We start from the raw sequence: 72,089 nt of genomic DNA, 5'->3' as shown, positions 1-72,089 counted from the left end.
GATATAATCATCACTGATTAGGTAAGTGCTGTCACAACAACTCTTTTTGGCACAGAACAAGGGAAGATTATCATTTTTGAACAACTGCCACATGTTAGATACTTTGCTAATATTCTGTCATCTGTTAGTGCATTCACTGTGACAATAGATAGATTTTAATGTTTTCCCTTTTAGATAAGAAGAAAAGCTCAGCAAGTTGAACTTCACTTTCCATTATCTCATATTGCTTACTAAGAGAGCCTTGGTAACGTCCATCTTCGGGGGTGAAATACATCAGAATTACGGTGTTCTGCTGAGTGGAAGGGTTTGAGTGAAGTGTGCTATTTGGAAAATGAGACGTCATGGGAGGCCTCTGAGCTTTTACAGAAGAATGTACCAAGAGAGACCAGAAGAGATTAAACTCTTAAAAGGAAGGTAGGGTGGAGCAAATAATGATTTCACTCATTTCACATTAAGGGTAATCCTCTCTGTCAAGGGGTTGGTTCCAGGTATTAATAAAATAAAATTAAGCCAATGATTATATAGTAATGTTGTCTGTCCATTCTAAGCAAACACCATGAAGGATAATAAAGACTTTCTCTACATTCTGCCAATGGTGTATCCACTTCCAATAATGAGAAAAGGTTGGGTTTGCAATATTTGTTGAAGCTAAGGCAGAGGAAAGTCAATCTGATTCTTACTCATTTTGTATTTGACCCAAATTGAGGTAACACATAACATGATATAAGTGTAATAGCTTGACAGCCAGATCTGTGCTTACCTAAAAGAAATGCTCTGTTTTGCATAGCACAAATTTTCAATTTTAAAATAAATACACCCTGAAATCCTGAAGATGTATGAGATTTATGATGACAGTTTACTTTGACAAACATTGAAAAGCCCCAGGATACCTTGCCTAGAACAGCAAAAAATGTACAGAAATGTGGTGAGATATGGGACTAGAAGGGTGTATTGGAGCCATACAGCAGAGAGATGAGAATATCAAACCTGCAAAACCAGTGGTTTCTGAATGGGGCTTAGGAAAATATATTTAGCCATGTTATGGAGAAGGAATGGGAGAGGTCAGAGCAGCTAGCTAAGAGACCTATTAAACCATGATCTAAATAAAGTTCTTCATGGTCTGAACTCAGAGATGAAGGGTTGCATATTTATAAAACCTCACAATTTGGTGTCATCCTAGCCCTTAATTTCTGCTTCATACTTCTAAGATATCTTCCATTTAAAAAATAAAATCATAGTTTCTCCCTTGAGTACTAGTCATGCGTTTTCAAAAGTCTGTTTTATGTTTCCTCATGGAGATACTACTGTTATATTAAATCAAACAAATAAAATGTTAGTCTTATTATTTTCTATTTCACATGTGTTTTCTGTTACCCATGATCTTCTTTATTTATACTAACATTATCCCAATTCTGAAATAAAAAAATACACCTTAGTATTTTATCATATTACAATCCCATAGCAAATTAACTGGTATCATTTTATTTTACAGATGAGGTAACTGAGTCTTAGGGAGATTGAGTATATGATTGAAGTCACAAATCTAGGAAAGAGAATTTGAGCCCAAGACTCGCTGACTCCAAAAAAGATGTTCCTTTCACTGAACCAATTTTCATTCCATGTTCCTCTTCCTATCAAGCATCTTTTATTTTTTCTGGTATTTGTCTATTATTTTAAAATTACTTTCCTCCATTCAATGCTCTAATTCTCATTCTTATTTTTACCATTTTAATTATTGTACTAGGATCCTGGCTTGAATCTCTATTTCTAGTCCCGTTTCTGTCAATCCACCTGGCATGGCACTAGTAGATTCCTGTTCTTAAAATGCTGCTTCCACTTGGTACTCCCTCACTCAGAAATATTGGCTGCTTCCAACCTATATCATAACTCCTTACCCTTGAACTCAATGCCTTCCACAATCCTATTTGAATCTATTTTTCTATATTTATTTGATTCCTATTGCTCCCTTATAAACACAATTCTCAAACAAAACTGATCTGTTCATGGTAACTCACTGCACTATCAATCTCACCTGTGTCTGTGGAAATTCCTGCCTCCGGATCTCAGGACATCTTCATCTGGAAAAGTCATAAATGCTATTCTGTATTGATCTTCCAGGCACCATGCTAGGAGTTTTATAGACATTATTTCTAATCTTCAAAAGAGCTTTGTGAGTCTGTCATTTTACAAGGGAGGAAAATAAGTTTACTTATATTATGAAATTTACACAAGGTTACAAAACTATCAAGACTGTCAAGAGAATGGTATGTCTGCCTGGTGTGTAACCTACAAATCCCATGAGCTTCTAGTATTCTTAACTACGTTCTGAATGCCTATTCTTATATCCATTTGAAATTTTACCTATAATTCAAAGCCACGTTAAGGTCATAAATTCTTCATATAACATTTCATGATATCCATATAAAAGTAATAGATCTATCCTCTAAATTATTTGAATCTTATCTCTGTATGTGTGCATACAAGTATGTTTATGTGTGTGTGTGTGTGCGTGTATCACTTAGTATTTACCAAAACCTTTTATAACATGTTCTCTTTCCATGTGTACTCGTATTAATGCCCTAACTATATATTTCTCAAGAGCATCATTCTCTAGTATGAGTGTAGTTCAGAATTTCAGCAGATATATAAGTAGGGCTGAATAGGAAGAAAAGGCATTTGAGAATTTACAGGAGAAAAGATAGTTCAATGGAGATATGAAATGATTCTTTAGTCAATACAAAAAAGGGAGAGAAAATGCACAGTTATTAAAATAGATTAATTTCTCTTCCTGTTACTTTCAAGAAGCTAGTAAGGACTCTCTGACCATAAATAGATAGAAAATGGAAATAACAAGATGAATGAAAACATTGGAATGTGAATTGGTATCAGGAGAGTAATAGCTTTGTTACTTATTATTAGCTTTCATATGTTTGGGGTCATGTGAGGAAAAAAGAAAAGCTAGATTAGGACTCATGTAGTATGAGTCATAGAAAGTGGGCCAAAGTTGTTACATACAGTGAAATTTTGTAATGGTTAGGTGAAGGAGGAAGTTGAATCTTGTCGCAGTAGTCACAAGGGCTTACATGTGGCAAGATGAATGGATTCTGCAGATGAAGATTATTCAGGAAATCTCAATGTCCGTAGGCAGTCTCAACACATAATGTTGAAAAGCCACTAGCTACCTGTGGCTATTTAATTTAAATCCAAAATAATTAAAATTAAATAAAATTCAAAATCTATTTCCTCAGTTACAATAGCCACCTTTTAAGTGCTCAATAGCCACACGTAGCTAGTGGATACTATATAGGACTGTGTAGACACAGAACATTTCCGTCATTCCAGAGGCTTCTATTGCCTAGTTCTGAGTAAAGTACAAGTAACGTATAGTATGCTCTAGTGATTAAAATATTTAAGTTTTATTGTTTTATTACTTTTTATTAGTGTTTTCAAAGGCATCATAAAGAAACAAATCTTTCTGTATCAAGTAAAACTATTCAAAGCTACATTAATAAAAAGCTACTAATAGTACCCCACACTCATATTCCTCTATTCTCCCTCTCCCTTCACCGTCCTCATTCCTGGTAAAGATATTTTCCCCGACATTCTCCATCATCATACAAACATACACAAACATACATATGTAAAAGAGCTATGTTTTGTTAGTTGTTTACAACAATAGGATCACACTATTTATATTTCCCTACAACTTGCTCTTCTTATTTAACAATATAGGACAGACAGCCTTCCAGGTTAATCACTATAGATTTAAATATTTATTTTTAATAGCTGCGTTATGATTCTATAGTATAAATACATCATAATTCATTCATTCGTACCATGGTTATTCAAGTGGTTTCTAACTTGAAACTGTTTCAAAAATGATCTTGTACTTTATTATTATGATCTGAATTGTGTCCCCCAAAATTAACATGCTCAAACTATAACCTCCAATACCTCTGAAGGTGACTCTGTTCAGAGACAAGCCCTTTAAAGAGATGATTAAGTTAAAATGAGGTTGTTAGGGTGGGTGGGCCTAATCCAATCTGACTGGCACCCTTATGAAAAAGAGGATATTTGGACACACAGAGAGACATCAGGGATATGCACAAAGGAAAGGCCATCTAAGGACACAGCAAAAGGCAACTATTCTCAAGCCATGGACAGAGGCTTCACAAGAAACCAAACCTGCCATCACCTTGATCTTGGAATTCCAGCCTCCAGAACTGTAAGAAAATAAATTTCTGTTGTTTAAACCAACCAGTCCATGGCATTTTGTTATGACAACCCTGGAAAAAAAAATACACTTATACATCAGTATTTTTGTTTCTTTAGGCTAGATTCTTAATATTAATTAACAGACTAAATTTACCAAATATTTTGTCTCAATTTAGATTTCTACCATTTTAGGAGCATCCATTTCCCCAGATAATAACCAGTAATTGAAATTCTTAATATTACTCTTCATCATATATGCTTGTTCTACAGTTCAAATATACCCAGTATTTCTGACAAAAGTGTGGACTATATCTCCTAACAATATTGTGTCCATATAATTACCTAAGGAAATTAATGGAAGGATAAAATATAAATGGCTTATGGAGTGCATGAATCTGTTTGTGCTGCTATAACAAAATACCTTAAGACTAGGTAAATTATAAATAACAGAAATTTATTTTCTCACATCTCTGAAGGCTGAGAAGTCCAAGATCAAGGTGCTAGCAGAATTGGTTGTTTGGTGAGGGCTGCATCCTCCAGAGAGGGGAAACAGTGTGTCCTCATATGGTGGAAGGCAGAAGGACAAACAGGTGAATAGTGCATGAAGCCTCTTTTAGAAGGGCCTGAATCCAATTTACAAGAAAGGAGCTCTGATGGCCTAATCACCTGTTAAAGACCCTAACTGTTAATACTATCACATTGCCAACACCTGAATTTTGGAGGGAACACATTTGAACCACATAATGACCATTCATTAAGCCACTTGTAAGTAATGATGAAACCAGGATTACAATTCTGATTTCTCTGGCTCCAAAATCTACAGTTTACCAATTAACATGGGTGATAATCTAGATATATAAATAATTTAAATAAATTGCAACGAATTGTTAAAGAGATTTATTGTAAGGTATTGACTCATGCAATTAGGGAGACTGAGAAGTCCCATAATCTGCCTGCAAGCTGGAGACCCAGAAAAGCCAGTGGTGTAGTTCAAAAGCATGAGAGCCAAAGAGAGCCAATGGTGTAGAGTCCAGTTCCAAACTGAAGGTTTCAGGACCAGGATCACTGAGAGGAGGAAAAGATCAATGTTCCAGCTCGAACAGTAGCCAGAGAGGCCCCTTCTCCTCCCACTATCAATTCTGCACTCTGCCATGACAGAACTCTTGCACAGGCAAGCTCTATCCAAGCTCTGTTAATACCTCCACAAACATCTGATTTTGGAAATTCCTCTGGGAGATAAATGGGAGCAGAATCTTTGCAGTTTCATATTTAAGTATAGAACTCTAAAAATAAAAGGATGCTAAGTTTCAACGTGGCCTTACACAGCATTATGAAGTTTATTTTTTACCTAAGAGGAAATAACGTATTTCTTTAATAGTTTGTTAGCTTGATTGAAAATGAAAATATTTAGACATGTAGTACATATGCCTCAGGTGATACTTTGGCCTTGAAAATGTTAAATATAGGCCTGGCTGGATTCAAGGATTAATTTCTAATATACTTTTAATTGACTAATCAGCAGTATTTAGCAGAGTGAGTCATTCCCACCTCTTAAAATACTTTCTTCATTTGGTTTCCAGGAGGTCAATATATTCTCCTGACTTTTTTCCTTCCACCTTAGAGGCAACTGCTCAAGTTCCTTTAAATGATCTTGGACATAGTCCTTAGATTTCTTCTCTTTTCTATCTTCACATATTCCCTTGATTATCTTATCTATTTTTATAGCTTTAAAGGCCATCAATTGCTGATGACTTCCAAATTACACTGTAGCCATGATTCTGCAATCTAGACTCATATATAGGATGACCTACTTGAACACTGAATTTGGCTGTCTAATACTTATTTCAAACATATGATATTCAAACCTAAGCTCTTGACTTTCTTGGTCCATTCTCTGTTGCTATAACAGAATACCATAGACTGGGTAATCTATAAAGAAAAAATCTTACTTAGCTCACATTCTGGAGAGTGTAAAGTCCAAGAGCATGGTACTGGCATCTTGTGAGGGCCTTCTTGATGCATCATAACAGGGAGGAGAACATCACATGCAAGAGAGCAAGAGCAAGAGAGCCAGAGAGAGCTTGCTTTTATAACAAAGGCACTCCTGTGATAACAAACCCACTCCTGTGATAGTGACATTAATCTATTCATGAGGTCAGAGCCCTTATTAATCCATTAAACCCTTCAAGAGGGTAGAGGGATTAATTTTCCAACAAATGAAGTTTTGGGGGACATATTCGAACCATAGCAGTTTTTCTCCTTAAAATCTGCTTGCTCCATTTCTTTGGGGTTGGTTACTGCTGCTTATTTTGTTCCTTTGGCTGTCCCATGTTTCTTTGATTTTTCTTGATTATTATGGTTTTGAATTGGTATCTGTGCATTTGAAGAATAGGGACTTTTTCAGTCTTTGTAGACTGGTTTTCTCTGGGAAAGCTTTTCACCAATGAGCCCACCCAGAGATTCTGGGAAGGCTGCATAGTGCACACCTGTGGCAGGCTTGTTGCTGGAGTTTTCAAGCAGGCTAGCCTGGTGACTGGGTCAGCAGGTGGGTGGGCCTTGCAACTGGCTCTCTGGGGGCCAGCCTAAGGCCTGGGTTCACTTGATGCTATGATGAACATTGGGCCTGAATCCACAGGTGCTGGCCTAGTGTTGGGGCAAGCCTGGAGTCTGAGTCTTTAGGGGTAGACCTGCATCCTGGGTTGACAGAGGCTTGCCTGGATCCTGGGTCTTCATGAGTGGTCCTAGAAGCTTAGTCTGTGGAGGCTGGCATGGTACTGGGGTTTACTGAAGTGGGCTAGATCCTGAGTCTGCTGGAGCAGACCTAGATGTTGGGTCCACTGGAGCCTGGGGCCATGGGGGCCAATATGGGGTCTGGGATTATGAGTGTTGGCCTGGTTCCTAGAGCCAGGGGCCTGGCCTGGAGCCTGGGGTTATGTAGACCAGTCTGGAGCCAGATATGTGGAGACTAACCTGCAACTGGGTGTGTATGTATTGGCCAGGTTTCATGAGGGCTGACTTGGCTTTGGGGTTGTGGGGTCAGCCTGAAATCTGGGTCCACAGGGACAGTCCTAGATCCTGGGGGCATGAAGGACAGCTCAGTGCTGGTGTCTACTGGGACAGGCCTGGAACCTAGATCTGCAGAATTAGGGCTGGACCCTGGGTATAATGCTGGAGGGTGGGGCCACAGGGACCAGCCTGGCACTAGGTGGCCTTGGAGCTTATATCTGTAAGTGTGGACTTGGAAGCCAAAAGTTCCAACCTGGATCTAGGGCAGTACTGAAGTCTAGGGCTACATAAGCTGACCTCACCTTGGCCTGGTCTGGAATCTGCAGTGGACCTAGAGCCTGGAGCATCAGGGGATGATCTGATGCTAGGCAAGCTTAGAGCCAATATACACAGGCTATGGGCAAAACTACAGGTGTTCGCCTTGTGCTGGGAGTAGTCTGAAGTCTGGGGCCACTGGGGTAGGCCTAGTAGTAAGGCAGGCCTTGAGGCTGAGTCCACAAGTACCATCCTGGAGTCTAGGACTGTGGAGGATGGCCCAGGCCTGGATTTTATTGGAACAGGACAGTTTTGGGGTCAGAGGTCACTTTCCTCTCCTTCATCCTATGGAGAGGGTATCTCTCCATACAGTGCTGCCTGGGATTAGGGGAGGGGTGGCCGTAGGTCATGTAGAACTATCTTTCCTACTTGCTTCAATGTGTCCTTTATTATTTCTGTGCTATACACAAGTGCTGTGATCTCTCACCTGGTTTTCCTAGCTCTTAGCTCTTTCATCCATGGATAGCTATTCACATTGATTCTGCGGAGAGATGAGCACTGGCAAGTCCCATTCCACCATCTTGCTGATGCCCAGCCTCCTCCCATCTCAGTGTATGCCTTCATTCTTACAATGACTCAGGCCCCTCTCTCTCTTTCAAACCCAACATCAGATTCTTCAGCAAATCCTGTCAGTTCTACTCGTAAAATGTATCCAAAATCTGACCATTTGTTACCATTGTGATAATCTATTCTAAATCATGTTGCTTTCACCTGGATGCAGTAACATTTTTCTAATTAATTTTCTTGCTTCTACCCTAGGTATCTTCAGTATATTTTCAACATGTCATCCAGAATGCTCCTGTTAACATGTTGGTCGTATCAGTTTACTACACTACTTGAAACACTGCAATGTTTTTCAGTTTCTCACAGAGTATAAGCTAAAGCCCTGACTTAATCTAAGAGACTCTCAACAATCTGGACAGTCCACTTCCTTCCCCACTGACTCTCCAATTTCCTCTTCTACTACTTTTCCTACACTCACTCTGCCCCAGCCACCCTGGTTCCCTTGCATTTCTTCAAATATGCAAAGCAAGTGCCTGCCTTGCAGCTTTTGCACTTTCTATTCCCATTGCTCAGATTTGTCTTTTCCAGATACCTGTGTTTTTTTATTAACTTATCTCTTTATTGCCTTTTCCCAAATGTTACTAGAATGAACACTCTGCTGTTCCACAGAGAACTCCTTTAATGATTAAGACAATCATTCTTCCAGGAAGTTTTGACATCTGAGGCTATCTCTAGGAATTGGTCTTCACCAAAAGGAGCTCCTCTGGCCAAGGTTATAACCCCTACCTGAGGACAGTCCACACCCAATGGCTTGGATTACTTGGGAGTATGAGGGTTCATTCTCCTTTCGAGTTATAACTCTGAAGAGTCCTTCCAGCTACAGATTCCCCACAGAATCAGCTGAGGCCTCTCTTGTAACCTCATTGTAGTTCAACATTTCCTGCTGCCTACTCCTGTCTCCTTCATTCCATATAGGTACATCTACCTATGGTATATCTCCTCATTCCCTCTCTTCATGCAAACCTCTATCTCAGATTCTGTTTCCAAAAAACCTAGTCTAAGAGATATAACACCAGGAATGGTCCTAGAAAGCAGACTCTAAAATGGGATATTGAAAATAGATTACTCATCCCCTACCCCTCTCCAGCCAGCTGGACAATTAGGACCCCTGTTACTAGTGGTAGGTGTATTATTGATATTCCTGGATTGTAGTAGGAGCACAATTTTTAAAACTTGCACTGACGGTGACCTGAGATGGGATACTAGTGAGACACAATGCACAGGTGGAGCAAATCTCGATGTTTGAGAGTTACAGGAAAAGTGGAAATAATAAGGGCTACGGCACTGATGGCTGTTGCTGAGCACTATCAAATCACAAAAGAAAGACAATGGAAGGACAACAGTGATCAACCACCAATTAATGTAAAGTGTAAAAGCCAAACGGCCCTCTTGGCTGCATCAAAATAGAGTTTTATCTCCTGTAGTGGCAGTGAGAGTTGAGGAAGTGATGATCAGGTAAAGGATTAGTTACAAGGAAAGCAGAGTCCAGAAAAGTTTGAATTTTCAATCTTGGCAAATCAACTACAACATGGTCAAGGTCCTTACTGGGAAGCAGTGGGGCCCTGAGACTAAGAGGAGGGATGCCTGGATTGACACATCAAAAAAAAAAAAAAAAAAAAAAAAGAGAGGGAGAGAGAAAGAAATTTGACTTCTTACATTCCCCTGGACGCTCTGGGCTAGCAGAGTGTCATTCTTCCCTTTTAAAGGCTACCAATCCCCCTTACAAGAAGACAGTGCTAAGGCCTCTGCCATATAAGATAACATGCACCTTATTAGGATTTATATTTACTTATCCTCCTAGAAACCAAGTCAATAACTATAATCTACCTACCATGCCTAGCCAGGGAAGTTCTGGACCTGCTAATAGAAGAAAGACAAGGGACCATATACCAATAGATGTGCAGAACCTAGCCAATATGTCATTGAAGGTGCCAAAAGAGCATAAATGTACATATATATGTATACAAACACATATACACATACATATATACACACACATACACATATACATATATGAATGAATGGATTCTAAGAGTGCTGGATCAAAGGAAGGTGGAATATAAAGTTGGATAAAGGAGAAGTATAAGATAGAAGCATTTTCCTAGGATATAAAATCCAGTACCCTGAAAGATGGTATTAATGTTTTCTAGGATGACCCTTGGAAGCCTGGATATAGTATTTTCCTGTGAAAAATGGCAGAGAAAGGCAACAAAAGACTCAGAGACAATGACATGTTAGAATGAATAATACAGAAGGCTGGAAAATCAATCAGACTTTGGAAGCGTCCAGAAAGCTTTCCATGTACTGAAATTAAAAGAAATCCTCTAGTGAAAGGGATTTAATCATTGAGACTGTTCCTTATAGTCAGGAGTTGATAACAGAAAATGCAGTTACAGACCTAGGTTTCCTTAAAGCATAAGCATCCCCTCAAAGCATAGGAATGGTAAGATTCCAAAATAATAGAGTCCAGTTGCTAGCATTTAATTATGAGAATCAAAATAGGTATAATATCATAATGAAAGTCAAGGTCAGAGTGGTTGCCAGGAGATCCTGACATGCAGAGATCTATGGAAATAGTTAATAGAACACAGTGTTCTTAGAGCCAAAATAAATGAGCAGCCAATGTGAGTACTGCTCAACTTAAACAACTGGAAGAGTCAAGAGTAATCTTTAGGAGACTGACGGTAGCCAAACCAAAATGGCAGCCATGTGCAAGCCAGGAAGAAAGGTTTTACCAAAACCCAATCCTACTAGTACCTTTATCTCTGACTTTGAGCCTTCAGAACTGTGATTAAAGAAATTTCTGTTGTTTAAGCCACTCAGTCTGTGGTATTTCATTATAGCAGCTTGAGCAGACTAATACACCAGCCATCAAAATAAATAAAACCAATATTGCACCTTAGAGGAAATGGCAGGCATTGTTGTCAGTTTAAATACATGTTGTCAGTTTAAATAAAGGATTCAGGTATGGTGGACACCATCATATCTTATTTAAGAGACACTGTGCAAACCAAATGGATCCTGGCAGACAACAGTGTACTGATACAAACTGAGCTAAGTAGTAACTCTGGTTACAGCTGCTCAGTAGCATGTGGTGCTCTTTGGTAGCATTTTACCCACAGTACCCCTCTACAGCTGCTTTGCCCATTATGGTAATTTGTTGGAACAAATTAACATAGCTTCAAGTACATAGTATATGGCAATTGATTTAGTGAAAATATTTTTTCCATTCCTATCTGTAAAGAGAAACAGAAACAGTTCGCATTCATGTAGGATAGATGACTGTAAGCATTTACTGACTTTGTAGCAGGCCCATGTTAACCTTTTCATACTCTGTCATAAATATTCCAAAGGGAAATGAACTCTCTTAACATTTCTCAGAGCATTGCATGGATCCACTATATTGATAACATCATGCTAATTAGACAAGATAAGCAAGAAGTGGCAAGTTTATTTGAAAGCCTTGGTAAGACATATGAACTCTAGAAGATGGGCAAAAAACCCCTACAAAGATTCAAGGCCCTGGCATATCAGTGAAGTTTCTAGGATTCTAGTAGTCTGGAACATCCAGGCCTTCTCTCTAAAATAAAGGACAAATTATTGTCTCTTGCACCTAGTCACTAAGAAGGAAGGTAGGTTTCCTTGGGTGATAGAGACAGCACATTCCAGCTCCAGCTTATTTATGAAGTGACACAAAAGGATGCCAGAACAACAAAGGAACTTGCAGCATGTTTAGGAAGTTATATAAGAAGCCCTGCTACGTGAGCAAATACATCTCAATAGACTCACAGTATTAGGGTAGGGTTTCTCAACCTCAGTACTATTGACATTTTGGGTTGGGTAATCCTCTGCTGTCTGGGAGGTTTGTCCTGTGCGTTGTACAATATTTAACAGATGTCACAAGATACCAATAGCAAACTCACTTCCCGTTTGTGACAACCAAAAATCTCTCCAGACATTGACAAATGTGCTCTGGAGGCAGAATCACCTGTAGTTGAAACTCATTGCATTATGGTTTTCTATAGTGAGAAAATAATGGAAAGCCTTAAAAAGAGAATCATAACACAGATCCATAGGGAGCAAAGCAATGCCATCTATAGAAGAACTATATACCATTCGAAGACAGCTATTTTCAGGCTACTGAGCCCTGGTAGAATTAGGGTATCAGACTATAGGATATCAAGTGACCATATGGACAGATATACCTATCATGAGATGGGTTCTGTAAGATCCACCAAGTCATAAATTTGGGTGGGCTTAACACAAATCCATTGTTATTGGGAGTGTTATTAATACATCTGGGTTTGAGCCCAGCATGGACAGAGGGCGCAAGTAAGCTGCATAATCAAATGGCCTAGTCACCAATGCTTCTCCCTTAGCTGACATTAATAGCCAGGTGGTGAAGGAGGAAAAAGGCCAAGCTAAGCTCACAGGTGACTCAGGTTGATAGGAAGGTGCAAACCAAAACTAAACAACTGCTGTCTCATCTCCCTACTTAGGAGGGGAACTGAAAGTCAGCTATGAAGGGGAAAATCCTTCCAGTGAATGGAGATGTGGTAATTGTACCTGGTTATCCACTTTGTGTGAAAAGAGAAATGACCCTAAGTAAGAATAAAATGTATCTATGAGTAGCTGCAAATAAATTGGCTGGATGCTCTGGGTCCTGGACTCAAATGATTAGAAGAGGAGGGACAAAGAGGTCTGGGGAAGAAAATGAATGAACCTGTTGGAGATTTGTATCATACATTAACAGCCAGTAATGGAATCCACCATGGAAGAGGCTCTAAGCAACCAATGGGCATAAACACTTGACAAGCTGATACCAACCCAGCTTCTGTCAGGAGACCCTCAATGCTAGACCTGGGCTTAGGAATGAAGTAGCCACGGTAGCCAGGTTGAAGGTATCCATGGGCCTGACAGCATGAACTTCCACTGACTGAGGCTTACGTAATCACTGCCTCTGCCAGATGTTCTACCTGCGCTGCCAGCAACAAAAATCAACTGACTCCTCTGTGCAGTACAATCCCTTCAGAAGAAGTTGCCTGCATTGGACTGTCTCCTGATACATACATGTCAGGTTCCTTCTTAAAGAATGGGTACTATGGAAGAAAAGTCATCTGTGAAGGAGCAAGACATTCCTAATAAGGAAAAAAAGCAAGAGTGAAAACTAAGATGGTACTCCTAATCTAGGAAAGAGATAAAACCCACCTAAAATAGAAAATGTTATGAGAAGTACAGGCATACTTCATTTTATTGCACTTTTTATAAATTTGTGGCAACCCTACATCAAGCAGGTCTATCGGTGCCATTTTTCCAACAGCATGTTCTCACTTCATGTCTTTGTGTCACATTTTGATCATTCTTGCAACATTTTAAACTTTTGTATTAGTATTTTATCTGTTGTGGTGATATTATCAGTGATCTTTGATATTATTATTGTAATTATTTTGGTATGCTATGAATCACGCCCACATAAGACAGCAAATTTAATCAACAAATGTACATGTTCTGCCTGCTCTACTGCCAGCTGTTCCCCCATCTCTCTCTCCTTCTCTTTGGGCCTGCCTATTCCCTGAGACACAAAAATATTGAAATTAGGTCAATTGATAACCCTAGAATGACCTCTAAATGTTAAAGTAAAAGGAAGAGTCACACTTGTCTCACTTTAAATCAAAAGCTAGAAACTATTAGGCTTAGTGAAGAAGGCATGTTTAAAGCCAAGATGGCCAAAATATAAGTCTCTTGTGCCAATCACTTAGCCAATTTGTGAATGCTAATGAAAAGTTCTTGAAAGAAATTAAAAGGGCTACTGCAGAACACACACATGATAAGAAAGTGAAATAGTCTCATTGCTGATACGGAGAAAGTTTGAAACAGAAGAGCAAACCAGCCAATATTCCCTTAAGAAAAAGCCTAATCTAGAACAAGGTCCAAACTCTCTTCAATTCTATGAAACTTAGAAATATGAGGAAGCTGAAGAATAAAAGTTTGAAGCTAGTAGAGGTTGGTTCATCAGGTATAAGGAAAGAAATCCTCTCATAATTGAAAAGTACAACACGAAGCAGTAAATGCTAATCTAGAAACTGCAGCAAAGTATCCAGAAGATTAAGGTAATTGATGAAGGTGGCTACACTAAATAAAAGATTTTCAATATAAATGAAACAATGTCATAATGAAAGAAGTTTCCATGTGGGACTTCGATAACTAGAGAGGAGAAGGTAATGCCTAGCTTTAAAGCTTTGAAAGACAGGCTGATTCTCTTGTTAGAGGCTAATGCAACTGGTGACTTTACATGGAAGCTAATGCTCATTTATCATTCTGAAAATCCTAGGGCCCTTAAGAATTATGATAAACCTACTCTGCCTATGTTCTATAAATGAAAAACCAAAGCCTGGATAATAGCACATGTATTGACAGCATGGTTTACTGACTATTTTAAGTCCACTGTTGAGATCTACTGCTCAGAAAAAAAAAAAAAATCCCTCTCAGAATATTACTGCTCATTGACAATGCACCTGATCATACAAAATCTCTGATAGAAAGGTACAAGGAAATTAATGTTGTTTTCATCCCTGCTAAACATCCATTCTGCAGTCCATGGGTCAAGGACTAATTTCTACATTCAAGGCTTAGTCTTTGAGAAATACATTTCATAAAGCAATAGCTGCCGTAGATAGTGGTTCCTGTGATGAATCAGGGCAAAGTAAATTGAAAACCTGAAAAGGATTCACCATTGTAGATGCCATTAAGAACATTTGTGATTCATGGGAGAAAGTAAAAATACCAACCTTAACAGTAGTTTGGAAGAAGGTGATTTCAACCCTCATGGATGACTTGGAGGAGTTCAAGATTTAAGCAGAGGAAGTTAATTGCAGATGTGGTAGAAACAGCAATGAAACTAGAATTAGAAGTGGAGCCTGAAGATGTGACTGTATTACTGTAACATCATGATAAAACTTTAAGGGAGGAGGATTTGCTTCTTACGGATGAGCAGAGAAAGTAGTTTCTTGGGGTGGAATCTACTTCTGGTGAAGATGCTGTGAAGACTGCACTGTTTGTTGACATGACAACAAAGGATTAGAATATTCCATAAATGTAATTGACAAAACAGTGGCAGGGTTTGAGAGGATTGACTCCAATTTTGAAAGAAGTTCTGCTGTGGGTAAAATGCTACCAAAGAGCACCACATGCTACAGAGAAATCTTTCGTGAAAGAAAGAGTGAATGTGGCAAACTTCATGGTAGTTTTATTTTAAGAAATTGGTACAGACACCCCAACATTCAGCAATCACCAACCTCATCAGCCATTAGCCACCAATATCAAGGCAAAATCCTCCACCAGCAAAATTATTACAACTCACTGACGATTCAGATGCTTGTTAGCATTTTTAGCAATAAACTATTTTTAATTAAGGTATGTAAGTTGCTCTTTTAGACAAAATGCTGTTGCACACTTAATAGACTACAATATAGTGTAAACATAACTTTTGTATGCTCTGGGGAACCACGAAATTTGTGTGACTCAACTTTATCGTGATACGTACTTCATTGCTGCGGTCTGGAGCCAAACCCACAATATCTGTGAGATATGCTTACATTGGGAAATGTATTTAGATGGTTGAGTAGTGCTAACTTAGTTATTGAGCATTTGGCAGTGGCAGTAAGACAGAAGGCAGTAATAAATATGAATCCATTTGTTTTTCCAGCAAGGAAAGAGTGATAATAAAACTTGGGTTTGAGAGAATTTATCTTGGCACAATCAGACAGGTTGGACTGGAATAGGGAGGAGACTAGAATCAGGAAACCTAAGAGGCTGTTACAAAAATCAGGACTGAAGTTACTGAGTAATATGATTGCAGCAATTAGGAATGAAAATGTGTTCATGGGAGACATATAAAAAATCTTAAAAGAGACAGAATTTGAGACTGGAAAACACCTGTGACTCCCATACAATAATCATTATATGTAATTATATCCTAATCCATCAAGAAGGGTATGAAGACCAAGGAAACATATAAATCAACTCTAATGAATAAAAATACATATTTGTATTACCTAGTAAGACATAAGAGCTGTTTAACATTGGCAATGTAAACTTATTGCACCATCTGAATGTGCTAACTTCAAACAGCAAGTTTTGCTTCATTCCCTCAAGATCTAAAGACTGCTCTTAGGAAGCCCCAAAAGGCATGAACTCTGGAGGAAATATCATGCTTGGAGCTCCCAGAAGTGCACATTTGAGTACCATTAGCAAAGAAGGGATGGTTTGTCTCAAATTTCATGGGAATATCCCAGGATAAAGGCCATTGCTAAGGCAGCTAGGACTCAAACCTCCCAGGGACTCAATGCCTAAAATCAACACCTCCTATAAGACAAGGAAACAAAATAAAAAATTGTACAGATAACAGCCTGTTTTGACAATTGAATTATCAAAGAACATGTGACATTTTCTACACTGTACAAAACTAACTTCCACTTTTCTGTTGGAACCAGCAATGTTCAGTCATCAAATTTATGAGATTAGTATGTTATTTAGTAACCTAATTATTATTCAGTGAGCCATTGAGTCCACGTATTGAAGTCAGCCATATGTAACAGCAAGGGAAATCCAGCTTGATGACTAGAAATGCAAGTAATATTGACAAAAGAGACATCTCCTAAAACATAGGTTGAAATCTGGTTATTAAAAACAGGTGGCAAATAAGTGCATGTCATCTCAAGCTATATGTTTAATTATAAATGTATAATAATGAATACTCAAATTTTTTAAAGGCTAATGTCCCCTTCTAAAGATTCCACAGAGTCCTAACCAAAAATAGCAAAAGAATAACTGTTCACATTGTCCAGGATTGTGGTATTTCAATGACCTTTAGAGCTTAAGGGTTCACTTTCTGTGTTCAATCTCAAGTTAGTTTTGCTGTAACGTAAAAAAAAAAAAAATAGCCTCAAAGTTCTGAAAAATCATTTTCAATGATTATTCTAAAAAACCACATCACTCCAACACAAACTCTCTTGCTTTTTGCACATGTGCTTGGGTTTGTGTGTCTGTGTGTGCATGTGTGCATCTACAGGGCAATCTCTCCCTCTTAGTTGGCCAATGTGTATATAGCTAACGTGATGTTAGCACTTTGGATAGCTTTATGTTTCTTGTTTTCAAGAAAAAACAAACTTCATTCCCATAGCATTTAATTTAGTTCCCTTTTCTGTCATCATCTTCTATCAATTTTCTCTCACTGTAAAGCAGGGTTTAGCAATTGAAAGGGAGCACACTGCCATCATTTTTAAGGCTGAGAACAAAATAATTTGTGAATGTTGGACTAACAGTTGCAACTGTGTATATTGACACTATGTGGAACTAAAATTGGGCTTTTCATTGATTTTTTTTGTCACTATAAAATTTTTAAGAGAGAAAAATCTAACCATGCTGTCACTCAGCACAAGAAAGGAAAGGGCTCCAGGTCTCTATCAATTCGTCAGCAAGAAATAATTTTTGAATATTTCCTATGGCTTGTACTGTGTGAAATACTGTGGGAGATGTTATCACTACTCTAGTGGAATTTACTATTTCAATTTTCATCATTACTTTAGGTACAGAAAGCTATAACCTTAAGTGAAGCGGCATGAAATAATAGCTGTATTAACAACTCCAACTCATTAGTGGTGCTGTGTCCCAGGCTCCCAAGGGAGAAGGTTGAGAAAAAATCCTTTCTTTTCTCTCTGCTTCTGCCTAGCCTCCCTCTCCATAACACAGACATACTGGAATTTTATTTCAAGGATATTTTAATCACTGATAAAAAATAACGTAATAATCTCACAAAGTTGATATGATTAGTTACACCAGAAAAGTGGAAGTTCATTTTATACAGTGCAGAAAACGTATACTTATACTCCTAAAAGAGTTGGTCAGCTTTAGTTAGGAATCTAGTTAGAAAGCTTTTATAAAACACGTATCCTCTCAACACCAGGGTATGTCCCTGTTAAAAAGCTATAGGGCATATTTATACTTGAATGCAAATTATATGATGTACCATTAGTTAATTGCTGCCATGCAACATGCAAGAATCATGTATATTTGGGGTACTATGCATATTCAATTTTTATATAAAAGCAATAGGCAAAAGGAGATTAAATAAACTACGTGTTGCTTCCAGAGTGGACTTTGTGTTCATGAGTGAGCATTAGGCAGTGCAAATGTCCTTCCTTTGGGACAGGCCCTTTGCATTGTAAAAGCAATAGCACATGATTTGCACAAATCCTTGCATACCTACCATTCCACTTCTTTATACTATCATAATATGGCTTTGGAGGAGTGAAATCCAGGAAGCTTTGACTATGTTTACATTATCTTCAGCCTAATATTTTTAATGTGAAAAGGTAAACAAAGTAGGAATATGTATTTAATCTGGCAGCCTATTTTCTTGTCATATGAATATGCAAAAACCCACCTGTTCAAACTTTGCACATGATCCCAAAAGAAGAACAGCACTGATAGGTTGATGGACTGAATGAATTCTAGCATTTTCTGGGTAAGCACATTTACAAATCTCAGAATGTACATTGAAAGATTTACCTGCTGCCACAGGCAACCAACTCTGTTTCTAAGGAAAGTATTGATTGACTGACTACCTACCCAGTGCTTTGTGTTTCATGTAAATCAAAAATTATGCAACATAATCTCTGCCCTCAAGACTGCAGGTTTCCAAGAAGTACATGATATCCGTTGGGGTAGTTGAAAGGTATGGAACATATTTAGGGGTAATTACTATCTTTACTTTTCAGGAAAAGCCAAATTACGTACTGTTTCAAAGAACAGTGGTTTTTATTCCCTTGGCACCAAATCAACAAAAGTCCCTCCAGCACAGCAGCAGTTGCTTAATGGCCCTAAAGAGTTAATGTACTGCCTAAATTGAATATAGGTCAGTGTCTACACTAAGTGGGCCCTCAATTAGTGTTGACTAATTGACTTTCTCACAGTCAATAAAAGCTCAATTTATAGAGATGGAGCCTATGAGACTAAAATCAATAATTTAAGAAAATTGTGTGTTGAATACTATATTTGTAGCAATACAATATGTATAAACATAAAAACTATATGTATTTGTTTCCATTGTTTAAAATGAGATGTTTTCTAGTTCACTGACACTAATAGATGCCCAATAATTTTAAGTAATAATCTCAGCATTGGGAGACCATGACATTTGAATAGCTTAATATAAATATTGTGATTGTGATGCAAGAGTGATTAGGAAGCATCTGAAGAGCCAAATATCTGAAGATAAAATGTAAGCATTGTTGATTAGTAATAATAATTTCCAGTCACAAGAATAGAGGTTACCTATTAGTGAGAAACATTCCATTTGAATTGCTCATTGTAGATCATCTTCGGTGTACAGATTCTGACAACTTTCTACAGTATTTTATGCTACTCTTTAAGGCAGATAAGCCTGTTTTTGAAGATGTGCCAAAAGTGGCCATTTAATTTGAAAGCATAATGAATTTCCTCTTTAGCTTCCATCAGGGTTGTATGGCTCTACCCCTTGATCAGGTGACAGATGAGAAAGCATCCCCTTAGTCAAAGCAGAATCTCAGAGCGTGAGGGAATGGGCTGTTGGATACTTCAGCAGAGCATTGTTCCTCAGTCCTATGTCCAAACCAGAGCTGCGCTCTATATTTGAAAACTTTGAGTGAATAAACTGACAAGTATCTAAAACCAGAAGATGGGAAGTAAAATTAGTTCAGAGAGCAAGGAGTCAGCCAAAAGGTCAAAAGAACTGGAGAAAAAGCTTCAGGAGGATGCTGAGCGAGATGCAAGAACTGTAAAGTTGCTACTATTAGGTAATATGTTTCCCCTATTGCTTTCCAAACCCTGATTTTTCTTTAGTTGTGATGTATTAGTTTCTCAAACTTTAATTTCCTAAATATATTAAAACATGGGAGATTTATTATGAAAATGTATTTGGAAACTTAAGCAGACTTTATTTGAGCTCTATAAATATTTAATATTTTTTGGTTTGGTATTTTATTACATGTTTTTTGTTAGGCAAAGAGGAACATAGTAGATAACTCAATTTCTCTGTCAATAATATGATTTACTATTATATAAAAATCATACACATTTATTATTTTATTGCACCCTAATCATTTTCTGAATGTCAGCTTTTCAATACTGAAAATAATCCTTTAATTACACATCATAAAGATCTACATTACTTTGTTTGTACGGAAGTATCTTGGGTTGTTTAATATCAAAAGTAATATGTTATTTATTTACCTGTGCTTTTAAAATCAATTAGTCTCAAGTGATTTATTTTTTTTTTTTTGAGACAGAGTCTCACTCTGTTGCCCGGGCTAGAGTGAGTGCCGTGGCATCAGCCTAGCTCACAGCAACCTCAGACTCCTGGGCTTAAGCGATCCTACTGCCTCAGCCTCCCGAGTAGCTGGGACTACAGGCATGAGCCACCATGCCCGGCTAATTTTTTGTATATATATTTTTAGTTGGCCAGATAATTTCTTTCTATCTTTAGTAGAGACGGGGTCTCACTCTTGCTCAGGCTGGTCTCGAACTCCTGACCTTGAGCAATCCACCCGCCTCGGCCTCCCAGAGCTAGGATTACAGGCGTGAGCCACCGCGCCCGGCCTCAAGTGATTTAGAAAATAATAATAAAGTACTTTATATTACTGTTATTTAGGCTCCTGAATATCACCTGTGATATTGTCTGTACACTTGAGAAATACTCCATCTAAATCCTTTTAGAGCATTTCTGTATTCATTCAGGTCAGGAATTACATCTCTTCTACTTTTTTCATTCCCTCAAATCTCAGCAAAATATTTTACCATGACTATAAGTTCAATAAATGTTTAGTTAATTGAAAGAATGAAAATAATTTTTATCACACATTTTCCGTAACAAATAAAACATTTAACATGCAGTGGTCACTGAAACAGAATTATATTTTTGAAGTAAAAACTAAAGACCTATTATAAAGCAGGATACAAAACAAGAGCTTTGATTTAATCAGAGTTGTATGCTCTCTCTGAGTTTGGCTATACACAAAAGGACTTGATTGTGTTTCAGAATTGTGAATCTTTCACACGACAAATTTCCTCATTTTCTTAGTGTTCCCTTACTGTGTCTAATTTGCTCCCAGCTCCTCAAAGGAAAGGAAATGTCCTCTCCCTTTACACATAAATTCTGTGGCTGCACACATGCCCACAGCACTTGCCAGCAACCATCTAGAAGTTGGTGACTTAGAAGGATGTTGGAATAAGTGCTTATGACACCATGCAATACGCTTGTCCTGACACTTCAGAGAATGCTCTGGGGCTCTGATCAAGTGTGAAAGTAATATGGACATAGAAAACACAAACAAAAGGTGAGAGAGAAAGCCAAGCATTCATACAAATGCATTTTATATTCCTCTGGTCCTAAGCATAATACCACTACACTGGTATAAGAGTAGTGATAAAATACAACAAAAATCCCTATGTTTGAATAAAATTTCTAAAGAATAAACATATTTTGTACATACCAATTTTTAAAATATTTCACTTATTATTTTATAAAAATAGAAATGGAAAGCCAAGAAAAAATTAAAGGATACTAAAATTTAGACAAAGACAAATGCTATCAAACATGCCAAAAAGCAATGACTCTTGAGATAAACACATCAGAGCAGGTGGTCAACTGGAGATTCACTTGTGAAACAAAAGAACCAGGCAGAATGGTGGTTTGCAGGAGCTGGGGAGATTAGGAGATAGAAGGGTGGGAGGGAATATGGGTCAAAGGATACATAATTACAATTAGGAGAAATAAATTTCAGGAGATCTATTGTACAGCAAGGCAACTATAGTTAAGGATGATGTATTCTTGAAAAATGTAAAGAGTGAGTATTAATGCTCTTACCATGAAAATGATAATCACCTGGTAATGCTTTGTTAATTAGCTATATTTAACCATTCCACGATGTACATATACTTCAAAACATAATGTAGTACACAATAAAAACATGCAATGCTATCTATTTAAAAAATAAATTTTAAAAATTTTAAAAAATAATATGTGCAGATGACTGAAAACATATCAATGAAAATTTAGTCAAAAGGTACAGTGTAATGATGGAGAAGTGGATAAATTTTTAAATTTTTGGACTGAGAATCAGTAGATTACTGATATATGGAATCAGAAAAGTTACAGCTTTATACAGAGCTATTGATTTGGGCCCAAATTTAATGGACGATGATATCAAATGAAAAAGAAACCATATAAATTATTTTTAGATTTAAGTGGTAAGTTAGAGCAAGAAGAAAGAGTAACATTTGTTCCAGAGGTATAAAAGAATCATTAGTGGTACTAGTATACCTTTAACTTTTCTAACACTATCATAATTTTATACATTCATTTTAATCATTATCATATCATAGCTTGGATTTGTGTGCAACAAACTTCTCAATCATATTTTATTTATACAAAATAAATCAAATTCTCTAAAGTTTTTCTTATTTTAATTATATTCCAAGCATTTGACTGAGTTTTCCCTCCTGGATTCCTTTTGAGTTCTATGTATACTGTTTCAATTATCAAAGTCAAAACAACAAAGTTTTGAAAAAACTCTGCATCATTCTCATTTTTAATTGAATTCAAATAATTGTTAAATTCAATTTGGTCTCCTTAAGACATCATAAAAGTGTTCAGTAGAACTAAACTAACACTTCCCATTCTCTCATCCTTAAATCTCCTCACCAGTGAAACCTACTTAATTTGTCCCATCATCAAAACAGTATTTTTATTCATCAGTGTGATCTGAACAAGTTTCTAAGCTTACCAATGAATGGATGGCATGTGGGACTAACCAGCTTAACCTTAGTAATGATCAGATCCTGAGTCTAACGCTACATTTAGAAAAATGAGAAATCTACCAAACATTTTTGACAGAATTTACTGTCTATGCTGATCCTCATTATCTGGTGAATTTCTAGGTGCCTAAACACAACATTACCTTTCCAAATTTAACAGAGTACTATAAAGTAGATGTAACCATTTGGCATTACTGAACACAAGATTTCAATGAATCTGAAAACCTATCAAAGTGCTACTTTACAATAAAAGGGTCTCCTTGCAGACAGATTCCTTTCTTATTACATTTTTCAGACCTTCAGTAAAATTACAGAATAGATGTCAAATATGTGTTTTTCAGCAAAAGGCAGGCTTTTAGGAAACACTGGAGATGATTCATACATTGCTGACACATTTGATAACTGCAACCAAGACAATACTGTCATGTACTCTGAAAAATAATTAGCCTATAAATACATACCAAAGAATACATTTTAATAAGAAAAACAAATTCTAATGAATAAGATATTCTTTGGTAGATTGTTAGTTTTAAAAATTTTATTTATAAATGTTTGATTAAACTGTATTGCTATTCAAAAGAAATACCTATTACTTAGTTATAAACTCAATATGGATCATGTTTCCATCTTTTCTTTCTCCTCTCTTCCTATTTATTACTTCAAATTTCAGTTTAAATTTATTTCACTGCATTACTTTTCTTTGTGTTTTTACAAATTTCCATCACAAGAGCTGGTTAAATTTAAAGCCTCGTGGAAAGTACAGGAAAAAAGAATAGCTTTCTTTTTTCTTCATATCCAAAACACTCTGCCACATTTTATATATAATTAACATTCATTCTGCAGTTCTCAGTTATGATATTATAATTAGCTTTTAGCTAGGTATTTCCAGCACTATTACAGGAAGTTCATCATGGGTGTTCTTTTTCTTCAGTTCTAAAACCTTTTTGTTTTTAATGTTTCTTTGTGCTATATTGTAAGCATCACACTATTCTCATAATGGTGCCATATGAGTTTTAGTGTTTTAAAATATTATTCCAATCATCTGGCCCTTAGAAACATGAATATGGATGGAATCTAGAGATCAAAGAATATCTACTTTAAATGTGATTATAATTAACATAGCTAATCAATATTTTCAAATTTTTCAAATAGTCTTACCTATTCAACAAATATATTTTGAAAAGTATGACTTTTTTAGTATTACAGGAGGAGAGTTATGATAATTATGATTTGACACTTCTAAGGGCTTGTTACAAAATAATTGGTAAAATAAAACTTACACAGCAGAATGAACTAAATAGTTTAACCACATAGAATAGTGAGAATAAAACTTAATACCAGCTAGGAAGAATGTGTTTAAGTCATTGAGGTAAAATTGATTTATTAATATTTCATTGAGTATTTTGCTTTTTTATCTCTCAGAGAGACCTTGGGCTAGCCACATTTTCCTCAGAAAAATGATAGGTGTCAAAGTACTTGGTAAATTGTAAAAATCCAGACAAATGTGGTTTATTCTTTTGCATTACAGATTCCCAAATCTTAAAAAGTCAAATTTTAGTATATGTGTACAATTTGTCTTCCTTTTGTCTTCCTTTTATGTAAAACAAAGAAAAATGAGGACATAAGCTGGGGAAGAGGGGAAAGGAAGTAGCAATCTGGAACATTCAAATTTATGATTTTTTTTAGTATGACCAAATGGAGATATATATTAGGTCAATATATGGGTCTGGAAATTAGGAAGGATAACTCTAGTGAGAACTTTGTTTTTGATATATTGAGTTCCTCATTTTACTTATATTTTTACTCTTCCAGATATCCAGTGTGTATAGACTGACAATGTGATTACCCAAGGCCTTTTTTTGGTTGTTGAAACATTAATTTATACTAAAAGATTGTATACACAACTATTCCCACAATTAAGGAACACTCAGACAAATATCTATCTATTAATAAAATAGGCCTGTGTGGAGAAAGTCAATTTGTATTTTAATGTCTTTATCTTTTAGCCTAATAGGAAGAATGATATATATGCTCAAATGCTTCTCAAAATGCAAGAAAACTCATATTTTTAAACATATCTAATGCATACAACTTGATGAGTTTGGAGATAAGCATACATCTGTAAAACCATCACCATAATCCATGTGGTGAACATTTCCATTGCCTCTAAAATTTTCTTCCTGTCCTCTTATTTATCATCATTATTATTATTTTATAATAACACTTAGCATAAAACCTATACTCTTAGCAAATTTTTAAATATATAGTATGGTATTTTAAACTATAGGTACAAATATTATCAGATATTTTTAAATGAAGTATAAATTGGAAGTTAGAATATTCGAATAAAAGATTAAAAAGAAAAGATAGTACATACTTATAATATTCTTTCTCAGAAATAAAACATGCTTAGATAGTTTGATGAGGAATTTTACAGATTCATGATGCTTATTTCTATATCACAGAAATAGGTATCTGGACACAATAATAGGCATAGGGCTATATCTTCAGTGTTTAATGATATCACGCACTGAAAAACCACATCATATTGTATTTATGCTAAAATATTTCCATTGACTGTAACCATCAGACAATTATAATATTGGACATTATATAAGAAAATTGTCCTAGACTTTAGAAAAATGTCAATGTTAGGAAAACAAAATAACAATAATACCAAAGGAAATTTTCTAAATTAAAAGAGTTTAAATAACGTAACAAAAAATGTGTGAAACTTGATTGGATCTTGAATCCATGAAACATAAGATATGAAAAATATTTTCTAAAACAATCATAAATTTAAATATGGAGTAAATAGTATTAGATAACATGTGAGTTAACATAAATTTTCTTAAGTTTGAAAATAGTATTGCGGTCTTTAAGAAAAATGGCCTTAATCTTAGAAGATGCATTCTGAAGTATTTATGGGTGAAATGTCTGATAAAGATTCAGCAAAACAAAGCATATGAAAATATGTACATAGGATGTATATGTAAATTTATGTATATATTAAAAAAAGAAAGAAAGCAAACATGACAAAGCATCAATAATTGGTAAAGGCAAAGGTTATAAAATACAGGCTTCTAAAGTACTATTTCCTCAAACCTCTGTATGTTTTTAAATTATCAAGATAAGTTTGGGGCCAGGCATGGTAGCTCATGCCTGTAATCCCAGCACTCTGGGAGGCCAAGGCAGGAGGATCACTGGAGGCCAGGAGTTTGAGACCAGCCTGGGCAACAAGTGAGACCTTGTTTTTACAAAAAAAATCTAAAAAAATAGCTGGGCATGGTGGCACCCACCTGTAGTCCCAGGTACTCGGGAGGCTGAGGCAGAAGATGGCCTGTGCCCAGGAGTTTGAGACCACAGTAAACTATGTTTGTGCCACTGCACTCCAGCCTGGGCGACACAGCAAGAACTTGTCTCTGAAAAAAAAGTTTGTGAAAAATAAAAACAAACAAATATTGTGCTATTATTTATTTTCTGGCAAAAGAAAATGTACAAATTTATCTGCAAATTTATTCATATTGCTTTGTAAGTGAATTCTACCAAGCAGCCCAGGGACAGATTATTTCAAAATTACATCAACATTTTTAGGAAATTCTTTTCAATTCATCATTTGACAAGCTTTACAAAATTTGGCAATGACAATAACAGGCCAATCATCCTCACAAACATAAATACAAAAACCAAAGCACAATATTAGAAAATTAATGCCAACAATGTATATTTTTTTAAAGGGGGCAGGGAGAAGGGTCACTACAGTATCAAATTAAAAGGGAAAAATCATAATGTCTGTGGATGCAAAAAAATAAATTAATTAAATAAAATTCTTCATCAATTCCTGATAAAAAGCACTTACTGAACTAGGAATAGAAGGGGATTTCCTGAGCCAAACATGCAGTGCACAAAATCCACGAGTAATTATTATACTTAATGGCAAACATTTAGCATTGTTGACTACAGATACTGAAGAAGGACTTATGATGATTAATGGGTTTCCTGTTGACAGAATAGACTGTAGGGTATGACACAGTTTCCTGTCCTTGACCTTCTTCTCTTCAATACTCCTATCAGGGATTTGGGTGAAGGTGGACAGGCAGGCATTTCAAACTTGAGTAAAATTCAGTTTGGAAGGCTATATTAACAAAACAAAGTTAGAATTCCAAATGATCTCAACTAGCAGAAATGTTTGCCTCAAATAAGCAAAATGATATTTAATAGATATTTTTATTAAGGTTCAAAATCAATTAAATACATGTGGTTTGTGGGAAAAAGTATTTGATAAGAATTGATGTAAAAAAAAAAGTAAAAAAATTTTATTTACTACAAGCTCAATACAGGTAAAGAATGCTACAAAGAAAAAAAATAAAGGAGGCAAACTAGTCATGGTCCCTATTAAGAAAAATATTCTATTTAAACACAATCAGCAGGAGTGAGGCAGATCTAGGTTGCATCCCTATCCTATGGCATCAGAATATCAGTGCTGTTCATAACGCTGATATCTACAGCGAAATTTTCAGTACCAGCATTTCAGAAGGAGATTGGCTCTTGCATAGCATGTAGTTCAGAGGGTAAAGGGTCTAAAAATCATGTTCCACAAGAAAGGATTAAAAGAATGGAAGATATTATACTTGAAACATATCTTTAAAAAGATGTGAACACGTTCTTTAAATAAGAGAAAATGTTGAGAGGTCATTAGATGCTAGAGTATGTTGTAAGTAATTTACATCTATAATTTAATCCTTCCAAGACTTAAAAGGTAGATATTAATAACACAATTTTATAAGAGGAAACTGACTCTCAAGAGAGATTAAATTTGATCAAGACACCTAGTTGAAGTCAGAAATGAGTGCAAGCCCATATCTATTTAATTCCAAAACACGACTATGCCTATTGCACTTTTCTACCATGTCTGGACTATTTGAAGCACTGTCATGTGGAAAAAAGAGAATTTTCCTGTTGCTCCATGAAAGGAAAGAATAAGTAGAATAAATTAAATTGGTTCAAAAAGACTACCCTAAAAATCTTAATATGGGAGTCAGAAGACATAGTTTCTTTGTTTTAAGATAGATCTGGGACTTAGCATGATTACCATAATCTCTACTGGATTCGTTTTTTTCATGCAGAGAATGAAGAGAAGTACATAGCTGGTTGATTTCTAAGGTTTATTTCTATTTTAGAATTATGTGATTTTTAAGACTACCTATACAAAAATCTTACATATGATTATAAGTCAAAGTGTTCAATCTCATTTTGCCTATTTTAACAAGTTGTATCAAATGAAAAATCAAACTTTATTTACATTCAGTTGAAGTTTAGTTACAGGTATAGACATTAGGTCGCTTTAAAATTGTTTGGATATTTTCAAATAAAAAAATGTGGACCAGAATCTCTGATTTCTTATTAAAAATAAAATCATTTGTGAGTATCAAAGTAAAACTTAAGTATAAAAATAAATATTTAATTACTGGAAACATTATCTATTTCAAAGAAACAGTGCATATCTTGTTAAAATTCCCTTGGTACCCCTTGACCCAGAAAATAATTTTAGTGATGACTGCAATTTGGAAGGAACCGATTATCTCAGGACACCCTCAGCATATGGGAACTTGCTGTTAGAATGTCTATATTTGGCTTTATAAAATAATCTAATCTTACAAGAATGTAATGGCTATTGTGAACTAAGACCTAGAATCATTGTGAGAATGGGATTCAATAATTTATTTCTGAAATAACTTTGCACTGGAGTTGCAGATAATAAATGAGATTTTAGATAGATTGGCCTTTCTTTAGGAATTTTCCTGTTAATGCTGTAGTTGACTATACTGGACCTTCACATAGAAGAATGAAGTCACTACATAGAGCAAGGATGGTCTAGACTCCTTTTTAAAAGATTTCTAAGGGAAAATACTAATTTTAAATATACGGTTTCATTCAAAAGTAAATGCTATTTTTTAAAGGTGATTGATTATTCTGTTTACCTTAGATACATCATGAATTACCAGCTAAGTTACAAAGAACTGTTATATAACAACACACCATCTAGCCTCAGAAATAATTTTGGAAATGCCAGGTCTTAGTGTCATCAGTATGAAGTACAGAAGACCATTCTAAACGTACACTGACTCTCTTGCATAGTCTGAAAGTCACTTTTTCCCCAAATTTATCATATATTTTTGACCAGTCAATAGTAACAGAGTGGGCAGGGCGCGGTGGCTCACACCTGTAATCCTAGCACTCTGGGAGGCCGAGGAGGGCGGATCGTTTGAGCTCAGGAGTTCGAGACCAGCCTGAGCAAGAGCGAGACCCTGTCTCTACTAAAAATAGAAAGAAATGATTTGGACAGCTAAAATATATATATAGAAAAAAAAAATTAGCCGGGCATGGTGGCACATGCCTGTAGTCCCAGCTACTTGGGAGGCTGAGGCAGTAGGATCGCTTCAGCCCAAGAGTCTGAGGTTGCTGTGAGCTGGGCTGACGCCACGGCACTCACTCTAGCCCGGGCAAAAGAGCGAGACTCTGTCTCAAAAAAAAAAAAAAAGTAACAGAGTGAATAGAATGAAATTTGGTTGTGATTATTTTTTAACTGTACAACAGTGGTTCTTAACTGATACAGTATTTGTCCATAATACACATTCTGGTACAATTCTGGAAAATTCTTGACAGACTTTTTCTCTTATTATCAAGGTAGATAATTCATTAAAATAAAAATAGTCTAAATTATTTTCACTTCATTATAGAAATCATAAATATTATAGCATTATTTGAGGGAATTTAATTGATATTAAAAAATAAGACATTCTTTTTTCAGTCTCAGATTCCCCCCTGTATTTTCACTCTGGTTGAATAAAACACAACACTAAATAACACCTGCATGAGCAAGGACTGAAGTTCCTACTGGGCTCACTGACTTTTCTCCCACATTCCCATAACTGTAATTTTCAAGACAGTAAAATAAATGTATTTGGAGAAGTGAGATATTCTCCAAATCTGTCACTTATGTAGAATGATGCTACAATCTCTAATATCCACTTCTATTGTTAGGGATTTTAAAACAAAACCTGTTGAGGACAGTTTTATAGTCTTATTGAATGACTTTCCATTCAAATTGATATACATCCTATAGCAAAATAGCAAATTATCTAATGCCAGCAAACCGGAATATTGTGCAGAGCTTACTGTTTTGCTTCTGCCACTCTCACAAACAAATAACTTTCAGCCCTCCAAAATAATATAGTCAGTTGTCTTCTGAAAATTGGAGAGGTGGTATTCTAATGTGATTTTATTTCATTTTTAATAGTTTTAATCTTGGGCATTGCAGCCTCTATTAAATGAGATGGTTGTACCCAATCTGCCAGTTTGTGTTTAGTTCTGTTAAGTAAAATCTATGGAGAAATATTAAAAAATTACTTTGGTTGATTTTTGCATTTATCAACTTTGTTGTCATATTTCACTACCTGTGCTGTAGAGCACAATAGCATAAAATCCTAAAGAGATGTATTCTGGAAGTTTACCCAAGAGAAAGAATCTATATATGATCACCAAAATATATAACATTATTTCCTAAAGCTTTACCATTATAATTTCCTCAATATCACATAAGATGGGTTGCTGTTTCAGAAAACTACAGAAACTAGATACATTTAGATGTGCCTAGGAGCCTAGGACAAAAAAAAAATTTGTTGTGAAATAGAATCAAATTTAGGTGTAGCTATATATCCCTTCAACACTTAAGAAAACATTGCAAATCATGCAGAAATATCTCAATTAAAAAATATAGTACAAAGGACAAAATCTTTTTTTCTGAAATATGAGTTTAAAGAATTTATTTGTTTCATTGAGATTCTACTGAGTTAGGCACCGTTCTAGGTACTTTGGATAAATCAGTGAACAAAAGAGAAAAAGACTCTTGCCAATGTGAAATTTAACTTGCTGTGATGGAAGATAGACAGAAAACATTAAAAATGATATATGAATGATTTTTAAGCATATAGAAAAAGATAACTGTTAAGAATGAAGTGAAGGTAAAGTAGAGAAAGGAAGATTAAGTGGGTGAGAGTTGGGTTAGAATTTTAAATAGGGTAGTCAGTATCCTCTGATTCAATACATATTTTAATACAATTTGAATAAAACTTTGAGATTTGGAGTTACAAAAATCATATTACTTTTGCTTACATAAAATTATACTAGTTTTAGTAAAACAAGGCAGTTGACTGCCATGCTGATAAAGGCATGGTAATGTTTATCAATTTTCCTGAATTTGGATTCTTCCTGGAAAATCTGAAAATTGCCTTACTTGTGCTACTTTGAAATCTGTCCAAAATTAATAGCCATTCTGACATTTTGAAGATATCCTATGACCCAATTTTTGAAACTGCCAGTAAAATTTTGGCTAACTGAAGGTTGCAAATATTTTTAAACATGTATTTCTTTTGAAATTTTATATTTTTAGTTTTTATATATAAGTTTATGAGCCATTTCAAATTAATTTTTGGTATGTTATGATGTGAGTCAATGTGTTTTTCCATATATTTACCCAATTGCTCCAGCATTATTTGCTAAATACATATAGGGTATCTATAATAGGATATTGTCTTTACAAAACACTACAATGTTTCTTAGATGCTTGGATTCTCTAACAACATTGCTTTATGTTTAATTTTGTGCCGTAGTCTGCAAACAATTTCATGCTTATTATGTTATTAGAATCTTCTAATAATCTTGTGAGTTAAGTATTCTCAGTTTATAGGTGAGGAAATTGAGGGGCTTAGAGGGCTTACTGAAGCTGTTATACACACACACACACACACACACACAGGGAAGAGAAAAAACTCAAACCTAGGTTATCACACTTTATTTCAGTACTTCTTGCGTTTCATTTTCGAAAGAAATACTCTTTAATGGCAAAGCAGACTGAAGATATATCCTTAAAAGACCTTGAGACACAGCCTGAAATAACCACTAATTTTTCATAAAATCCTCAACAAAATACTGGCAAATTCAACAAAACATCAAAAAGATAATACATCATTATCAAAGGGTTTTTATACCAAGGATGTAAGTATGGTTTTACATATACAAGTCAACAAATGTGAGTCATCATATAAACAGAATTAAAGACAAAAACTATATGATCATCTCAACAGATGCAGAAAAAGCATTTGATAAAATCCAGCACCACTTCATGATAAAAGCTCTAAACAAGCTATTTGTAAAAGGAACATACATCAAAATAATAAAAACCATATACAAAAAGTCCACAGTCAACATTATACTGAAGGGGGAAAATTAAAAGTGTCTTAAGAACTGGAATGAGAAAAGGATCCCCACTTTCACCACTCCTATTCAACATAGTACTGGAAATCCCAGCCAGAAGAATCAGGCAAGACCAATAAAAGGCAACCAAATTGGAAAAGAGGAAGCAAATTCTGTTTGTTGATGATATGATCTTATATTTAGAAAACCCTAAAGGCTCCACAAAAAACCCCTAGATTTGATAAATGTATTCAGTAATGTTTCAGGATACAAAATCAATATACCAAAATCAGTAGCATTTCTATACATCAATAACAAACAAGCTGAAAATCTAATCAAGAAGGCAATTCTATTTACGATAACTACAAAATAAATATAATACCTAAGAATTTATTTAACCAAGGAGGCAAAAGACCTCTACTAGGAAAACTACTAAATGCTGATAAAAGAAACTGTACATGACACAAAGGGGAAAACATTTATGCTCATGGATTGGAACAATTAATATTGTTCAAATGACCACATTGCCCAAAGCAATCTACATATTCAATGCAATTCCTATCAAAATACCAATATCAATTTTCCAGAAGCAGAAAAAAAATCCCAATATTTATATGAAACCGAAAAGAAGCCCAAATAGTCAAAGCAATCCTGAACAACAACAACAACAACAACAAAAAGCTGGAGGCATCACATTACCTGACTTCTAATTACACTACAAGGTTATAACACCAAATCAACATGGCGCTGGTATAAAAGTAGACACATACATCAATGGAATGGAATAGACACCCGGAAATAAAGCCACACATCCATAGCTAACTGATCTTTGACAAACTTAACAAGAACATACACTGGGAAAAGGATACCCTTTTCAATAAATGGTCCTGGGAAAATTGGATCACCATATGCAAAAGGACCCCTATCTCTCTCATGATACACAAAAAATCAACTCAAGATGGATTAAATACTTACATGTAAGACCCGTAACTATAAAAATATTAGAAGAAAACTTAGGGAAAACTCTTTTGGACATGGGTCTAGGCAAAGAATTCACAACTAACACCTCAAAAGCACAGGCGACAAAAATAGACAAGTGGGACTTAATTAAAGTAAAAAGTTTCTGCTCAGCAAAAGAAATAATCAACACAGTGAACAGACAATCTGCAGAATGGAGAAAATATTTGCAAACTATGCATCTGACAGGGAACTAATATCCAGAATTTATAAGGAACCCAAAAAACTCAACAATAACAAAGAAAAACAAACAAAGTCATCAAAAAGTGGGCAAAGGACATGAATAGATATTTTGCAGAAGAAGACATACAAGTGACCAACAGGCATAGGAAAAAATACTCAACATCACTAATCATCAGAGTAAAGGAAATTAAAACCACAATGAGATATCATCTTACACTATCAGAATGACTATTACTAAAAAGATAAAAAATAACATGTTGGCAAGAATGCGGGACAAAATTGCTTATACACTACGAGTGGGAATATAAATTAGTGCAACCTCTATGTAAAACAGAATGGAGATTTCTCAGAAAACTAAAAATAGAACTACCATTCAATTCAGCAATTCCACTATTGGGCATCTACTCCCCAAAAAATAAATTGTTATACCAAAAAGATACTTACATTCTTATGTTTATCATAGCAATATTTACAGTAGCAAAGATATGAAATCAACCTAAGTGTCTATCAATGAATAATCTGATAAAGAAAATATGAGATATATATATATATATATACACACACACACACACACACACACACATAATAGAATACTACTCAGCCATAGAAGAAAATGAAATCATGTCATCTGCAGCAACTTGGATGGAACTGGAGGCCATTATCTAAAGTGAAATAACTCAGAAAGTAAAAACCTCATGTTTTCTCTTACAAGTGGGAGTTAAATAATATGTGCACTTGGTCATAGAATATGGAATGACAGATATTGGAGACTTGAAAGGGTGGAAGGGAGGGAGGGGGTGGATGATGAGAAATTACTTAATGGGTATAATGTACATTGTTCAGGTGATGAATACACTCTATGCCCAGACTTCACCATTAAGCAATATATACATATAACAAAATTGCACTTGTACGCCTTAAATTTACACAAATAATAAAAAAGAGAGTCATGCTTTATCTTTAGAAAATCATATGCATTTTGTCTTCCTCTACATGATGTTTGCAGAGTTGACTTTATACCAAAATAAAGTTGTATATTTTATATCATCAGCTAAAATAGTTGTTCCAGATAAATACAACAGGTTTCTCTGTGGCATTACTGCCAGCTCCCCCTTTGCCCACACCAAGCTCCTCCCCTAGGAATGTCACTGTAACCCACTTTGAGACACTCCCATATCTATTCTTATCCACAGGCTCCTTAGTATTGCTTAGTGCTATTAGCAACTTCCTTTGTTAAACCAGGAGAAATTTTACCGCATACTAAGGCAAATACAATGCTAAAGACAAGAGCCTATCATCCAATCAAAATTCTGGAAATAAAAAGTTATTAACTGTTTTTTTTCTTTTATCTTGCTATTTAATCAAATCTGATATACGAAGTGACATTCTGGGAGCATGAGAGTGATCTACAGACTATGAAGTTGGGGACCATTTTCTTGGGTTGCAAAGCCAGGACACACAGCTTCCCAAATTATGTTCAAATGCAAAAATATAATTTTTCCCTGATAATATATAATTCTTGCTTTAGAAGATATAATAGGAGAGGTGTCTGTTAAAGATTTCTCATGAGAAAATGATAATCAGATTTCAATGTCTATACAAATTTGCTGTGTCAGTTGATAACATTCTTTTCTTTTTGTTGCAGGAGCTGGAGAATCTGGGAAAAGTACTATCGTTAAACAAATGAAGTAGGTACACAACTATTTCAAATGTTTAATATTGGATGCCTGTCCATGTATTTGACCATTTTAATTGTCTAATTTTTACTCATTTAAGTTATTTAATTGTTTAATGCAATAAAACAAACATGGCCATGCTTAAAGTAGAAATTCAGCAAATTATGGCAGTAAATATAAAAAATACATAATAAATATAGGCACTGCCTTTAACCCTTTCAGTTCAGAATACTTTTATTTGAAGGTTCTAATATTGTCAAAGATATTAAAGAGGGCTTTGTCTTCTTTTCCCCCCTCATGCTAATGTCTCTATGTGTATGGACACAACATGAACCTTTAGTAATATGACATACAAAAAGATGTCTAATGAGCACAAGGTTCTTTAAAAAACAATAAAAAAAAAAGGGCTGGGTAGAGTGGTTCATGCCTATAATCCCAGCACTTTGGGAAGCTGAGGCAGGAGGATTACTTGAGCCCAGCAGTTCCAAACCAGCCTGGGCAATATAGCAAGACACCATCTCTATAAAAAATTTAAAAAATTAGCTGAGCCTAGTGGCATGCACCTGTAGTCCTAGCTACTCAGGAGGCTGAAGCAAGATGATCACTTGAGCCCGTGAGTTTGAGGCTGCAGTGAACTATGATTGTGCCACTACACTCCAGCCTGGGCAACAGAGTGAGATCTTATCTCAAAAAAAAAAAGAGAAAGAAACAAGAACATATCATGCAATAAAGATGCAAAAATGTGTAATTAGTACATGCAAATATGTAGTACACCCAAATATTTTAGCTTTTAATAGGTAAATCTATTTTAAGCTATTATTCCTAAAGTACTACTAAAACCTTGACTTCTGACTGAATGAGTGGAAGGAAGAGTTGAGGTCAGCCAAATAAATGTCTCAGCATTTCAACTCTGAGATCTCAGTGGCACGAACACAGATGGAAAAATGACAGGGATTTAACAGTGTGCAATTACCTGCATTAAAAAAAGATGCCTTTGTTAATGCTGTAAATAGAAAGCAGGCACTCCTATTTTCCAGTGTGTTTTAAATGATAGGAAAGACATGAATGTTCTACTAAATGACTTCACTTCCTCCAGACATCAGGTTGTAAACACAACACGAAGTTTCAGAACTCTGCATGTATCTTCATCCTGGGAATCTGGCCTTTTCTCTCTTGAAAAGAAGCAGCTTTCTAAGTAAACGCTGATGACTTATTCATTGTAAAAAGTGTTTTGTTTAGAATAAACCGTAAGTTCTCTTCATGTTTATCATGGGTAGCCCAGAAAGAAAATATTGTATTAAATTGCAATGATAATAAAAATCCAAAGGCATAAAATTATTCAGATTTAGTATGTACATATTGTCAAAATTCTTTGACCTTTTCTAATGAACATATACTCCCATTTTATTCAAGCAATTTACTGTTGATATACTTTAGTGTTACAATCAATTATTCAACTCACAAAAGCTTTTCACCTTTTCATCATAGGATCATCCATAAGAATGGTTACAGTGAGCAAGAATGCATTGAATTCAAGGCAGTAGTTTACAGCAATACCTTGCAATCCATCCTGGCTATTGTGAAAGCCATGACTAACCTTGGAATTGATTATGTAAATCCAAGAAGTGCAGTAAGTATGCAAATAATGACAGTTGTAGATTCTACAATAGAGTTTGAGACATAAAATAGTAGGACTTAATAAATTTGTAGTACTAATCTATACCAAAAGTTTAAAAATATGAAATATGACTTTCATATTTCATATGAAGTATTAATTCGGTTTAGTGTAAGATTCCTTATTTTCCTTGAAGTGAATTTTTCTTTTTCACTGTGTGCTATAATCTTATTCAACATTAACTGTTTTACTAAGGCTCAAACTTAATATCAAATAATATACTATAATAAAGAAAAATATTACTTATGATTGCTAAATACAAAAGGGCTTATTGCATAAAGCTAGCCTGCAAATATCTCTACATTATTTTTCACTTTAATTATGAGTCATTTCATAGGGACTTTAAAAAAAACTTTTAATAATAACACTACAATTTATGTTTGATGAAGATTACAAAGACTATGTGGCAACAGGTAAATGCTTATTTTATAATGTTAACATTTTAAAAAAGAATTCAAATTGTGTGGGTAAGCAAAATGCTTGTATACTAAATATATTCAAGTAGTCATAGTTTTGTTTATATGGTAGCATCTAAATAATTTCATTTTTCCCTATTTTATATTTTATAACATAATTATTTTACATTAAATAAGAAGTATACTTACTTGAAAAGCTTATGTGCAAACATATAAACTATTTTAGTTGGCAAATTAAACATATAGTCTTATTCAAAGAGCAATAGCTGACCCCAACCATAAAAAAGAGTAACTGAATACAATCCACAGGAAGAATTCACCTGTTTTCACATGTCCTGTCCAGGAGCCACTGGGCAGCTGGTTAGTACCAGAGGATGCCAACTGAACTCTTCCCAATGTAATTCTTAGAGACCTTGCCATAGGAACAATAAAAATAGAGAGGAACAGTATAATAATGACAGAAAAGAAAAGGACATTTGTACTCCCCACCCACCCAGCTTAGGGTTAGCCCATGTAAATGACCAGTGGAAATCATTAGAATGATAAAAATGCTTTTTCCATGCTGTTAATTTTAAAGGAAAGGGTAAATCCCCTTTCCACCCGTTCACTTTTCTTCAAAGAACAACAAAATACTAAATATGCCCGTAGGTAGATAGTTTGTAAAGAGAGTCAGGGATTCTACTGATTCTCCCTCCATTTCTAACTCTCCCCACAACTTGGTTCCAGTCTACTTCTCTGGCTCCAGTTTCCTTCTCATGTATAAAAGGGGAACCTGGAGGAGCTGAACTCCAAAATCCTTTCATTTTTTATTGTTCTATGACTTGGTCATCAAAAAAGTACTTCAGTTATCTCTCTGTCCCTGGCTTTTCCTGAGAACCTAGGATTTTAAACAGGCCCTTAAGAGACCACCTCCTATAACCCCCTTAATTTAAAGATGAGAAACATAAGACTCAAAGATTAGTTGGTTTATGTTAAGTAGCTAGAGTTTAGGCAAAACCCACTTCTCCTGGCTCCCATTACAGTGCTTTTCCCTATACAAGGACTGAATGATTAGAAAAATGTATTTGATTTTTTTTTTCTTCTAGGCAATAATAGTTACTGAAATAGGTGTACCTTCTGAATTCCTTTGAGAATAATTTAATCATGTTCAAATTTGTATGTGCAATATGGTATTCTATGTATTTGTGTCAGAGAAGTTGGAAATCACAACCTTGCCTATTGCTACTTATTTAAATATATTATGTACTTCATATAGCCCAGTGTTTGCAAAACGGTGATACCAGTCATCATGAAAATCCTGAAATCTATTGTTAAGAGGGTAAGAGTCTTGATGATCTGACATACAAGTGGAGTGAAAATAATAGACTCTATCCATTGCTGCCATTGTGCTGACTAAAAGTAAAAATAAGTACAATATATTTAAACTGTGTATATTGAATGGTATAACAGAGCAACTTAAGCTGCCATTAAGCAATTGTCATAACTTCTCAGGGGTACCTCTGTTCTCAAATATTGGAACGTCATGGTTGCCAGGAACTTCATGGTTCATATTTTGATTTCAACTGATGTAAACTCTAGAAGTTTCAACCACATGCTTTAGTATTTGATTTTAAAATTAATGCACTCTCTATCTGATTTAAACTGCTTATTCAACAGATTAATTGCTAAACACTACCTATATGTTGCTTTCAGAGCTCTGACTAGCTTCTAATATGTTTATTTATACAAATGTAATTATTTTTACATAACCATTTGTATATCATCACACAGATTGTCATTCAAAGGGCGAAAGTTCTTATAGAAAATTTATGTGAGCTTATTAGTCACTGGCTCCGTAAGTTTGGATAAGTTACTTAACCTCTGTAAGTTGCAATTTCTTCATCCAAAAATTGTTAGTGCTATCCTCATTGAATTATAACTATTAAAAGAGGAAGCAGGAACATAAGTAATCTATTACAATACATACTATTGCATATAATAAATTTGCAGTAAATATTAAGTATTATTATTTTTCAATAGCATTTTGAATATAGGATCATCAAAGTTTATGTTTTGAAATCTATACATCCTGCATCATTTGAAAAAAATTGGTTTTTTATTAAACCATTATTTATATGGAAGATATTTGGTTGGATACCAGAATATACTGAGAGCTCAGAAGTAACTCAGATGGGAACAATATATGCCATAGGGACAGGAAAGCTTGATCTTGAACAAGTAATTGCAAAGCATCTGCTATTTCAAAAGGGCAGCACAGCTAAATGTGAAGGTAGATCCTTATTTGTGGAACTAAGAATAGTTCTACATTAAATGGGAATGGGGAAGAACTAATTAGTTTGGCTTGGGATATGTTGAGTTTGTAAGTTCTATGGGATATCTACATATATAAGCAATTGCAAATGTGCATTTGAAGCTCAAAAGAGATACTTTGGCTAGAGACCTAAATTTAGGTGTTATGGACATACAATTACACCCTGGCATATGATTTACACTAAGGAAGTGGATTGGATGGGAGAGGTCAAGTGCTTAGATTGATGTAGACCTACCATTTGATCCAGCAATCCCACTGCTGGGTATCTACCCAAAGGAAATGAAGTCGTTTACTAAAAAATATAACTGCATTCAAAGTTTATCACAGCTCAATTCACAATTGTAAAGATGTGTACTTCAATTCATGAGTGGATTAAGAAAAAATACATACACACCACAGAGTACTGCTCAGCCATAAAAAGGAATGAAATAATGTCATTTGCAGCAATGTGGAGTGAACTGGAGACCATTATCCTAAGTGAAGTATCTCAAGAATAAACACCATATGTTCTCACTAATAAGTATTATGTTGTATTATCCTGGATGGAGCTAGAGACCATTCTTCTAAGTGAAGTATCACAAAAATGGAAAAACAAACACCACATGTACTCACCATTAAATTGGAACTAATCCATTAACACTTATGTGCACATATGGGAAATAACATCCATAGGGTGTCGGGCAGGTGGGAGAGGGGAAAAAGAGATGGGTAAATTCACACCTAATGGGTATAGTACACACTAACTGTGGGATGGGCACACATAACTTTGACTCAAACGGTACGAAAGCAATTTACGTAACCAAAACGTTTGCACCCCTGTAATATTCTAAAATTTAAAAAAATAAAAATTTAAAAAGTAAGAAGAAATAAAAATAAATGGTCTGGAGAGGAAAAACCACGCTGATAGGATGACTTGCCTGTGGGCGAGGTCCTAGGATTCAAGAGGTAGTCAACGAAGACTTTGTAACATTTAAAGTTTAAAGTGAAACTACATTCATGATACCTATGATACCTATGCAAATAAAGTATATTGAAATGAAAAATGGAATGTTTTAAAAGAAACGAAAGAGTATATTAACGTTGGTTTATAAAGATATGCTGACAAGGCAAATCATATTTTCCCTTTAGGGATAAAACTGTGTAGCAGCTGCTTCACTGCACCATTTTTTCTAAATGGCACTTTAATAGTGGAAAGAGCCAAATAGGATGCTGCCAGCAAAGTGACCAGTCATATTTTGCTGGATTTGCAGTTTTCTCTCACATCCTTCCAATACAAAAGAAGGATTTTAAAAATTTATTCCTGTGTTGATGCAAGAAAATGAGGTCAAGCCTTGATTTTGGCCATTTAACAACTGGCCCAGTGATCATTGGATCAGTTTGTTTTTAACACTAAAATCTGATTGTAAAGAAATATGGAATAAGATTTTTTAGCCTTAACATAGTCTCTCTTTAACAATTAGAGATATACCTTTACTTTTTCATACAAACAGCATATTTTTGATAAAACGATAAAATAAGCCTGTAGTCAATTTAAAAAAATATTAAATTGAATTGTATCAGAGAAGCAGCAGGTTCTTATTAGACATAATTCACCGGTAGCAGCTTGACATTGCACAAAATGTGCTTGGGTTTGATTCCTTTTCTGATGCTTATAGTATTTAGCGGTCTCACAAATTAACCTTTGAGAGTTTTAGATCCCTCATATGTAAAATGGAGAAAATACAGTGTCTATTTCACTGTGTTTGTGAGGATTATGTGCAATATTGTATGTGCTATCTTGAAAACTGTTGTAATATTAGTAATATGCACTAGAAGAAGGATGAGCTAGAAAGGATATCAGCTTTAGAGGCTGCCAACCAGGTTGAGCCTAGACTTCTATTACTTTGCCTGGACTATTATCATAGTCAATTTAATTACTCTGAAACTCAAATTCTTAACCTTAAAAAAAAAAGTTTTGTTATAAAAACAGTTTCGATTATTAGTTTAAATAAATTGTGGACTACAGTATTTACTCATTAAACTTCTCTCCTTGCAACTTTCAAATATCATACCAACAGCAGGGATAACACAATACTTCCTTTCTTTGCTTTGCTTTGCTTTACTTTTCTTAATGAATTCTTACCTCTAGAGGTAAGAATTGATTTGCTCCAGAGGCATGCAATCAACAACACCTACAGGAATGTTCAAAACTTTTGTGTGGATCTAAATGTTTACCATTGCTTATTTATATGATTACAAAGAGGTACCTGATGCCAAAGAATATATATATTAATTAAAAAAAAATACAATTTTAGAATAATGAATTTATTTCTTATTTTTACTCTAATTTTTACTTAGCATTTTCTTTTTCTTGAAAAATATAGAGCTATGATCAAAAGAAGACAAAATGTAAGATTAGATTATATTCACTATTCTGTTACCCTAGCATTTTGACCCTCTACAAGCTCAATGGACATACTCCAAGGTATTGTTATCCTTTTTGATATGATATTCAGAAGTCAGTGATATGCCAAAATATAATAATTTCTCCATAAAATATTTCATAGTTTTTGTAAAGAATTCTTTTGGACATTATTATAGCCATTCATTATAGCCATTCATTATAAGGAACGTTAGTTCTTCTGACTTTAATATATTTTGAAAAGATGTTCAGCAGAATTATTACCTAAAGGAATAAGATAAAAATCATCAAATTAAAATTCTCTATCAAAAACAGAATATATGATTCCAAATAAGAGATTTTTATCCTTCTCACCAAAACATTCCTCTAGGAAGATCAAGAACAACTTTATGCAATGGCAAATACCCTGGAAGACGGTGGCATGACGCCTCAACTGGCTGAGGTAATAAAACGACTGTGGAAAGATCCAGGAATTCAGGCCTGTTTTGAAAGGGCATCTGAATATCAGCTCAACGATTCGGCTGCTTAGTAAGTGAATTTGTTATGATAGGAATTACAGTTGAAACATTTAAAATTGAGAAATATGATTCTGCATACTGTGCATTTGTGAACACAAATGAGGAAAGTAAAAAGCTTTACATTTTATTATAGTAAAATAAAAAGCAATGGAAGAAAAATGAAAAAGAATAAGATGACATAACTGAGATACAAATGTCATTAAGATGGCATAAATGAGATATAAAAAATAAATAATCAGGGGAGCATTTTAAATAACTAATTTTGAAACTCTTTGTCTGAGAAGATACATATGTTACAAATATCTTCCCTTGAGGAAAAAGAATTAACCATTATGATAGCACTCACCATTAACACACACTGGTGACATGCACCCTGAGGTTTTGGGCTATTCATTTCACCTATATTCATGTTACTAAAACCATCTCCTAGAATAATTTTATTAATGACACATGCCTTGGCTCATTGGATTGATTAACATGATACAAATTCTAGAAGAAACTAATGTATTAATTTCCAAAACATTTTTAGAATATGCGACTCTTTTGGAATATCAGGGAAGATTATATAATTTTCACTGCCAATATCATCCAGTTAGCATTAATTAACTATAAGGAAATTAGGAGATTGTGACATTATAATTTCATTACCAAAGTAATTTAAAATTTCCTTTTAGCAAGTGGTTCTTAACCTATCCCACCATTATATGTATGTAAATACAATCTATTTATTTTATATTTCTGTCCATGCATATGTATGTGCATAAATTCTAGGGGGAACAAAACCAGTCTTCTGTGATCACTCATTTGTCTTTATTTTAGACCCCAAATCCCAATGGGCACATTGCCTTTGGAGGAAAGAGCTACTCTTATCTCTGGGACCAAATGGGTGTCATTTTGTGATTACATAAACTTGAATAACTGCTTTTAGAAGTTTCTCAGTGCCTATCACATTTTAATAGTAAAAGGGATCTCTGTAGTGTATTAAAACATTACTTTTCTACAATAATCATTGATAAAGACAATCGCAATGAGTAAGAAGCTAAATTATGGAATATTCCCACAAAACATGCTTAGTAAAGTTCTGGAGAGACAGATAAGAGTGAGCTGTGACTAAACTATTTAGTCTTGGATACATGATATTGATTAAACATTATTTTTCCCTTAGAATATTGAAAGCAATTTATTTGCAATAAAATTACCATTGTGTTTACCAAGTTATTTGCTCTTTGATAGCAAAAAGCTATTTACAAATCTTGTAATTAAAATGGGCAAATAAAATAATATTTTATTGTACTCTCTAATCTTTAAATTTAGCTTTTTCCTTTGTTTAAATAATTAAAATACGTTTTACACTGGGACTATTTACCCTACTATAGATTCATATTAAAAATTTTTATATGTTCTTCAAGTTAAATACGACTAAGCAATATCAATAGGCATTCATTTTGTGAAGTTGCCCATATTGGAATAGTTGACTACCCAGATTAATTTGCAGGACAGTAGAATAACAACAGGAAAGCTGATTTCTGCCCCTTGTGTCTCAGAAATATTTCATACATACATAAACCAAAAAAATTAAAATGTTAATTTTTTTCTGCCTTTAAGTTTCCTCAAAAGGAAAGTTAAGTAAAAGCTTGCTACAAAAGAACTTTGAATGGACATTACTTGCTTCCAGAAATTAAGAGCAGATTTTTTTTCAAATACTTAATTATATTATAAAACTATGTATACAATCAGATTGGTATTACACTGCAGGTCTATTTCATATATATTATATAGAGCAAGATCTTGAACATTCCTTTCTTTTCTTTTCTTTTTTCTTTTGGTGAAAATAAGAATTTTTTCTCAAATCTTGAGCTCCTTCAAGTTGAGGCCAACAACAAGGTGAATCTGATCAGAGTGAGGGGAAGGAATGCTGTAGTTGGTGACATAACAGTCCCATCTGTTCTAGCAAACTGAAAGAAAAGGGACATGGCAGTGGCAAGCAGGGGAGAGATTTTGGTTAGGACTGCATGATTTACTGACTGTGGCCAACTAGTGTGCCATTTAAATTCCATGTGCTTTAAGAATTAACATAGAGTTTATCAGGAAAAATACGATTTTTACATGATTCGAAAAAAATCCAGTATTTGCAAGTGGCTTAAGCCATATGTATTAAGGGCCTCTGTTTGGTCTAAGCTTTAGACTGCAGGCTTGAACATCCAAATCCTACATTTGTTTATTAAAACAAGCATTTTAAATGCAAATGTGTCAGTCTGCTAACGCCTCTGCTTTGCTTGAAATGATTTATACACGCAAATAAAAGTGCATTAAAAGGTGTCTTTACCAAGGTTTTCATTTAGCTACCATTAAAATGAATGTAATCTCTATTTTGGTAAATGTGTTTATTTATATATTTTTTTACTCCTGTGTGAACCCACTGACCAATAGTGCACCTACCACTTAATCAATACAAAATTCACAAAGGGATTTGCTTCCCAAAATAGAAAATAAACTAGCAAAATCAGTCAATACTTTCTTTAATATATTTATATCTTATTGCTCCTTTTTAAAGAAAACTGAATCTTTATTAGGATAAAACAATGTTGCTAAATTTTCACATTATACATGTGTGTGTTTCTGACATGTGATTTTCTTTTTGTCCTTGAACAACATCCTTTTAGGATATCTGTCCATTCTTATTTTATTTCAGCTTAAAAGTAAAAAGATCTTCCATGAATTAATTACCTATATTGCTACTTAATTTATTTTCTAATCATAAAACAACTTGCTTTCTAAGGCATTGTGCTAGCCTTACACATAATAGCTCCTCAACTTAATCCCTGAATGAATTCAATTTTTGAACACTAACATTCAGCTGGATTCTAGCTCTCAAATTCTATCTCAATTGAAGTACTTCAACCTTTATCTTTCTATTTAAGATATATATATATATATATATATATAGTATGTATATAAATAAATTAGGTTCAATGTAATGCTGAAATTTGTCATGAAAACACTACCAGACTACTAATATTTATGTTCAAAATTTTCACAGAAATAGCCACATTGCTAAGCTACTAAAGATTTGGAATCAAAAGTCTAGAATAGTGGTTTACAAAATGTTTTTCAAGCAATAAAACACTTTGCTTTAGCCTAAAGACATTATCTGGTTTCAAGCATGAAGAAGTGAAGAACAGTTTTTTCCTCTAATCTACCAGATTCTTAGAAGGTACACAGCTTAATTAGATTTATTCCTGCTCATCCCCACCCGTAGATCCTGTGAGCAGAAAGAAGACAGTATTCAGCCTGACAACAGTAGGATTTTTAATAAAGTTTCCTGGAAGGGTTAAGGGCACAACAATGCGCTGATGGATGAGGAGGTGGGAGAGGGTACAGTGGATAAGTTCAGCCTCCTCTCCCAGCTCCTGTCCCAGGAGTGCGGACTCAGGGCTGGATCTGCAATTTCCTGAGTTAGTTCCAGCATGGACCAGCAGGAGAGACAAGAGGTACTTCTTTCATTGCGATAACTGGATATCATCAAGGCATGTAACGGAAATGGCTGAGTCCTAACTAGGCAATCCATGCAAAAGTAACAAACAACCTTCAAATTATGACATTAAAATCACTTTGTTAAAATCCAGAGTGCCTAAATTCAAACTACAGTTTTGAGGATAGTCTGGAGACTACCATTACAAGGCAGCTTTTTTCTTTTTATAATGATCTAGGCCCTAAAGATAGAAATTTTCTTTCATACTGCTATCCATGTACCGGCAAATTTATCACATAAACCTCATGAAATACAGGCTAAGAAAACACTGATTTAGCCGCCTTTAGAAGAGGCCCCCGGGGGTCAGCTGTGTGCCACATGCAGTGCCCTGCAGCTCTGCAACCTCCTAGGTGCCAAACCCTTACTGCAGATGAGCAGAGTTTGAAAAGCAATTGTCTGGAGTTTATTATTTTTAATGGATCCTAAACTAAAAACTCACTTGTACCGAATCCCAGGATCTTCAAATGAAAAGTTAAAAAATTTATTTGCTATTTCATTTTGTTTTGATTAGCTACCTTAATGATTTAGATAGAATAACAGCACCCGGGTATGTGCCAAATGAGCAAGATGTTCTACATTCTCGAGTGAAAACGACTGGGATCATTGAAACTCAATTCTCCTTTAAAGACTTGCACTTCAGGTACGATCAAATGTCTCTTCTAACTATGAACAGAAGTATGCACCGGGCTCGATATTTTTTCATGAAGACAATCTCTAACCAGAGGCAGGTGCAGTGATCCTGGGGCATGTTCACTAGGCCTGGTTCCCTCTCAGTCCCACTGTCCCTTATTCCGCCCCTGAAGTCTTTCCCCACCCCCCACCCCGAGCCTCATCCCTCCTTCCAGGCTGAAGTGCCTCTGTCTTGAACAGGTGGTGGCTATTTTTCACTTTCCTCATACTTAAAAGCAACATTGTGCTTTGGGGGGAAAAAAAGAAAATATATTTAAATAACATTTGAGCCACAGGTGCCAGGAATCCTATTTCCTTTGTCTTCCTACTCTCCCATTTGCTTGAAATATTCATGTTACATCTGTTCCCTTAATTTTAAAAAATGCAAATAATTAAGAAGAGTATTATTTGAATGTGATGCTATTTACTGGAACAACAAGGCATATTTTTATAAGCATGTTTTGAGTATGAAAATGAATCATTATTTTCATTGCTGTTCCATTATCAAGACCTTTCCAGAAATTCTACTGCAAAATTACTCATTTACTATACCAAGAAATGGAAACCCATGCTAAAATGCTAGAAAATATTTTTGATACTTAAGCACCTAATGAAATATTAAACATTAATACCAGTTTCTAGTTATATTATGTAATAATGAAAAAATCTATTAAAATGCAACTACTAAGATCATTCATGCATCCAATAATGAGAACATTTTTAAAGAGGAGAAAAACTGGAGAAAAGTGACATGAATTATATGTATCCATTTGTGACAAAAAAGGGAACAGTAGGTTATATACGGTATGTAATTAGAATAGCTATTGTGTAGATAAGATATTCACAATTAATAGAAAAGAAATCTCTGCTTTCAGGCCCACAAATAGTTAATTTTTTGAAAAGTGAGCCAAAGATTAAATTAGAGTAAAGGGACTGCACACATTGGAATCAACATCCTCTCTTGGCAAATGTAAGAAAAGTTTGTTGTCAGTGCTGGCTTCACTGTTCCTCTTTGGCAAAAACTTTCTTCAGACTCCTGATCTTTGACACAGTTTCTGGAGTATTCCTTCAGCAGCCTGAGTCCCGTTGCTTCCCCCTTCTGTCGCTCCTACCCTAGTCAAAGCATTTTTGACACAGTCCCTTTTCTGTCTTACTCTCCTTTCTTTTCCCCAATGTCTCACTGAAACACGGACTAGAACTGAATGTGGCCTTGAGGTTTCTCAGACCAAAGTTCCCATTCCAGGCTCTTCAATAATTAGCAGCAGGAGTTAAGAAACACAAAGATACCATTTCTTTACTTGCCTAATACATTTGTTGTGAAGATTACATGAAGAGAAGTCCTAGCAGAGAGCTATAGTTTGATATAGCTTACCTTTCATAAGCCAAAGGAATTTTCTGGGTTCCAAATTGTCTCAATCCTAAGCCAGTTTTGTCAATTAATGTCATCTATTGACCACCTGAAAGCTTATAGCCCTGGTCACTTGCTATACAATACCAAAAAATATTGTCACAGAAATGGTCACTCTTATAAATTACCATGTTTACCTGTTCTCTAACATTCCAAGCCTCAGGGCCTTTGCACTTGCTAGTCCCTTGGCCTGAAGTGCTCTGCCTCTGGATCTCTGCAAGGAACATCTTCTTCTTATCATTAAGTTCCCAAATCAAATGCCGCCCTCTCATGGAGCCTCGACCATCTTCTCTATTTCCCATCCCTGCATATCTGACTGCAACTATTATACTGGACAGCGTGCTGGTAAACGTTTAACAACAGGCTCTCCAGGGCAGGGAGGAGAGTCAGGGTGGAGAGCTGATCTGTAGCTCTTGATGGTTTCCCTGGTGTAAATACCCCCACCATCACTGATTTCAACCTACCAAGGTGATGTCACTTAATGCAGAGTTGGGGAGAAATGCAACTAAACAGCTTTCACTAGCCATGCTAGTGTGACCCATCTCCATTACAATATTAACACATGACACTGCTGTCCTCTTTTAAAATTACCATTGTATGAGATTGCCTTGTTTCTTTATTAGTTTGTTCTTTTTGTTTCTGTTTCTGCTTCATACTCCCTGAGCTCCAGGAGGCCAGGGAACACATCTGCTTATAGCTCTACCTGATATGCTTATCACAGTGGCTAGCACAGAGTAAGAATACAGTCAATTTTTGCTGAATGAGTAAACACTGTATGCTAAGCACGTGATGAGCTGGGTATTGCTATCTGTATGTAGGATAAAGAATCAAGAAATGGAGTCAGAATGAGATCAAATATTTCCCCAAGGTCTTACGTAGAAGTGCTATAAATGGAATTAAAATGCACATCTTTCTGTTTTCAAAGACCACACCCCTTACACTGTACATCACAGATGGGTAATTAGATAAATTGGGGTGGAAACCATTCTTCTGTAAAATGCTTTTTCCAATGTTTTTGGTCACTTATAATTTCAGAGAGAAGCAGGGAGGGAGGATAAAATGACAATCTGCTGGGGAACTATCTTTGAGTTGGCAGGGTCTTGTGGTACTTCACAAGTCAGTGCTTCTAAAACCAGGGTACAAGGCAATTGTCATTGAACACACAAAACCTCAAAAAGTCATGGAATACCTATTTCATTCAGTACCCAGTAATATAAGTAATCAGAAATTTTTGAAACAAATATTTTTTGAGAATACAGCTTTAATTTTTTTAAAAAATGAAATACTACTTTAAAGATATACTTTCCTTAGCCCTCTTCAAGCTCTCTTCAAAGTAGGCCTCCAGATCCCCATTGGTACATGATCATTTTCCTCAGTCCTTTTGTAGTTCTGTGGTTAATTTTGTGAAGCACTGTCTTAAGTCATATAAGAAGGTGATCTATTCTACTTTCATATTGCTGGCCCTTATGAAGCAATGAGGGGAGTCTTGCTAATTCTCTATTACAGTATCAATGTTAAAATGTAACGTGTCAATTGAATTGTGAAGGCCAGTTAGGAATTATTTTGACATAACATTCCCTTGACCATACAACTATCACCTCTTTGCTCTCCACTAAAACGGGTTTTGATCTGTTCTGTTTTCTTAAGAGCTTTTGTTTTCCCTCTGACTCAAGAGGATGTGTTATAATATTAAAAGCATTTTCTATGAGGAAGAAGATGAAAGTTACCGTAGCTCCTTACTCAGATATAAGGAATTTCTCTAAAAAAAGTCTTTATTTAAAAAATAAAATTTTAATAATATTTAAATTTTGCTACAAAACTATTTTTAAGTGGTGCTTTTTTTCTTAAGGAGCTATTTAAAATCATTTAAAGTTTAGTCACAGCAATTGAGATATATTAATCCGTTAATAAATTCTCACAGCTAAATCATTTTATTTCAGGTGCTAAATAGGATTGTCCAAAATTTCACAGGCTTTTGTAGTGTTAAATTCTATAGTATTTCAAAATATGAAGTATAAAAATCATGTACCTTCCAACTTCATTTCAGCAAGTGCCCAGGTATTAAAATATATTGCATTAGCATTGATTTGTATTCACATAGCATAAATCATCCTATGACTATTTAAAACTAAAGACTTAATTTACATATTAAATTAGAGAACTCTAGAATTTTAAATAGGAACACTAACATGAAAAATTCTCTCTACCAATGTACTGTATCATCTTTGTGTATCATCTAATTTAATGGAAATTACCTGAGAGTTCTTATCAAACCAGAACTCCAACTGTCAAACTGGTAAGATAAATTATCTTTACAGACATTAAAGTACTATGTAAGTGGAAAATGCAATGCAAATGTGAGCTCTGCTATTTTTACAGAATAATTCCTCAGAACAAGTAACTTTGATATAGATTTGCAAGGATTTATCAAACAATTATAGAGAAAAAATTTTCTCTCTAGTGATTAAAAAACAGAATTGAGAGGACTTAAAACTGTATGGGAGCTAAAGAAAAAAAAGGTTAGGAACTATTACAACACACAGCTTCAGATTTTGTAAGTTCAACATAACTGTTCTCACCAATGTTTGAACAGATCTATTATATAAAATAATTACAGTTTTCCTGAAACATGAAGTTGAATCATGTATACTGTGTTCATTTGTGTGGAGTATGCATCATCTAAGCTTAGGAGTTTGGTTGTTCACCCAGCAGCTATATTTTAATTCAGCTTTGTTATTCTCTATTATATCTCATAGAGCAACAACTCATATATATTTGTTTCAGGCATGTTCATGATTAATATTATGAAATAATAAGTTACATAATATGATGTCTAATTGATTATAGTGACAGAATTTATTTTATTGACTTTATGAATTACATTATTCAATAATCAGAAAATTATCTAGTGGGCATTTAAAGTTTCCAAATGTGAGTACACACACACACACACACACACACACACACACACACACACAAACACGTAGTAGAAAGTATATAATGGCATTAACCTGGGAATTTGGAGACTCTGACCCGCTCGTAGGCATAAGTCCTTGTAATTCTGATTTTAAATCATAAGCAATTAAGGGATTTAAAAAGACCACTGTGCATATCCTTTGTGTCCACAAGTATCTACTCTTCTCTATTTTCAGAACTGGACATAAGGGAAAGATTTGGTTAGACCATGTTGCTATGGCGATTTAGTAATGACATAGATCCTCTTGGTGACCCTCTCACATGAGCCATCTTAAGAGGTTATACCAACTCTGATAGAGCCAAACATCTTGAATAAATCCCATTCAACAGAATAAACTCCTACTCAGATTAAGACCTTATTTTTATGTCATCAAATATGTAGAAGATGTCAGAAACTGTGATTTTTCAAACATAATCAGGTGCTTATAGGATGAACAAAGACATCTAACAAATACATTAGCTGCAGTAGCATTGTTGATTTTTAGCTATCATAGATGATGTAATCATTTCATAATAATTATAAAGGGCAAATTATGTCATAATAATTTATTCTGATATGAAGTTTGAATAGCCCAGTGTTTAACATAAATCCATAAAGGTTGAAGCTTTGCCAGCTGTTTAAAATATAACTATAAAACTCAACTGTTACTCAACTGTTTAATATAAAGCCATAAAACTTTGGTGGCTTGCCCTATATTAATTCCATGTGCAATTTAACAAATAATCAAGGTTTAGCTGTCACTTAAAAGCCTGGCCTGTCAATTTTTAGCTACATCATAAGTATCAGTCATTTAAAAAATTTTTTTTAACTTTAAGAACCCTATCTTAAATATCAGACTTAATAAATAAATATGTATTACCATTCCTAAAATATTAAATAAATAAGACAAAAACCCAGAATAAAGACTGTAAATTCTACTCAACATCATTAAGACTTCCATTACTATATTCTGAGAATTAAATGAATTTCAGCACACCCATTCCCCTTACTAATTGTCCTTTATGTTTTACTAGTCCAAATTGCCTTACAGCACATATACATGTTTTTCTCTAATTTTAATTTTGTTTTTCACAGAATGATCACAATGGAGTTCTTTGTTTTTGTGTTTATATGTAAGGAAAATACTTCCTCAGTCAAAAATATAAATAAATACTTCACTTTGGGAATCTCCAAATTCTTTTAATAAATTGTACAACTTTATACTTCTATAAAATAAGACCTAAATTAAAATTTAGAAGAAAGCTAAAATTGAAAAGAGATGTATGAAAAATAAATTACTACAATAATAGCAAAACAAAATGTAACTGTTCTTAGAGTTATCATTATGTCGAGGAGGAGAATAAATATAAAAGCAAAACTCTGGCCTTTGTCTGATTTGCTAATGAGCATTTCATTTCAACAATAGCAGATGGCATTAGGGAAATGTTCAATGCTCCCCAGACCTATGTCTCCTACATCAGACTGCACAGAAAAAAAGGTATTCTTTATCAAGTGAGTCATAAAATGAGAAAATTATAAGCATTCAATTCAAGATAGACTTTCAGAAGCTATTTTATCAATATGAATAAAATGCTAACACCAAGATTGAGTAATCTTTGTCCTCTCTTCCTTGGGAGAAAGCAAAGCTTATTAAAACATGTTTATTGGAAGCTACGTGATATGCTGAAAGAACACTGGGCTAAGGGTCATATTACATCATTGCCGGTCCTTACTAATTGTGAGTTTGGGAACAAATCACTTAGCCTCTCGAAGTCTCCGTTTCTCCACTTGTAAAACGAGCATAATACTCTTTTCCCTTGTGACACAAAGAATTTTTATGAGGAGCAAATAAAACCGTAGATTTGAATTTAATTTTCAAGGAGAACACACAATTCTAAGATGACTTTTATACAACTGTAAGGTATTGTTCCAACTATTGTTATTTATCACAGTTGTATGTATTTACCTGAAGAGGAGAACGGCTGCTTCTTACACCTGGTGGTAAAATACACTAGCAGGCCCCAAAGAAGCTGAATCATCAGAGAAAGTCAAGACATAGCCAGTGAGTTTGCTGGGCTTGCTGTCACTCTGATTTTCATCTCAGAGATTCTTTAGATGTGTTAATTTAGGGGAAAGCCATTTGAAACCATTATGCTGTTAAATATGTAGGAAGTATATAAAGTTTCTTTTTTTTCCCTTCTCCTGGGGAATTTATGTTCCCCATAGAGTCCACAAAATAGGATTCCTATATATTGATAATTCTTGTTATTGTTTTTATTACTAGTGACTCCCTGCCAAAAATGAAACAAAATAAAAAACTCTATTAACATGAGAGAAATAAGATTATTTTCTCTGAGGTAAAATATCTGGTCACATTCAGGGAATCTAAGCAAATACACAAAATCACCTTAAGGAGAGAAGGATTTTCTCACACTTTTAAGATTTGAATATAATCTAATTGAAAACATAAACATTGTTAAAAGACAGTTTTAAAAAGCATTAATCAGAATGAAGAAAAATGGTATAGTTGGGCATCAAAGTAGAGAAATGGAGACTAAATATAAATGCTAACAAAGATAATTCAAGGACTGCTTAGTGGAGAAAACTTAACGAAGTTGTCCTAGAATTTTCCTACAGCACTGCTATTCCAACTGTGGAAATTGAACATTGGGCTGTCTTAGCACTAACATTCCATTCATCCAAATTACCTTTGTCCTAGTTCCATGATTAGCTTTCCAGTAAGCAATGGAAAGGGAATTTTCCCCTGAGTGGGAGATTAGAGCAAAAGAGGAGGCTAGAACTATGGAGGTTCTTACATGTTAGCATCTACTAGGTGGGGCTAAGAGGGATGGTTTGAGTTTGAGAAGCCCACCAGGAGTTTAAACCTAATAATTTATACTCCACCCTGAAATCACCAAAATCCACAAGTTAATGCCTCTTTGTTCAATGACAGTTATCACATTTCTTTGCCAACAAATGATCAATAACATATTCATATATGATCAGGTGGAGAATATGTATAACATCTGGAATGCAGAAGGTCATCATCTTCATTAAAAAAAAAACAGAACAAAACCCCCCAGAAAGAGGGAGTTTAAAGTTTTTGCCCAGTGACCTCTTTGAAAACAAATAGAACTACTGCCTGGCCTGGGGAGAGAGGTGGACTCCACAGTGGAACTAGTTCCGATCCACTAGTGAAGGTCTGAGAGCTACCTGTAGGCAGAGTACTAATACCTCTGGTCTAAGTAAATAGATTTATACTTAACAAGTTAACAACTTTCACAGCCTAACTATCCCACAGAACCTATCATGGTGCCTGGTACACAACAGCCTCAACAAATATTAGTTGAAGTAATAATTAGGCAAGTTGCTTAAGGACTTATCTAAAAAATAAGAATAAGAATTGTAACTACCTTACAAGTTCATGGTGAGGTTTAAATAAGTCAATTGTTGTAAGATGCTTATATGCCTAGCAGATAGTAAACTCTTGTTAGGTGTGTTAAATTAAAATCAATCCACTATAATTGGTGAGATGGAAATTTAAGGAGGAAATAAAAGTCATGATCTGAACTATTTCCATTTCTCCCACATTTTATAGTTTAGGTGGCTTCAATAAAGGAATAGATAAAATTCTGTTTTTCAAAGTCTGGCAAAAAAAACTAACATTGCTTTTATGAATTACTAAAATATTTGACTAAAAGTTTAAGTGTTTGAGTATATATTTATCATTCTTGCTTTTATAGGAATATTTACTAATTTTTTAATTAAATTTATTTGTTAATTTTCATATAACTTTAAAGTCAAAATTCTTTCCCTTTCATCCATTTATTTTGCAAGTCTAAAACCTCAGAGGGTTTGGTATTTAGCAGCACATACACTATTCCTTATTGACACTGAATTTAGATTTCCAGACTACTAACAATTGAACTACTATCTTCAATATTGTGAGCATCTTCTCTTTTAATCTACTATTGAATGGAGTGATTTTGCATTAGTGTATATACACACACACACACACATGCACATACAGAGACAGAAACATATACATATTTGAGAAACTTTAGTTCTATATATATTTTCTCTACTTGGTTCATATGGGAAATATCTTCAATAAGTAAATTTACTGAATATAATCTGACATTTATTACTCCAAATATAGTTATTACCCTTGAAGTCTGTACAGCTTGGATGTTTTTTGGTACTTAATATCTTAAGCTTAAACTATTATGATAGCCTCATAATTTCTTTCATTGCCTCTAATTTCTTCCTCATTAAATATATCCTTTGGACTCAGATCAAAGGGATCTAACACACCAAAACAAAAAGACCCAAAAATGTCAATTTCCTACCTAAAAATTTCCCATAATCACCTATTATCTGCAATATAAAATCTAAATTTCTCATGTAACATGAAAGACCCAGTAAACCCATAGCTGGCCAATCACCTGAGACTTACTCCTGCCTTCTCAAATCCTTTGCTACTGCTGTTTCCTTGGTTGCCTTAAATCTTCCTGTGTACTCACATTTTACCTTGTATATTTGAATATCTATTTCATAATATTACATATTATAATAACTCACTTGTTTTTCTCTCTACCAGACAGAGAGTTCTTTGAAAATAATGACTGTATTTTTTCATCTTTGTGTCAGTAGATGTAGCACAATGTCTAGCACATAGAATGCAAATGATAGATGTTTGAATAAACAAATAAATGTAGGAACATCAAATAACAGGTAAGAATCATACTATCAGAACTCTAGTAGCTTCCAGTCTTCTTGCAGTTTCTGTTCATTCAAGAGACTATGTATAAGCTTTGATCAAAATCTTTTAAAGCTAATGATTTTTAACTAAATTTCTAAATTTCTTTAAACTTCCTAGTTTGTCACAGTGTGTAAATTATTTTAATCTAGTCTGCATGAAGACAATATTTGTTCCCCTTCCTCCTCTGCCTCCTCTCTTTCTCTCTTTATTACTCTCTCTTTACCTTCTTTAAAAAAAAAAAAAAGAAAAAAAATTTAAAAACTTAATGTTTCCTTTTTCTTTAGTCCTTGAGCTGCAACTTTGCCAAATAAGACTTATTTTATAATCAAAGGAATACCTTTTAAAGATATTGGAGCATCCATTTATAACTCTAAATGTTAACCTCAAAGCAAATTTTGAGGGATATTTGTAAGATTCATTATTCATTTGATGTTTTTTTAAAGAATGTTTGATGTAGGTGGACAGAGATCAGAGAGAAAGAAATGGATTCATTGCTTTGAAGGAGTCACGTGCATTATATTTTGTGCCGCACTCAGTGCCTATGACATGGTCCTAGTGGAAGACGAAGAAGTGGTAAGTTTAAAAGGCAAACAAGGCTAGCCAGCATAAATTACAAACCTTGTGCTTTCCAATAGTACTACCACTTTGCCCAATTCAATGAAGTCCTTCCAAAAATGAATGCTATTTCTAGATCCTCATTTATGATCTCCAGCCTTCTCATTTTGCAAATAATAATCCTACACATTCTCATTTCTTATACCTAACAGAACAGAATGCATGAAAGCCTTCACTTATTCAATAGTATCTGTAATCACAAGTATTTTGCAACCACCTCCATTGTCCTATTCCTCAATAAAAAAGATCTCTTTCAAGAAAAAGTAACCAAGGTGCATCTTAGCATCTGCTTTCCAGAATACACTGGTAAGATTCTTTTCCTTTAGTTCTGTAGTAATAAATTCTTGTATAGATATATATTTTCCTATCTGGATTTTGACATTTAATATTTAGGCTTATAAGCATTTTCTTGAGTCATGTGTATGATCCAAACTGGAAAGAATCTGACAAATAAAGAGTAGCTTTCTCTTTACTGTTTACATTAAAGCAAAGTTCTAATGAATGAAGCAGAAGGGTTGGACCAGGGTTGCTACTCTCTGTAACAGATCAAGCAACATTGCAAACTGTATTGTGTTCAACATCATAATAGAAATGCAAATTTTATTCCAAATTGGCATTTTAATGAATTTCCTAATGAAATATAGTAATGCTATAAATTAAATCTCAGTGGCTCTTCAATGTCTGCATTGTTTCCAGAGGGACAGCATGAATGAATTTGAGAATAGTGACATCTTCTCTTTTTACAGTTTTCCTAGGTCCCAGAATTTTTGTGCTGATCCTGTTATTCAGTGACTATAAATATCAAGTTCCAGAACAGGTTTTTTTGGGTTTTTTTTTTTTTGTAAATAGTTGGATACTTTGTTGTTAATGAAATTATGTAAGATGGAAATATTTATTATTTAAACAAGAACACAAATCCAACATCACCAGTTAGGTATGTGGAGTAGCCCAGTTGTTAGGAACATGGCATTCTGTCAAAAATATTTATGCTAGTTAATTTATAATTAGTGTTCATATTTTTCTTCTATAATCATAAATATTTATATGTTCATACCTTTATCATGTGGTTAAACATAAGTATGATTCAATAGGAATATTACAAATTGAATATAGACTCATAATTAAGGGCTATATATATTTTTTAGGTAATAGGGTTTATTTCTTAGAGTAGTTTTAGTTTACAGAGAAATGAATTGTTTGAACAGAAAGTACAGAGTTTCCAAGGTATTTCCCTTAGGTAAATACCTAGGAGTATGATTGCTTCCTTCCCAGTCCCCTCCCACAGTTTCCCTATTATTAACATCTTGCATTGATGTACATTTGTTATAATTGATGAACCAACACTGATACACTATTAACTATTAATAAAGTCCATAATGTACTTAGGGTTCACTCTCTGTGTTGTACAGTTCTATGTGTTTTGCCAAATGCAAGTCATGTATCCACCATTGCAGCATTATAGATAATAGCTTCACTGGCCCCCAAATCTCCTGTCTTCCACCTATTCATACCTCCTCTGGCCCCTCCAACTGTATTTTGAGCAGTAGCCACTGATCATTTTACTTTTTCTATAATTTTGCCTTTTCCGGAATGTCATGTGGCTGAAATCATACAATATATAGCATTTTCTAACTGGCTTCTTTCACTTAGCAATACGCATTTCAGTTTCCTCCATGTCTTTTTATGGATTTATAGTTCATTTCTTTTTGTTCTTAAATAATATTCCATTCTATAAACAAACCACAGTTTGTTTATCCTTTCACTTGTTGAAGGATGTCTTGGTTATCCCCGATTTTTGGCAATTATGAAAAAAGCTGTTACAAACATCTAGGTCTTTGTGTGGACATAAATTTTTAGGTAAACACCTAGGAGTATGACTGGGGAATTTTATGGTAAGACTATCGTTAGCTTTGTAAGAAACCACCAAACTGCCTTCCAAAATGACTGCACCACTTTGCATCTCAGAAACAATGAACTCCTTTGACTCCATATCCTTGCCAGCATTGGCATTGCCAGTGTTTTGGATTTTAGCCATATTAATGATAGCCGTGGAATTTTGTTTCTAGTTACAATAAAGTGGGAAACAAAATCTTACCTCCTTTGAAAATCTTTATGTTACTGCTCCATCCTAAGTTAAGTTCCCTCTAAGCATACTCTGTCATAAAGCCAATCAATGGGTCATTTTTAGCTGTCCTCCATTTGTTAGCCTACCTATTTTATTTCTGCCTTTTCCCAAGTGATTTATTGTATGTCCTACTACTAGACTAAACTTTCTCAAGCACAGCCTTCATCATATTACCACTGTACTAAAATATCAATCAAGAATAGTTCTCTACAGCTTTCCCTATCTCATCTCAGCTCCTTTAGTTAGTAACATAGTCTATAATCTAGCTCATAACATATATTCTACCTGATTTCCTACAATTCCTTTACAAAAAACTTTCATTTTCATCTGACCACATTCTTTAAAGCTCAATTTATTTCCAACCTGACCCTAAAGTCTAGTAGTACAGGCAATTTTCACTTTCACTTTTCTGCTATCACTCATACTTTTTCTCTTCTCTCTTCTAGCTCTCTCTCAAGGTCCAGCTCAAATACCACCTCTTTCTGTACCTATTTGTCTATTCTATTCTTTTTCTCTTAGTTCATATTAAAACACACACACACGCACATACCCACAAACACAGAGAACATTTGAGATATATGTGTGTGTGTGTGTGTGTGTGTATCGGTTTGTATTACTCACTTTGTTGCATAAATATGTTGGTATTTCAACTGTATTGTGAGCTTTTTGATGCAAAGATTACATTTTAGCCACCAGAGGCCTTCATTGGAATAAGTGTAGTTCCCAGCACCAAGTAGATGCTACACACATCCCTGATAAATGATCCTTGCCATTTTGATTTTGCAATACTTAGTATATCAGAGTAAAATTCTAAAATTTACTGACATTATTTATAATTTTATTCTTTGTAACATGCATTTAATGATTACCTCTTCAAATTTTTTGTTTAACAAGGGCCAAATACATTTGAAGATGCAGGGAACTACATCAAGAACCAATTTCTAGACCTGAACTTAAAAAAAGAAGACAAGGAAATTTATTCCCACATGACCTGTGCTACTGATACTCAAAATGTCAAGTTCGTGTTTGATGCAGTTACAGATATAATAATCAAAGAGAATCTGAAAGACTGTGGGCTTTTCTAATCAATTGTTTTCTCTTCCACTCCTACTCGTGGTTACTTTTCAGGATATAAAAGAAAAGGTGCTGTGTGATGTGTTTAGTTTGAATATATATTATATCAACTTATCTAGTAATGTAACTAGTATTATAAAGCAAAAAGTTTTCATGCAAAAATTTGAATGTATTGTCATCTGTGTCTGGATAGGCATCAGTTTCTTTGGGACATGGAGAACAGGGTGTCTTTGATGTCCTCATATCTAAATACTGATATATTTTGATAAGTACAACAGTACACATCAGTGACACTGAATTTTATTAGAAATAAACTGCTACATGTGGCCTATTTTTAATCATAGAATAATTAAAAATATGAAATAATAATTCTATATTTTTCCATTGGCCAGATTTTGAGAAGCATTCAATTTTGCTGATAATGTAACCATGCGGGTGCTATACAGACGATTTGAAAATAGCACAAGGCATTTTATTGGTCAATTATTTCTGTATTTGTCAGCTGCAAATGAAATGTGTACTATACACTTTCTTGTTAATGGTAAATTACATATGCAAAATAAATATATACAATATTATCTGCTATATTGTTTTCTTAAAAGTCATTAATGCTGAATTTACCCTTAGAGTTGAAAATTTCAATAATTTATCTTTTTGTTCCACCGTGGTTGAAGAGAAGGGAAAGTGTATGGTCAAGTACACAGTGTAAGGCTGTATAGGCTGAGTGGAGTGACAGCCTCCCATAGAGCACCCATTCTCCACAGTTTATTCCAGAGTGGCATGGAACATTATCGCAACTGATGATCACATGGGCTTTGGGACAAAAATTCTAGACTGCAAAAGAGAAAAATAATTTGATGTTTTAGCACTGGTATGTTTTGTGTTTTGTGAATAAGAAGTAGGAACAAGCAGATAGATTTTAGAAGGCAAAAGTAGAGCTTCTCTGTTAGCACTGTATCATGTACTCTGTCATATTGTATTCTAATGGTCAAAGTTTTCTTTTTAAAAGCTAAGTTGGTGCTTTACAAACTAAATCATGTTATTTATAAGGAAAAAAGATGAGTTTATTTTCTTTTTTAAATGTGTCTACCATTTCTAAAATATACTCTTAAAACACACCTCCATATCATTTATCCTTCTACACTTGCGGAAACTGATATATAATCAGTATATTAGGTCAGCACATAAGATTTATAATGACTCTTAAAAAAGATTTAGTTAGGTTTTTATAAGCTAGATGAGATGCAGTGAACATACATTAATCAATTTGCCAATCTGCCATTCAGGTGGATTTAGGTAGCTCTGTCTCCAGTGTTACTACTTCATTGTTCTGTAACAAGTCTCCATTCTAAACACATAAGAATGATTACAACCCAGTAAGTAACCTTGACTTGAATACTTATGATTTTTGTTTCAAAAACAGAAAGGAGTTATCAATAAATATAGTCAAATAAAAAATAAGTTATATTTAAAAAAATTGAAAATTCTTTCATAGAATGTAAATTATTTAGAAGCCTAAGATACCAAGTACAAGAAAAGCCTGAGAAATCATTTAGTTCAGGCATCCCATAAAGTTTTCTGGCTGAGAACCAATATTTATATGACCACAACCAAACATTTTGTTAGGAGATGTTTGAAGCTATGAGATTTTAAATTAAGATTACAAATACTATACTAGTTTCATTCATTGTTTTGTCTTTTTTTGCCAGCTATTTCCTTTAACTGTGTTTCTCCATAAATGTGAGAACTTCCCAAAAAGGAAAAAATATTATTTGAAATATTATTCTGACTTAACTTTGGGGTTCCTTTAGATGATGTACATGGAAAGGGTGGGGTCAACAACAGTTCAACTTGCCTTTAAAAAATACATAACTCATTTTGACCTGTGCAAAGAGTGACAGGCATCAATATTTTTTATGAAATATTGTCCTCTGAGAATGTTTCAATGTTAAATGACCAAATTAAACTGCAAGTTAGTTTGGATTATTAAAAAAGAAAAACTGTCAAAGTCCTTCCAACACTATGATTTAACTTAAAAGAAAACTTTTCTTCACAATCAAAAATATTACTGTGCTAAATAATGAATTTTAATTAAGGAGAGAGAATTTTTAGTACAGAAAAAAAAATAAAATACATGTTTGTATTAATTCTTTAGTGATTGCAATCTTTTAAATTTAAAGGCTTACCATTAAAAGCCTTGCCCTGGAGAAAAAAACTAGATGATTGCACTTAGAGTTAGCATAAGAAAGTTTATGTTATTTCTGATTTTAGTTTTTAATTTTTAATATAAAAAGTTGGAGTAGAGGCACAGCATTTGGAGCTAATTAAATAAAGTAACAAACTGATAATACAGGAAGATTTGCTTTTAACCTGTAAAAACTCCCACTGAGACCAGCAATGTTGGTCAAAATTGAAACACCTGTTCAATTGGAAAGTCAGGCTTCCAAATGTACCATCAATGCCCTTGCTTTACAGCATCCCAAAGAGGCAGCCTTTGTCTTTGCCGTTCAATCACGTGTTCAAGCAAATGAAAGATGTTCAGACCAACAAAAGCAAATGAATTCCACTCAAACACGTTCACACATGATTATACTGACATTTTACTCTTCTGTTATTTGAGGTTTCTCTTCCTGACTCAGAATGTTCCCCAATCCTGCTTGCCTTCGAGTTTTAACACTTTCAACTCACTCATTTCTGAGGTTTGTCCCTAGGCACTACCTCAGAGATAAACTGTGGGCTTATATCCAACGGGGTCATTGACAACCATTCCTCACAGAGCTTTTCCAGATGCAGGAACTGGTCAGCAGATTAGATTTTACCTCCTGGCACTAAGGACGACAGAGTTAAATGAAAGAGTATTAACAGGGCAACACCTTTGTGTCAAAATGTTATGAAAGTAGTCTCCTCTACAAAGACGCTCTATGGAAAAGGGGTTTTAAATTCTGTGGCCTCTCTAATATCTAGTATAAATATCCAATATCCTATTGAATAACAAAAGTTGTGAACAAATAATAGTCTTCATGTACATCACATAAGTGGGCAAACTATTTTTTTCAGACTATGGGCCTGTCCTAATAACAACTTTTCTTACCAGATCCATCATCGTATTTAATCACAAAATGTATTTTAAAACACTTGCAGAGAATTATTTAGGCTTAACCAAACACTATGTACATGAGGAAAAATAAATCTTTTGTGTTGGTTTATGTGCTTTTATTGTGTTATACCACTTCATAATTAGAGGTAGACACATTGGTTAAAATGTATAATGAATGAATACTAAAAATAAAATATTAGTAAGAATTATGGAAGAAATTAGAAATTCTCTCACCTAGACTAACCTTAAAAATAGGAGAGACAACCTTCTGCTTAGGATGAAGTATTGACTAGATAATGTAATCAACTGAAGCCCTCTTTACGTTAATGCCTTTTCTGACTTTCTTACAAACCACTCTATAGCCACATGGGGGCGCAATTACATCATGTGTTTTTCTACCCAAATGTTAAAAACATAATACATTTGGATTACCAATAACTTTAATGAAACAGATAATAAAATTCTATTAAGAACCCTAGTTCATTTTTTTTTGCTTCTAGTTCAATAGTACATGATAATCTTCTGATAATCATAATATACAATATTTTAGTCTAATGTGTGATTAGCAAAACTGTTGAAACAGCTCCCAATTTGTAGAATGTGACACAGATAGATATATAGTCTCTTTTCATGCTCTTGTTACTTATTTATTTATTTTTTTGGTTATTTTCAAGCTTCTGTTTAAATATAAGTACCATTAATTTTATAAAGTATGTTTTTCCATTATTCTGTATTGTGTTTAAAAATCTTGATTAGCTCACAGTGAAAAGAAGAAGAAATATAATTTGATGCCTGACAACTACTGTGTTTTGTGAGTTGTAATCAATTGGCTGCTTATTAATGTGTATCCTTTCAGTAAATCATAGTAAAGTTCCATCCTGCTAAAACATCAACCATTCCATTATTCTGTTTATTACAACTTTTTCTCAACTACCACTCCACCAAATCTGTGACACTTTCCTTTACCACTATTGCTGCTGACAGCACATTTTTCATTAGTAATAGCACCACTTTTGTTTTAAGCCACATTTAGTCACTCTAGTTAAGTAATAAACAGAGTCAAATGAAAGAAAAAGGAAATAAAAAGACCCTAATTTACTTCATAGGCACAGGAATGGTCCTCTAATTATTACACCTTTCATATAAAGAGTAATAAATGAGACACACAGGCAAAGCCATTATTTTATGTGAAAGACATTCATATTTTCTAAAGTGGTCAGAGTGGAACAAAACCAAGCTCATATATGCGATTTAAAATCATTTTTTTCAATGTATATTGCTGTGAGTTTTCTCTTCGGAAAAATAAAAATGATCAAATATTAAATGTTATCATAATATTAAAAACAAGGGAGAATATTTATATTTAACTCATTAAAAGCCTTACACTGAAGAAAAGAACTAAATTATTGTACTTAGAGTTAGCACAAGAAAGTTTATCATAAAAAGCACTCCATCGTGAATGCCAAAGAAAAAGATGATCTATGCTACAATTATTCAGTAAAAAGTCTGAGTACTTTATTACACTTAAAATATTGGTGGAGAAGTGTACATTTATATAAAGCACAAGATATGTGAGATAATTTACCAGCAAAAGAAACAATTTTATTTCCCTAGGAGTTAGAGTCACTGACAGTAAGTTTGTCAGTACCCAGCGAGGACTGAAACAGAAGATAGAAGAGAATTCTATATAAAAATGTATATAAACCTTTTACATTACATAAAAATAAACACAAATGCTTATTCTTTTTTCATAATTCTGTTATTTTGTAAATATAAAAAGGAAACTGTGATAGGGTTCAGGACATGTACTGAACAATGTGCCACCTTGGCATTTGGGAAAACAGGAGAAATAGGAAGGTCTCCCTGACCTTCTCTCCTAAAACAAGCCATAAAAGAATTTTTTGACCTTCCTATTAAGTAGGCCATTAGAGCCTCATGCCAGAAGGGTCCTCCCTATACTACAAGGCAAGAAATGAAGACACAGAGATGCCAAGAAGAATCTGAACAAACAAGCCTTGCTAAAGCTTCCCCAATTTATTACCATTGTTCAATCACACTTCTGCACCTCTGTCCAGTCTTCATTAAACCTAAGCATAAAAATACATGTTTTCCCTGCTTTTTGGGGTCTTTATTCTGAAGACTCCTGTATCACATAAAACTTGTTTTAAATTTGTATGCCTTTCTCTCGTTAACCTGCCTTTTGTTATAGGGGTCTCAGCCATGAACCTAGTGATGGGTAAGGAAAAGATACTGCTTTTCTCCCCTACAACTCCTTCGCGATCTTGAGCAACAGCCACACTGTTTTGCTATGCTTTTCTGAGGACTTTTTTACCTTGAAATAGTAGTGAAAGTATGTGGGCAGTTGCATTCTGGACTCTGTGCTCTCAGTAGGCTTCATTAAACTCTCACATTCCAACAGCAAATTATTAATCACGTATTTCACTGTAAATCTGTGGCAAAAAAAGTTCTCCTGAACTGAATTTTCGCTCCTGGTACAAGTGATAGGGTCACTGTAAGGAACCCTAGGCAGTGCTTGAGGACTTGATTTTAAATCCCAGTTTGAGTACCAGCCACCCCTGTGGGATACTGAACAGCTGTTTGTTTATTTTAGGTGGTTATTTTTCTTACCTATATATGAACACAACAGAGTACATTAAAGAATCACCACAGACCAAAGTACATTAAGCTTCTGAGTCAGCAATTTCTTTTGAAAATTGATACTAGAGCAAACTTGGTTGTTTGTTTGTTTGTTTGGAGACAGGATCTTACTCTGTAGCCCAGGCTGGAGTGCAATGGCATCATCATAGCTCACTGCAGCCTCAAGTGATCTTCCTGCCTCAGCCTCCCAAGTAGCTGGGACTACAGGCTGGAGCCAATGCTCCAGGCAATTTTTTTTTTCTTGTAATCTCTCTGCTGTTCAAGCTGGATTAGGTTTTACCCATCTTTTCTTTCACCTGTTACCCCTCTCAAATTATTCATCAAGTTCTGTTGATTCTACAGTCTTGTTCTAAATATTTCTTTAATTATCTGCCTTTCTCCATCATCACTGCTCCTCGTCTAGTTGCAGAGATTCCTGGACCAGCTTCTTAAACTGTCCACACTCCCTCCATTCTTGGCACATCTGATCTGTTTTCACCACTGCCAGGGTGATCTTTCTAAAATTCAGAACAAGGACACTACATAACTTCAAATTCTTCTATGGTTCTCCAGGGTCCATAGAACCATGCTCAACTGCGATAATGTTTAAATGTTCTCCATGATCTACCACCTTTTTCCTCTCTATCCCAATCTTTGGCCATTCTGAAATCCAAATTCACTGACAAACATCCTGTGTCCTAGAACACTCTTCTGACTTCTCCCCATCATTTGAATAACTCAGCCTTTTAGCTTTTAGTTTTTTTAGAAATGCTCCCTTCATCTGCCGGGTCTTGGCAGCCTATCTGTCCTGCGTGCTCCCTGACCACCTTGTAGTTCCTTCTTCATAAGCCTTATTATGATAACAAAGTGAAGTAAATCCTTTTCAGCCCCTGTGAATAGTACAAAAACCAGAAAATCCACTTTTGGATAAGTGTAGTTATGTTTTCTCTGTTACTCTGTGTCTGTGTGTATGTTTTAAGGTTCCCAGTTCTGTATTAATCATCTTGATAGGGAAGGGAGGAAGAATAAAAATGTCTAAAGAAAATGATATATCAGGAGTAAAAAGGCATTAGTTGTTTCTACCTAATTCAGACTTGAAAAAAAATCTTGAATGCATTTGGTAAAATTTCCAATTGGTAAGCTTTATGTCCTTATTTTACATTTTAAATGAGGCTACATAAATACACCGGCAATCTGTCTGTTCCCAAAGCCATTTACCACATTCCATTAGTGTCATTAAGTTACACGCTTCTAGAAAGGAAACCAGCCCTTTACTATTCAAGGAAATAATAGTAGAATCCCAAAGCCATGTTAAAGAAAGCAATAGAACTCTTGCCTTTGCCTGACTGATGCTTCTGTAAACAGAGACCTACCTCCAAGTCTCAGAAGGCATGAGATAAAATTGCTAAACCCAGAGCAGACATGCAAGGGAAATGGATTTTGAGGCTTTGGATAACCAACTGCAGCACATCACAAAGGCCTGTAATGATTTGTCAGTCAGTCCAGTATATAAGAAACATGAACCTTGAAATGGGTTTAGGAGCATTTCTTTAGTCTAACTGCTTGTAAAGGCAGAATTATGCCAGAGGAAGCACTGTCCTCAGAGCAGCAAAACACAATAAGAAACGAATCAACCTTTAAAATTCTTAATTAAACATTTTGTTTCATAACTTTTTTATCATTTTTTTTTTGAGACAGAGTCTCGCTCTTTTTCCCTGGCTAGAGTGTCATGGCATCAGCCTAGCTCACAGAAACCTCAAACTCCTGGGCTCAAGCGATCCTCCTGCCTCAGCCTCCCAAGTAGCTGGGCCTACAGGCATGCACCACCACACCCAGCTAATTTTTCCTATTCATAACTTTTAAATATTTTACAATAATTAGAAGAGAACCTATTTAAATGCACCACTATATTTTTGATACTCTTTTTCCCCTACTGTCTCTAAACCTTTCAAGAGAAGCTTTTGTCTCTTTAGTAACAGGGCAGATTCTGAACTGCATACCCAACCACTTGACAAACCTAAAACAGATTTTCACCCAAATTATCAGTACCTTTTAAAGTTAGTAGCAACCTCTACTATAAATAACCACTATCTGTAACATTCCAAGAGATTACAAACCATTTACCTGAGTAAAGTTCTGTCACAGAGCTTTGGAAAATGCTTACACTGCAAAACTTGCAATATAACCTGGACAATTAAAGAACAAGGGAATGACCCTTCAACATCTATAAACATCAGTAGATAATAGTGGAACTCTTATTTGTAGTTTTTTATAATATGAACGTATTTTGTTTCCTTTTAAATTTTTCACATTTTAAAGTCTTTATGTAAAAGTTTCCTTCACTGAGATATAGAAGAATATATTTAGCTACTTATGAGAGATTTTAGTTGAAAATCAATAGACTCTTGAGAAAGTTTAGCAATTATGTTCTTTAATAATAAAATTCTGAATGAATATTCATGCCTTCATGCTAAGTGAAAAAAAATCCAGTTTAATAGGAATTTATTGTGCTTCTATTTTTTAGATTTATATGTATGAGGAGAATGATCATTTTTATTAATCACAAAATTACATATATCTTCATATATTTGTGTGCGTGCAGGCACACACACGTGTGTGTAACTTAGGGAAATCACCTTAAAATGTTCAAGTTTCTTCTATTATCCTTTAGTAAACTTACAAAGTCATCAAGCCTAGCAACTTTCAAAGGTTTCATCTTTTTGCTGTAAAGCATCAAGCCAACTTGTTGAATATAATCAACTACAATATCGCATGCTTCATGAATATCTAAAATACCCTTGCTATCTATAGTTATAGATGTGAGGTTTTTTTAATTAACTAGTGAAAACTGCCATTTTTTTAGTCCTTAAGCTCATAAATTTAAGTTGAACGTTGTAATTTTTTATACACAATTCATGGGATTTCTTTAATGAAAAATTAAAAACTTCTGGCAGATTCAATGACTTTCTACTGTTCATATACTCAGTTTGTGCTATCTCTCAGTTGTGTTTCTATTCTAAAAATATAAATAGCTTCACTTTCTATTTTTAAAGAAATTTGAAGAGGCAAACTTTTCCCCACGCATCATGACCAGACCAAATTACAACCAGGTTGCAATTTATTAAACTCATCCAGAGCATGAATGGTGAGTGTACACAATTAGACTTTCTGATGATCATGTAATAGTCTAAAAAAGCATTGTGACATTTACCTGCTGAAAATAATATTTTCACTTTGAAAGTCTTTTTTTTAGCTTAGATAAAATCTTACTCTACGAGAAGCCAATCTTCAAACACCATCTCAGCAGAGGCCCAGTAGATGTCTGTTTATATTTCCTTTGTGATCTATGACAACAAAATGCCCAGCTGAGCCCACAGCATTTTTATGAATGCTTCAAACCCAGGAGGCTGGCATATTAAATATCCACATATTAATTGTGACATTAATCTCCAACTGTCAGCTGACTATTGATGTTAGAGTTACATGGGAAACATGTTGTTTTAAATCACTTCATCAAGTAACTCATATAAGGCCATATTTTACTACAATTTCAACAAGGAATGTCATGAAGCAAGGAATAGATAGCCGAGTATAAATTTTTGACAGGAAAAAGCTCTGTTTAGATATGCAAGTTGTATAAGATGAATATGCTAAAACTGTGCTAACTACAACTCAAAGGGCATTATTTATTTTTGACCATCTGGCCATATGAGGTTTTTTTTACTAAATAGTGTGTTTTCAGACTGACAAATGATATGCTCCTTTCAAACCCCCATACCTTAAACCATAATGAATAATTGGACTATATTACAGACTATTCTGTATTCTGAGGTAGAATATTTTCAAAACAGTTTATCCTTTTCTTAGTGTCTCACAATCATTATGATGAACAATAATTACTATACTGTAATACAATGATACTCGAGTTTCAGTTCAGGCATGTGGGTTTCATTTTATTCATTGTTATAGAAACTCATATGTGTTAGGAGCTAATGCGAGTTATCAGGAGAAAAGTCTCTTTCCTTTAAAGGCAAACAAACAAGAGAAGCATCCTCTCTCATGTGGAGAGAATGTATTAACAAACAGAGGAGAGTAGTGCCAGTAAGTGGTTCTTCAGTTAGACATCTGGCTGATATCTCAGCTCTCTCACTTATTAGCTGCACAGGCTGGCATGAGGTTCTTAACTCCTCAATATCCACATCTATAAAATGATGAAAACAATAACAGCTACAGCTCAGACTACAGAAATAAATAATTTATTTCTGTGCGGAGTGCTTAGAAGAGTACCTGGCACATGTTAGAGAATAATAGTTGTTAATGGAGAGGGCATAAAAGTTAACGTGAATTGTAATGTTGTATGATAGAAATATAAAGAGGGTTCATAATATAGAAGAGGACCTAGTCAGGGAAGAAGAAGGGATTTGAAAAACAGAGGTAGAGGAGAAAAAGATTTGGAAGGCGTGTGTTTTAAAAGGTTAATGCACTGATTAAAAGGATGATGTGACAAGATTTTTTTATATCTATTGCAAATATCGGTTCATCTTACCAGTAACATCTGACTTTAGCAACCTTTATTACATCTTTACCATTACTATATTTAATAATTATATTCATTGTGTTAGGCCTATGGATTATTTTTATTCATTTATTTATTTTTTCATCCACTCTCCATCCATCCATCTACTAATCCATCCATTTATTCATTCAATTTTTCCGCAAATAACTACTGTGAATGAACACTTTAAAAGTTACTGTGGAATGATTAAACTTCACTATGAGGTGTCTGTCAGCTAACATGCTATAGATTAAATGTTTATGTCCCCCCAAAATTCATATGTTGAAGCCTAATCCCCACTGAGATGGTATACTGAGATGTGATCTTTGGGAAGTGATTAGGTTATGAGGGTAGAGCCTTTATGACTTATAAAAGCAGCCTCAGAATGCTCCCTCACCCCTTCTGCCATGTGAGGACGCAGGGAGGGGGCTGCCCTAAGTGAATTAGGCAGTGGACCCTCACCAGACACCAAATCTACCAGTGTCTTGATCTTGGACTTCCCAGCCTCCAAACCATGAGACACGAACTGCTGCTGTTAATAAACCACCCAGTCTGTAGTAATCTGATATGGTAGCCTAAATGAACTAAAACAAGGGATTACTTTCATCAAACAAGTTTTTAACATACAAGGTTAAATAGTTAAACATGTTCCTATACTGTTATGTATCTTTGAAAAGAAAATGCTGTATAAGAGCTCCTTCTTTTTGCAACCACTACTTATGTACCTAGTATTTTGGAAAATTAAGTTTGGGAAATATTACATAATAAGAGCAATAACATTATTGCATGGACTTAGAGAGAGCTTTCTGTACAAAGACGTTTTCTACTTACTTCCTGGTTATCAATTCTGTTCAGTATAAAGTGAGTATGGGCACTACTTGTATTCCTTTAGATAGACCACACACATGGGAAACAGCTATGCTTACAGTAAAAGGCAGCTTTGGTGATTGACAAAGGCTGGTTCCCAGGAGAGGGAATATTGTCCTGGGCCTGGTGAAGCCACCTTATGGATAATGGGGTTGTGCCAGCAGCCAGCATTGTTCTGTTCTGAATGGAACTTAGATGCTATAGGAAGAGATTTTAGTGAAACTGTCTTCAAGGGAAAAAAAGCACTAAATAAAGAGAGGCCCTTGGAGTTCTCCAGGTAATTAATTTTCATCCTGACTCTGCATGGTGAATTGAGCATGAAGTAAAGATGGTTATCTTTAAGTTATGAAACATAAAGATGGCTGTATTTAAGATATGAAATTGTAATGTTTAAGCCCAAATTCCACGCTAGCAGAAATCTTACATGTTCCAAAATTGGAACCATTAGAATGTTATTAATCTGATTTATTATCATTTTAAAATGCCAAACAAAAGACAAGATTCTCTCTCTTTTTCTCTAGGAAACCACTTTCCCCTTTGTATAAAATCAATATGAGGTTATTCATCTGAGCAAAATTCTTCCTTGACACTCTAATTTTTCACTAAAACTCTGTTGTAATAATCTTAACATGGCTTCCTAAGCCTAGCTATTTTCTAGACAATTTAACCCACATCATTGAACCTAGAAAAATGTTAGCACTTAGGTTGATACTTCCCAAAAGAATATGCAGTCAACTGTATGAGAGACAATTGCACTATAGTAGATTAGGATAAATCACATATTATTAGGTACAACCACACTATCAGCATTCACTAGCACATCTCCTACTTCAAGACATAAGTAACAATTTCTTTATTATGCAAGAGGACAAACACATTTCCACCCTTAGCAAAATATTGGTCAGATAAAATCCAAAGTGTAATTATGAACCAGGAAAAAAGAAGTCAATGTTTACAAGTCTATCCTAAATAAACTTGATTTTGATTTTGGACTCTATCAATATAAACTAATGGATAGAAGAAAGAATGGAAAGTAAAATGAAAGAAAACATAGTTTCCTCAAGACGTGTGAATGACATCATTGTTTTTTTCCTTATCACTATGTCTATTGTTAATATAAATATATTAGCTGTATTAAACAGAGGTTTATAAAACTTGCCTAACAGCTGAGATAACTGTTTAAAAGTGCAGATTCATGGCTTTCTACCTGATTCTGTTGCTCTGAAGAACACCCAAGAATTTGTGATTCTCATGATTAGACAGTAGGGAAGAGATTGCTTTACACATCTAAACAAAACACTGATTTGAATTAAGTTTTATTTCCACTTATTTTTTTTCAGTTTAAATGTGAGCAAAGCACTTACTAAATTCAAACTTAGACATGTGA

At 34.6% G+C, this 72,089-nt stretch overlaps 1 protein-coding gene across 1 annotated transcript; it reads left to right on the top strand.

Moving 5' to 3' along the window:
- The first annotated feature begins 19,678 nt into the window (after positions 1–19,678).
- Positions 19,679–59,588, top strand: GNAT3 (G protein subunit alpha transducin 3). The gene is made up of 8 exons (XM_045564093.1): positions 19,679–19,934; positions 35,054–35,096; positions 36,573–36,714; positions 42,258–42,415; positions 46,449–46,577; positions 56,176–56,305; positions 56,500–56,653; positions 59,367–59,588. The coding sequence occupies exons 1-8, from the start codon at positions 19,817–19,819 to the stop codon at positions 59,555–59,557; spliced, it is 1,065 nt and encodes a 354-aa protein (XP_045420049.1). The 5' UTR covers positions 19,679–19,816; the 3' UTR covers positions 59,558–59,588.
- The last annotated feature ends 12,501 nt before the right edge of the window (positions 59,589–72,089 follow it).

This window comes from Lemur catta, chromosome 11, assembly GCF_020740605.2.
Source record: "Lemur catta isolate mLemCat1 chromosome 11, mLemCat1.pri, whole genome shotgun sequence".
Taxonomy (NCBI): Eukaryota; Metazoa; Chordata; class Mammalia; order Primates; family Lemuridae; genus Lemur; species Lemur catta.
The sequence above is the reverse complement of the archived record's forward strand: the minus strand, read 5'-3'. Positions and strand labels throughout refer to the sequence as shown.

What these genes read in the sequence shown, in the direction of transcription:
- GNAT3 (XM_045564093.1), top strand. Translation starts at nt 19,817, where the DNA reads ATGGGAAGTAAAATTAGTTCAGAGAGCAAGGAGTCAGCCAAAAGGTCA. An exon ending in ACTATCGTTAAACAAATGAA is followed by an intron (nt 35,097 to 36,572) that starts GTAGGTACACAA and finishes TTTTCATCATAG; the next exon opens with GATCATCCATAAGAATGGTT. An exon ending in CTCAACGATTCGGCTGCTTA is followed by an intron (nt 42,416 to 46,448) that starts GTAAGTGAATTT and finishes TGTTTTGATTAG; the next exon opens with CTACCTTAATGATTTAGATA.